The following is a 60,948-nucleotide window of genomic DNA, read 5'->3' as shown; positions in this document are numbered from 1 at the left end:
CCATGGCTATGGCATGGCCCTATAAGGTTCTGGGAGTTTAGGGGTACATGAAGGAAGAGAGGAAGTGGTTCCAGGAAATTAGTATTTAGGAAAAAACCCATAGTACTATTTCTTTAAGGACCCAGGACCAGATGTGCAGGTGGGGCAGGGGCAGCTCTAGGCCCCAGCACGCCAAGCGTGTGCTTGGGGCAGCAAGCCACGGGGGGCGCTCTGCTGGCACCGCGAGAGCGGCAGGCAGGCTGCCCTCGGCGGCTTCCCTGCGGAGCGTCTGCTGGTCCCACGGCTTCGGAGCTTGGGGCGGCAAAATGCCTAGAGCCGCCCCTGAGGTGGGGGCAAGGTTATTTACACCTTCATTGGTAAAGATAGCCTCTGAGGAGAGCAAGGCTCTGGAGAGTTACATCCCATCTCTTAGAGCTTGTCTACACAGGGAAATTGACCAGTATAGCTATAGCCAAATAATTAATACATTTATTTGCAGCAGGCTCTGGTGAAGGAAAGACTTGTAGGTACTGTAGTAAGAGAACATGTGCTTGATTTATATCTTTTTCCTTCTCTTGTGGCTAAGAAACTAGGATTCCATCTGATAGCCTTTGGTTATTACAGCTCCTAAATTCTAGACCTTGCCTTGCACTGCATTATCCACCTATGTATCTGGTGGTAGAACTGGGTGCTTCGTATCACTTGGTGAATTCTATATAGACAATGTTCTTTATAATTAGGTGTTAGTCATTTGATACGGGCTATCAAAGTGCCAACTTTTCTTTGCCTGGGCACCCTTTGCACAATGTTTTACATTTTTAGTCTTTTGGACTATTTATGGTGGTGAGTAGACCTGAATAATTAATATACAGCAATTTCCATATTTTCAAATGTTGTTGAAATTTAGTTTTAAACGTGAAGTTCCTTCGTTTCCAATGTTTGTTTTTTTGACTACAATATTATGGTAAGGTTTATCTTTTCTCAAAACCAATAGATATTCTCAGCATTAACACCAGCCTAATAAACTCTATTGTCTGTGAATTCCTTTACTGCTTGTTTTTGTCATTTGGTTTTGTTTTAAATTGGAATGCTTTACTTTGCCACATGCAGGTGAGAGCAGAAGACAGATTCACTGCTTTTGGATCCCCTCCACTGGACTAGAGGAGCATCATGATGCAGCAAGTGGAGAAGGGAAGAGAGTTCTTCCTGGGGCTCCTTTCTCGTCCTTACTATACTGAGGAGTCTCGTAAGGCTCTTCAAATTCAGTACCTGATGAATTTAATGAGGCTTGTCAGCCCTATGAAGGCTGTGTTTTCCACTCCAGTTCTCACCTTCCCCTTCCTGCCACCTGTCCCTCTTTCCCTCCATTCTCCTCCTTCTCCCAGGGTTGCCTCTACAGTGCCTACATCCAACCTTCTCCCCTCTTCAGCCCCATTGTCTCCAGACCTACACAATTACAACAAATAGCAACAAACAACTAAGGATCATGCACTATTCTCAATGCTCATATCTGCAGCCCTCCACTTCTACAACCAAGCAGCCCTGTGCTGGCAACTCACCCATCCTGCAGTAGGGACAAAGTGGGGCTTCCCTTACAGTGATTCCTCCCAGCCAGTGGGGACTACTGTGGTGTCAGAATTGAAGGCAGCTAGGTGGGCATTTTATATCCCCTCTTCCTGCTTTCTGCTCCACATGTTTGCTTTGGTGCCATCATGGGGGAGCCCACCATGAAGCAAAAAGGAATCAGAAGTGGTCGGCTGCCTCAGCACCCCGCTCGCTGGAGAGGTGAGGGTCTAATGGAGCGGGTGGGCAGGATTGTAGCAATGAATGAAGCCAAGTCAGTCAGTCTATTCCGGTGGAGTGCCCGCCGCCCCGCCCCCAGGGGGTCACGTCTATTATATATAAGTAAGTGGTTAAATCATTCTATTTTGCGCGTAATATAACCAAAAACATACTTCTGCCTCCCCCTGCCCTGTGCCTTGCCTGTGTTATCCAGTGGTATGCACCTGGTCAGCTGTGTCTTGTGTGTGTGTGTGTGGGTGTGTGGGGGTGTGGGTATCACTTCAGCCGCCTAAAACTGGGCGGCATTCCAACCCATAGCGCTTAGGTGACACATAAACATTCACAGGATAAGGAACTAGTGGGCAGGATAAGGCAGGGAATAATGGGGTGGACGGGGCTAATGGAAGGGACAGGTGTTGACTAATAGGAGGGGATGGGCCATGGTTTGAATGGGCTGACAGAAGGGGATTGGCTGAATGGAGGGGGGCTACTAGGGAGCAGAGGTACAATGGAGTAGGCTCCCTCCCCTCCTGGGCTCCTTGGCCACCCTCTCCTCCAGGTGACTCCATTTTCATTTCCAACACAGCAACCAGTCCAGAATCTATCTCTCCAATAACCCCCAAACTCCCTCTCACCCAGTAATCTGTCAATGATCCTTTGGTTGCCCCCAACTTCCCTCAAGCTGCCTGTGGTTCCTCAAAACTTTCTTTCACACTGCTCCCGATGCTCAGGGAAATCAGTGATTGTTGTCATCAGTAAAAGAAATGTTATATGGAGCTGCACAAACCTTGCAAGTGGGCCCCAAATGCATGAAACACTGTGTGTGGGGGGTGGGGAGGACGGACCCATAAAACAATATTTGTTTAAATAGCAAATATCTTTAACGTAGCACTTCTCAGAAAAAAATTCCTACCTTATCTGCTTTCCAATGAGCAAATAATCTGTTTAACTCCAGTCAAAAGTTAGAGGGTTCAAATAGGCTGTAGACTCAGCATAAACTATGGTATCATTAATGATGTCTGCATAATAGTCCAAGGTCCCAAATGTCGGAAACCCCAAATCATTGGGGTTGGTGAAGGGGTGTGATAAAGGCAGAGTTTAAAAGTCCATCTGTTCGTGTGTAAAGGGGATTTTAATATCATTTAAACCCCACCTGCACTAGAAATGTAATTCTGACAGTTGTAGTTTAAGAAAAGTTTACGTTTGCATTGTGGACAACCCCTAACTATATTGTAACTGGGATGTGTCACTGAGCTAAAGCATGAGGGATTTTGCTTTGTGTGTTACACTTCACTTTCTCCCTCTGTGGGGGATTTGTGAATTTTACTGTGTATCATTCTCTCTGGGGAGATTTTGCCACATGTATTACACTTTATGCCCTTGTAGACATGGGGAGTATTTTGCTGTATTATATGCTCACCATCTGGATGGATGGTAGGTTGCTGGGTGAGTCACTGTTCCTCCTCCTGCTATAAGCCCTCTATAAGCAGATGGCTGAACAAACAATGAGGCATCTACCCAAAATAAGGCTGATTAGAGAGACAAGGTGGGTGAATGAGGTAACACCTTTTACTGCATCAACTTCTGTTGGTGAGAGACAATCTATGAAACTTAGGACTTGTCTACAGTGCCACTTACAGTGCTGAAACTTTCTTCACTCAGGAGTGTGAAAAAACACCCCCATGGGTGATGCAAGTTACAGCGCTGTAAAGTGGCAGTGTAGACAGTGCACCAGCACTGAGAGCCGCGCTCCTGGCACTGGTAGCTATTCCCCTCGTGGAGGTGGTTTTATTACATCGCTGAGAGAGCTCTCTCCCAGTGCTCTGCCGCGACTACAGTGTAGACATACCCTTACACAGAGCTCTTCTTCGGGTCTGGGTCTTTGCTGACTAAAGACAACTGTGAATGGGTTGTGACATATTCACACCGTAAGGTGGGAAACTGAGGGAAAGGACAGTGCCCAATGTACTGTGGGTGGGTGTTTGCCATGGTTACATATCTTTGAATCATGGTGGTAGAGTTTTCTCAAATTAATGCTGGGTTCCCTTTCCCATTTAATAAAAATCTTCTTTTCGATGCAACATACTCAGTGCTTGTGAGGGGGAAGTACTGCCTCTTAGAGATATTGCCCAGGAGTGGTGTTTAGTTTTCCCAGATTACCAGGTGGGGGCTGAAGCCAGTTCAGTTTTGTATTAAGAGAATCCCCTAGATATTGAACCTGGCCTTTGTTGCTGCCAACTCCATCTGACACAAGGGGTACATTTTCCCAGACCTGAAGAAGAGCTCTGCGTAAGGTCAGGAGCTTGTCACTTTCACCAACAGAAGTTGATCCAATGAAAGATATTATCTCACCCATATTGTCTCTCTAATATCCTGAGACTACCATGGCTACAGTAACACTGCATACAAATAGGGTGACCAGATGTCTCAGTTTTATAGGGACATTCCCGATATTTGGAGCTTTTTTTTATATAGGCACCTCCTTGTCCCAATTTTTCATACTTGCTATCTGGTCACCCTATGTCATAACTAGAAAGGGAAGGGTAATAACCCTCCTGTAGACAATACTATAAAATCCCTCCTGGCCGGGGGGGTGGGGGTAGGGAAGGAAGTGGGGAGAAGGCTTTTGTTTGTGTGCTCTTTGTTTTTGGGGGTGTTCACTCTTGGGCCTAAGAGGGACCAGACATCAATCCATGTTCTCCAAATCTTTCTGCACAAGTCTCTCATATTTCAAACTTGTAAGCAACAGCCAGGCAAGGCATGTTAGTTTTATCTTTGTTTTCTCAACTTGTAAATGTTTCTTTTGCTAGAGGGTTTACCTCTGTTTGCTGTAACTTTAGACCTAAGGCTAGAGGGGGTTCCTTTGGGCTCTTTGAATCTGATTACCCTGTAAAGTTATTTTCAATCCTGATTTTACAGAGATGAATTTTACCTTTTCTTTTAATAAAATTATTCTTTTAAGAATCTGATTGATTTGTCAGTGTTTTAAGATCCAAGGGTTTGGATCTGTGTTCACCAGGACTAACTGGTGAGGGGATTACCAAGGCTTCCCAGGGAAAGGGGTGTAGAGGCTTGGGGGGGATATTTCTTGAGCCTACCCGGGAAAAGGGGTGTAAGGGCTTGGAGGGATATTTTGGGGGAAGAGGAATTCCAAGTGGTCCTTTCCCTGTTTCTTGTTAAAGCACTTGGTTGTGGCAGAGTACCAGATTTTAACCTAAGCTAGTACAAATAAGCTCAGGGGGCTTTCATGGGGGTCCCCACATCTGTACCCTAGAGTTCAGAGTAGGTAAGGAACCTTGACACCCTACATAAAAAATAAGGCTCACAGTACAGTTGGTGACTGATCCCCAGGTATATAGAGACACTGCGTAGGATGGGGCTTAATGCGGTATTTGATCCAGATACATCCAAGAACTACAAGACTGAGGGTGCACAGTGTATTTGAGGATTGATCCCCAGTCTATGGGAGCCTCTGCCCAGCACTGGACTGTACAGTGTGTGTGGGAGGGAGGTTGATCCACCGTCCATGGGAGCATCTGCCCAGTATGAGGCTGTATGGTGTCAGGGGTTTGATCTCTGGCCCATGGGAGCCTCTGCCCAGCCCAGGGCTAGTCAGTGTGTGTGTTTGGGGGAGGGGGGGTTGATTTCCCAGTCCATGGGAGTCTCTGCCCAGCACAGGACTGTACAGTGTGTGTCTGTGGGTTTGATCTCCAGTCCATGGGAGCCTCTGCCCAACCCTGGACTGTACAGAGAGAGAGAGAGAGTGTGTGTGGCCTTCCAGAAGGGGGGTGGGGCAAGTGGGGCAATCTGCCCCAGCCCCGCACGGGCTCCCACAAGAGTTTTTTGGGGCCCCTGGAGCGGGGTCCTTCACTCGCTCCGGGGGGCCCCGGAGCTTCTTCCACTCCGGGTCTTCAGCGGCAAGGGAGCCCAGCCCCCCTGAAACCTCTGGGCGGCCGCGTGTGTGTGTGCGCCCCGCTGGGGGGGGGGGGTTAATTCCCAGTCCATGGGAGCCTCTGCCCAGCACCAAGCTGCACTGTGTGTGTGCGCGGGGAAGGGTTTGAGCCCCAGTCCGTGGGAGCCTCTACCCAGCACGGGCCTGTGCCGAGGGTGGGGGTTTGATCCCCACTGTAGCACAGTGCTGGCTGCCGCCAGGGTCATGCTCATGGAGCTGCATCGGTGCCATTGAGGGAGGGGGGCTCTCTCCGCCCGGGGACCCCGCGTTCTTCACTGCGGGGCTGCAGGGCCTGCCCCAGCGCGGCGGAGGGAACTGCGGGAGGGGCGGGCCCGGGAGGCGGAGCGGGCCCCGGATGCACTTCCCCCGGCGCTGCCAGGCGGGCTCCCAGTTCCTGTGCGTGCCCTTAACCTTGCGGGGCTGCCACTGCTGCCTCCTGGCTCGGCCGGGACCTGCGGAGCGCGGGTGGCCCGCGGCGGGATCATGTCTCTGGTGGCGGAAGCGTTTGTGACTCAGATAGCAGGTAATGGGGCGGGGGAGCAGGAGAGGGTACGGGGTGGCAGAGGGGGGATAGGTGCGTGGGGTGGGCGCTGGAGCTGGCAGGAGGCAGGCAGGGTTCAGAGGGGGGCATGGGACTAGCAAGGGGGGGGGGGAGCAGGGTGCAAAAGCCAGTGGGCCCTGCACAGGTCCCCATACCCTAGAGAGGACCCAGCCATCCTGGCGTCAGGCTCTTGTAGAGAATTGGCTCCTCTTGTAAGCAGTGTCAGTAAACGTTACCTGCATGGTGACCATGTTATTGATGATGCTGTCTGAGGTAGTTTTGCTATGGTGTTTAAAGAGCTGGATTATTTATTGCAGTAACTATACCACGTGGCATTGTGTGGTGTCCCACTGTGTATGTTATGCTTTGGAAATGTTGTCAGGCAAACCTCAGAGTGTTTAATAGCCTGATGTCAACAACATGTGTAACCTACAGTGGCGGATTACAATGATGAACATATTATTTGAATATCTTAGCGTGGCTTGGTTGCCCTGCCACCCCAAAAAGTGTTTTTATGGTTTTTGTTTGTTTGTTTTAACTTGCAAGGCCATTTTCCTCCATCAGAAGTTAAAGTTTACTTGTATTTTATAAGGGGCCTAATGTTATAATAGGTGCATTGTTGTGTGGGAGTTGGCCATCTCTTTAGAGGCCAACTTTCTCTTCTTTTTCCTCTTCATTTTCTAAAGATACATACAATTTGACACCTGTTACCAAAATATCAAGTTCATGTTCCATTTTCTGTACCCTAGAAAATAGTTTTATTTTGATTTATAGAAATGCTAAAATGGTGCCTATCCATATGTTGTAGTTGCCCTTGACATTAACTGCAGCAATTATACATAACCACCACAAATTCCCCTTTCCCCTAAATGATTCCTCATCTCTTCAGTTACAGTCTTTTTTCCATTTTCAAATATAAGGAAGAAAGATGAGCCTTGCAATAAGCATCTGATTTGGAGGGTTTTTTTGGACTCTGTTAAGGAGTGAACCAAATTTGTGTCTGATTTAAAAAAAAAATAGAAATTGTCATGTACTTTCTTGTTTCCTTTCTCATTATTACTGAGTATTAAGCTATTTGTGTGATTGTAATCATTTTGGTAGTCCAGTGTCTACAATTAAGATAGAAGTTGGATAAATACTGAAAACTAGCACCTTTCTCCCCCCACCCATAAGCTTTGGGTGGGGAGACAACTTTTTTGGGGTGGGAGACCTGAAATCTTGCAGATCCCATGAGACGTAAGTCTAAGGGGAAAAACAATTGAAGACAGTTGGCAGTTTTTCAAAGAGACATTATTAAGCGCACAAGAGCAAACTACCCACTGCATAGGAAAGATAGGAAGTATGTCAAGAGACCACCCTGGCTTACCCAGGAAATCTTCAATGATCTAAAAATCAGAAAGGAGTCCTACAAAAAGTGAAAACTAGGTCAAATTACAAAGGATTGATATAAACAAATAACACAAGTATGTAGGGACAAAATTAGAAAGGCCACTTCTTCAGATGCATCTGTTAGTCTTTAAGGTGCCACCACTTCAGCTGCATCTGAAGAAGTGGTGTTTTACCCACAAAAGTTTATGCCCAAATAAATCTGTTAGTCTTTAAGGTGCCACCAGACTCCTTGCTGTTTTTATGGATACAGACTAACACAGCTACTCCCTGATACTACAGGCCATAGAATTTCACCAAGTGCATTTTTTCAAGCCCATAACTTCTAGCTGATCTAGAGTGCATTTTTTTAGAAACACATCAACTTTTGATTAAAGACTGCAACTGGTGGAGAGTCCACCACATACCTAGGTAAGTTGGTCCAATGGTTAATTACACTTACTGTTAAATATTACCTTATTTCAAGTCTGAATTCGTCTAACTTCACTATCCAGCTCATTAATCTACCTCACAAAGGCATAACAAGATCTAAAGAGCCCTCTACTCTACTTTTCCCCCTTTAGGAACTTCTTCTGACCTTTTCTGCCTTCCATTTTGGGAGGCCTACAGAAAAGGGACTGTATAGCGGGGCTGAGAAAGAAGGGGATCCAGGGGTATGCAGCACCATCAGAAGAGGCTTACACACTATTTGGGTGGAGCAGGGAAAGACAGGAGGAAGTGGCTGCCATACATTACTTTCAACATCTCTCTGAACACAGCTCCCTTCTGTGGGGCCTAGCAGCCCAAAAATAACAGCTGCCTCTTGAGGTAGTACTTCAAGCTTTTTTATTCGGTTGTTTTTGTTTTTTGTCTCGTCCCCCCCTCCATTTTGAAGCTGGGAAGCTTAGCAAACAATTTTGTAATGTATTAAAAGTGACAGGATTCATTGCAGCTCTGCTGCATAAATTGAAGACCTTGTCATAAAATTCAAGGGGTATAGGTCATCTGAGCTCCTAGAAGAAAAGGTTTATTTTATTTTGTTTGCCTGGAGAAAAAGTGTATTCCATTCAAATAGTTTAGCCTAAGGAGTTCAAAACTGTCTTAAATATTCTCTCAATTGAAACTAGTTTTCTTTTTTTCCAGTTCACAGATTTTTAGTGACTTGCGTTTTCTCACTACAAAAGCTATACATTTGCAAAGGCATAGCATGTAATCTCCGAGAACTCCAGGGCAGGAGGATGAGGCGGTGTTTGTCTCCTGGGTAAGACCCTCCCTTCACCCAGTATGAGTTCCAATGCAGAAGTCGATGAGGTGGAGTTTCTAATTGCTTCAGGTTAAAGGCCTAGACCCAACTTCCCCCTGCCTCAACTCCAATTACCAAAAAAACAAAAAAGCTAACCAGGATATTTAGCTACACCACTCCTGTTGAAACAAGTTATATGGCTAAGTTGCTTAGTCACATTTGAAAACTTAAACCCAAGGATTTGTGGAGTTCACAGACTCCAATAATATACATCGATGTTTAAGGCCCATTGGCCAAGTTGCCTCAGGATCAAGGAAGCTATGGTCTCTATCAGCACAGATTCAAATGTTGCAATGACAATTTATGGTCTCTGTCAGTGTACTTATTCAATTACTTACATTGTTTTTGTGTTTTAATGAATGAAATATTGGTGGTTGTTGTCTAGTTTTACTATGGTATGATATAGCTACTACACCTGTGATTATAGCAAAATAGTCTTTCATCAAGTTACTTTGCTTTAAAGTACTTTATTTAAAAATAGAATATTCCCAAACACAAAACTTCATGAAGATAATATATAGACATTCCAACTACTTCTGCAGAAAATGTGGTTAAAATGTTGTTTAAAAAAAATTATAAGGTTTAATTCAAGGGAGGAAATCTACAAATGGTGGAAAATCTGGACATGGTAATATAGAAGTCCACAAACATCCTTAATTCTTCCCTCTCCCAATATACCAAAGCATCCTAGAGAGATCCTTACACTTGTACGGAATATGTATATACTTCCAGTGCAATGTCTATACCCAAAATGGATTCTCACTCTGAGCTGCCTGCCTATTGTAGACCTGCCTCAAATCTATCCTTCCAGAATAAACCAATCCCATAACACTCCTTTTAACTATCGGATATAGATCAAGTATGGCTCATATTCTAACTGTAGTTGAGTACTGCTAGTACTTTTTGTTATCTACCATTGTGCTATTCTATCTATAGAGAATACAAATAATCCTCTGTTTATTTTATTCTTCTTCTCCCTATATATTTGATACTTGACTACTCATTGTGACCCCAAGTACTGTGCAAATAGTAGTTGCAGTCTACAGTCTATTGAACCTTATTCTACAAAACAAATGTATGACCTGACCTCTGCTTTGTTGGAAAATGCTCAGTGTCAAAGCACTTATCTGGCCTTAAAATAATAGACATTTCACCATAAAAAAGTTTTGGTTTTCATAGCTGATCTACATTACATACCATACAGTTATAGACTGAAAAGAAATGAAAACAGAAAATCTTCCAATATGAACAAAATAACTATTTTTGGATATTAACTCATCCAGTATCTTGGCCAATATCCACTACATTTCTTTGCTTTCCCAAGAAGTTACCCAATAAACAGGACCACAGGGACCTTAGTAATATAGTATCTTAGAAGAGGCGATTTTAAAGAAACAAAATAAAAATAGTCATATATGCTCCAGCACATACTGATGACCTGAAGTACGGTTTCTCATTCTTATGCCAAAGACAAGCAGTTGTGCGCACACGTAAGAATATGTTTTTGAGGGTGAAAAAAGTGCTATATTAGAAAGAATACCGTTTTAAAAATTATGATTGCTTTAAAATGTTCTTATTTTGTACGTCTCCGTTTACGAGTACTGGTTTCCTATTATGCATTCATGGAAATGTAATCATGACTGAGAATTCTTTAAATCAGTAATAAAAATGAAATTTGATTGTTTTCATGAACAGGACCCTCTATTATTAGCCAATCACTTTGTCATGGCAATTCCAATTAACTCTAACTGCCCTAGCAATATAGCAGCCATAAAACATGGCTTTTTCACATGTGCATTAAATAGAATCAGCCCAGCAAAGTTTATTTTCTAGAAATGTATTAGAAGCAGAGGATTTTTTTCTGTCAAGGAATGTGTCATAACTTTTCAGAGGATGTCGACTTTTTTTAAGTACTGCCTGTCCTTTGCGTTACCATACTTCATGCCTTCCCATCAAGATAGTGGGTACAGCATCTCATACTTATTCAAGCATGTGGGCAAGTAATTATCTGCAATATTTCATCAGTCTGGTGAATGATAATTTCTTAAGGGCTCTGTGTGAGTTGTGTCCATTTGAACATGCTGAGTATAGTGTGCTGCTCTAATGCACTAATGATTAAATATAAAATGATGATCAAATCACTTATGTGGAGTAAGAAGCTTTTTATGGTAACATTGGCTGGGTAATGCTAAAACCATTCACTTACACTTTTCTCTTTTGAATATACAAGATGTTGCTGCTGTAAGGTAGAGAAAAATAACATTTTTCTGTAGCTTTATGAACTGTAAGTATAAATGTTCCATGCATGGCAGATAGTGCATATGTAAACAAATTATAGTAATGCAAACCTGTCTCTGAAATACATCCAACAATATATTCTCCCATAGATATGAAAGAGACCATATGCAGACTAATCCTGTATCAAACACAAAATAACTAGCAGGATAGTAAATGAGTTCTTACAGCATTGAAAAGTTTTAGGAGCCCAGCTCTGAAATGGTGTAAAATATTAATCTCTTAACTCCATTTGTTTTTGTGAGATATCAGATGCTGAAATCATCTAGAAAGACTATTGCAAAGATGGCCAAAGAGTAGGGGGAAAGAGAACCTTTCCCAAGCACAGGTTCTAGACCAGTGATTGCTAATTGCTGGTGTGCTGTACCCCGAGTCTTAGTCTAATTGTAGTACTGGGGGAAATTAATACAGTTTGAAAAACATGCTCCCTCTGCCTGTATATATTTTTACACTCCCAAAAAGTCTACCCCAGTGCAATAAAGGTGTGTGTAAAAATGAATTGTCTGTCTGCAGCTTTTATGTATTAAGATGAACCATGATTTTGCTCATAACAAATATAGAGAGAACAAAACTTGCCACATAACTTGTTCTGACACATAAAAGTCCAAAGTCTAAATAACAGGACACCAACTAAGAAGGCATTTTGTATTACAGAAATATGGGTGTATATCATGCTAATAGTTCAAGCTTGTATGTTGCAGAAGTAGTTGTACCTGCTTCAAACTAGCTTTAAGCAGTCTGTGCTGTAGTCAACATCAATGCAAGCTCTTTTAAAGGGGCACTGTCAGGTTAAATGTTATTTTTAATAAACAGATCTTTTATAATGCTAACACCACCTTAGGCTAGTGTAATTTCCGTATGTTTTATAGCTATGTTTGAGCCGATTGCCTGTCAAATCTCTTCTAGGTCAGAGGAGAAATAATTTACTTTCATTGTTTTGATACAGTATGCATTTCACTTGAGATACTTCTTAAACCAGGAAATAAGACTAATATAATTACAGCTCATAAACGTAAAATGCTTCCTGCGTTGTTTCTGGATCCATTAAGACTAAGCAATCTTTCTCTAATTGGTATTTACTGTCTCATGTTTTCTGTTAAAGTAACAGCTTCTCTTGTCTCTTGACAGACAAACTTGATTACTTTTAAAAATATAATTATAAAATTAACAGATGAAGGGGAACACAGTAGATATATTTCTGGATGTTAGTAACATTTTATACTCTGTTATTTGATATGGTCTTATGAAAACTTACTTGCAAAATTAGGTTTTAGTTTTAAAATGGCTTGATATGAACAGTGGCCTGTGAGTTGAAAACTGACTGAAAGACTGCAACAAAGGTCAGCACTAGTCCAAAGTATTTTTAGAGTGAGTGCAATAATTACTCTGGAAAGGCATCAAGTTTTTTCCATCTCTCTCCCCCAATTTCCTCCTTCTGCCCCTTGGGATACATACATGCACCTCCCCATGAAATTCCCATTTTCTTTTTCCTTTCCTTTCCTCTTTTAAAACTAAAACAAATAGGGCTGTGTGTGGGAGAACTGGGACTCTCTTGCTGCCATTCCAAGCTCCAGTGCTTTGGGCACTGAACAGGTGCCACACGCCACTACACCGTTGGCACATTTTAGACTATTGTTTTTTTTAATTATAATGAACGATACAGTAGTGTGCAAAGTTGCAGTGTGTGTGTTGGGGGTGAAGGAAGCAGAGGAATGCATGGAAGAGAAGGTGTCCATTGGGGTTCTGTGGGGTTTGATCTTTAAGACCAGTCTTATTTAACATCTTTAACATGCTATTTACACCCTCTCCTAATAATTAATCTGCATGTTTAATTCTACTATGAACTGGAAGAAGGTGCCTATAACAGTCAAGACAAATAGTGCAAAATGGATCAGAGAAATTTAGAAAATAACAAAATGAAAATGCAAAGAATGTAGAGGGGAAAAATGTAAGCTTTATTTGGGGGGAAAATTATCCATAACATGGGTATTGAATTGAAGGGTGAAACCTAATAGATAGAAACGCTGAAAGAGGTGATAGGCTAATATGTCAAACCTAGGAATACCTTTCTAGCGGTTGTATGGCAAACTGCATCCCTTCTGGAGTCCATAGGTAGGGATGTTGTCAAAAGTCTCTGATTTTACTGCACCTAGAATATTGTATTTGTTTCTGGGCACCTTATTACTAGAAATATATTGACAAGTTGGAGGGTGTTCAGAAAAGAGCCCCCTGCTCCCCTCAAAAAATGATCAGGAGGCTGAAGACACCGATTTAAGAGGAAAGGTTTAAAGTACAGTGAATGTAAATAACTTGGCTAATAGATGACCAAGTTCCAATTCAGCTTGAAATTTAAGCATTTGAGTAGTCCCATTGATTTCAGTGGGACAACTCACATGGTTAAAGTTACACACATGCTTAAGTACTTTGCTGAATCATAGTCAAAATGGGTCAGGTGACATAAGTCTAAGGCCAGGTCTACGCTAAAAAGTTAAGTTGAGCCAGTTACGTCGCTCAGGGGCATGGAAAATCCACACCCCTGAGGAACATAGATAAGCTGAACCACCTTTGTAAACAGAGATAAGTTGACAGAAGAATCTTTTGTCGACCTGGCTACAGCCTCTCAGGGAGGTGGATTACCTACAGAACCCCAGTCATTGCTGTAGTGAGTGTCTACACTGAAGTGCTATAGCTGCAGCTCTGCCGCTGTGCCACTGTAGTGGTTCAAGTGCAGATGTAGCCTAAAAGTAGTTGAAGGCTGATCATATAAGGCAGGAAGATGATGTATTTAGAGTGGTATAGGAAGGTATTGTGACCCGGGGGTGCCTGGGGTAGCCCTCACAGGAAATGCTAAGGTCAGGGCAGGCTGCAAAAGAGAGAGCCGTTACTCCCAAGACTGGTGGGTAAAACTGAAGTTAAACTCCCCAACCAATGATAAACTGTACTTCTGATCCCCTACACTGATTATCAAGAAGCTAAAACAGAAATCATACAGCCCCCTTTAGTGCATTCCAGTTCTCTGGCTCCCAGTTAGCACCTAGGTGCAGTATAGTGAGAAGTTATTTTAAAAACTCTGCTCACATATGCAAAATGATCTTCTGCTCCCAAAGGGTCAGCCATGTTAGCAAGTTAAATTTAGTTTGGATCTTACCCAAAATACCCCACTGCCAGCCAGCCAGTCCTTTAGTGCCTAAAACTAAAGGTTTATTATAAAGAAAGAACAGGAAGAGAGTTGTTAAATGATAAAGCACTCAAATATATACAGAGACTATCAAAGTCCATATATCGGGTTCTTAGCAGTATTGGTGAGTTTGCTGACTTGAAAGCCCCTCTGGAACACATCCAAAGCTTGGATTGGTCATCCAGTCCTTTGTTCATAGCTTCAGTCTGTAGAAAAGTTACTCCAGAGGTAAGAAGCAGGATTGAAGACAAAATGGAGAAGATGGAGCTGCCCTTTATGGTCTTTGCCATGCACCTTGTATTTCCTTTGTCCCAAACACAAGCTGCCCAGTACATGGCCTGGAAGCCTTAGGGCAGGTCTACACTACAGCCCGGATTGAGGCTCTGAGATCGATCCATTGGCAGTTGATTTAGCAGGTCTAGTAAAGACCTGCCAAATCGACTGCAGATCGCTCTCCAGTGACCCCTTTACTCTACCCCCAATGAGAGAGATGAGGATACTCAGCTCTACTCAAAAGTTTTCAGCATTTTATAGGGTCAGCGCCCTACCCTTGCAGTAAATGCCAGCTAGAACACTCAGTTCAAAGAAGGTAACTAAAGGTCATACTTATGTAGTCAGTCTTTTTGTAGGCTAAAATAGCAAATTCCATCACGTCAAATGGCTGCTAGAGATTCTGCATGTGACACTTTTCTACAAGTTGCCGGCAGCTGAATTCGAGTTGCTGCTGAAATTCGGTTTTTCCTTTGACCAGGTTGCTGATCAGTTTTCACTGAACATATATGATCTATCTGTATAGTACAGTAGAACTATAGTTACGAACAGTGTTACGAACTCGGGAATGGAGGTTGTTCGTAACTCTGAACAAAACCTTATGGTAGGTCTTTCATAAGTTTACAACTGAACATTGACTTCATACAGCGTTGAAACTACTATGTGGGGGAAAATTCTGTTTTAATCATCTTAATTTAAATGAAACAAGTACAGAAGCAGTTTCCTTACTTTATCAGATTTTTTTTTAACACTTTCCCTTTTATTATTTAGTAGTTTACATTTAACACACTACTGTACTGTATTTGCCTTTTTTGTCTCTGCTTCTGCCTGATTGCATACTTCTGTTTCCAAATGAGATGTATGGTTGACTGGTCTGTTTGTAATTCTGGTGTCCATAACTCTGAGGTTCTACTGTAACTTCTTTGGGGGGAAGGGTTATGGGGATGGATTTAACCAAATAGTGTAATTACTTGGAATATGATTTAATGCATGCACTTCAATTTGAGACAAATGGGGGTATTCGCACAACTGTGAATCTTAGAATAACACATTTTTTCCTTAAAGTAATTCGTGTTCTTTTTTGGCAGAGCCTTGGAGTTACTGACATTATGAACTGGTTTTCTTGACCCTTGTTAGCCTATAACATTAGGTCAATTTTATGAAATTGATTTGAGTACCTTTTTAAAATTGATCTGTATCTTCACATAGGTGGGTTGAATTGTCTGTTGTTCAGGCAGCTAATTCATAACTTAGTAGTGATCAATAAAGGAAGTATAACTAATGGATGAGATGTCTTTGAACTGCTTTGGTTCCAATTTGACTGTGATATCATTGCATTAATCAAGGTTTGTTCCTACATTTTTATCTTAAGGCAGATTAAAAAATATATCAATTATCAGTATTTCCATATTTATACTTAATAGACCCACTAGCACCCCCAAAACTTAAAATGTTTGCTATTCCATTATGAAAGAAGAATACACTGGTAGTCTGCCTCCTTTTGTTGCATCTCGACTAGGAAAGAGACTGACAATGGGGCTTTCTTTGGGATGTCTAAAGGTAGAAGATACTGACTACAAAGCAGCTTTTTCCTGTGGCACCAATCTCAGCCTGAAATTGAGTAGATCACAAATGGTCTGTTTTATTGTTAGGGGTCAGTGTCGTTGAATGTGGAGAGGTTTTGAGCTAATACTTGGAGATTAAGATTGGTAGGTGTGGCTATTGCCCAAATTTACAATTCCATTGCTTTTTAAGTGTTTGCATTGTTGTGATGAAATACTCTTGAGAAACCTTCGAGAATTTCTTTTCTGTGCTTATCCTTTCTTCATTTTGAGATCTATGAATGTTATTTGGCATTTTAGAAAACTTTACTGGGTGAATGGACAAAAATGACCAAGGTCTAGATTCTATCCTTGATTACATAATTGCATGCAGTGAATCACATGGAATAGTTTGGTAGCCCATTAAATAACTGTTATTTACAGAAGCAGAAGAAAGAAAACCACATATAAATTAGTGTCATAGTGGAAATATCAGAGAGTTTGTAGGGGTTGGGGGCAGGGGTCATCTTTATTTGCATCTTGTTTGGCACAGAGTGTATATATAGCATCATCACTTACCAAATAATAAATGTGCCGGAGGACGGTGCTCTGCTTAATTCTTTATCTTGATTGTAGATGGGGCTGAACTAGTGTGTAAGTAGCATTATCATAAATATTGAATAAAAACATTGTTTTTAAATGATATTTTGTTGCTCTGCGGTGTTACTAGAAGCAGGGAACAAGTAATTTTCAAGTTGGATGTATTCGGTAACAAAATACCTTCTCTTCTTACTACTATTTCCTCTGAGGTGAAGGGCTTAAAGGATGGATTTGGAAGTCTCCCAGTGGGTTTAAGACATTTATTTATCTGTAATATAAAAAAAATGCTACAGTTTGGAAGTAAATTTGCTGAATGGGTGGCTGAGCAGCAGGCAAGCCATACCACCACATACTATGCTATCTGACATTAGTTATACACGATGGAATTTTGCAAGAAAATTTGTAAAATAGTGGCCTAGTACATGATCTGAGCTCAAAGAGCCGATACCTCACTAAAACTCTCAAAGGCCTATTTAATATCTTGTAGTTTCTTAAAGAGTCAGTTTCTTATTTTTTTTAAAATAATAAAAGGAAATGAATAATTGTAAATAGTTTATGGAAGAGAATTGCTGCTAATGCTGCTTGGAACATGGATGAATTATTTCCGTTCCCTTCCCCATTCTGTGTCAATACTATTCTGCTGGAAATTTTCACACTCACTCATGATTGCTGGACTGGAAATCCAGTGGCTATTTCTCTAATGTCATGAGATACTTCAAAAATTAAAACAATTGCATTAAAATGAACAGTCTAGAAAGGGGAGTTTTTGAGGCTGAGGCTCTGGACTGGGACTTGAATTCAGTCTTCTGCTCTTCCAAGCATTTTGTGTGAACTTGGTTGAGTCACCTCACCTGATCTCTTTAGCTTCAGTTCACGTTTGTGCCGAGGGCCCCCCCAAGGCAGTTATTTCACTGAAGCCCCACTTCAGCTCTTTTTGAAAGCTTATTTGGGATCTGAGCGGGTGCATAGGCTTTGTGTGGGCTCTCTGCACAGAGGTGAATTTAATTTTCTTGTGCCTGAATTCTCTATCTATACAATGGGGATAATACTTCCCTATCTGACAGGAGAGTCTTGAATATATTTACACAAGTGCTTGTGAGATGCTCCTGCTATGATGATGGGACAGGGCATATAAGTGCCTAGACAGATAAACGATTATTGAACTAAAAATCAGAAGTGACTAGAAATGATCATTTTAAATCTAAAGGCAAATTGGATAGCTGAACCAGTCCTTAATGGTTCAGGAGTAAAATATTCCATTACTAAATCTGAAAAGTGCACTTTATGCAATATTTTCCCAGCAACAAAGAATTTGACAAGACTTTTATGTCACATTGATTTATATGGAACCTTGTTTCTATCAGGAAAAAATGATCTCAAGGAATGGCTAGGACAATATATGACAGAAGAGGAGCTGGGAATCAACTTAATATATAGCCACTGTCCTCAATAGTTAAAGCTTCTTGGGTCATATGATGATACTTAATTTTTAGGATTTTTTTTCTAGAGAATTTAATTTGGTACCAATGAACTATGCCACTGTCTGTTGGTTCTATATGCTGCTGTTCTCCAAACCCACCAGTGATGAGCAAACACTGATATGGTTAATCTAATGCACATGGCGTTTAGTAAAGTTTTTCAATAACTAAATTTTATATTTAAGTCTTTTTCAAAACTAAAGAAGCTTTTACATGCCAGGTTTAGCTACCGTTTAGCTTCTTTGATCACTGCAATGCTCCATCTGCTGAACTGTCAGTTTTAGCTCCTCTGTCATGTCCATATTCCTGAGGTTCAACAATAACTTGCAGTCCATAAGGATTATATACCAATCAATTATTTCATACTGTAAGATAGCGATGAGGATGGTTGTCTGTTCTATTGGATCTGCTGCTGAGATACCATGAAGTTGATCTCCCGCAGAAAACTTTCAAAATTGGGTATATGTCACATTTGTTGCCTTTCCTCTGCCCCATCACTGCCACGGTGGCCTTAGTTAGATGGAGAACTAACATCTGGAGACCAAAATAATCTAGTTGCTGAAGGATAAACTGGATTTGACTTCATTAATGCACAAATGATAAGTTTGTGTAGAGTTATTATAGCATTAATCAACTTGATGGATTGGAAATATGACAGAATTGAAGCAGCGTGTAATATTAGTGCCTATTATTCTACAAATTATGTCTTCACCTACAGAAGCCAGGAGTCATGCTGTACATTTAAAAAATACTATACTCTCTCTCCTGTTACGGAGACACATGGCATCTCGTTAAAGATTTTTCCTTGCTGTCATAAAATAGGGGATCTAGTCTCCCTGAGCAGTGGATTTTGGGATTATGACTAGTTTTAAATAGTCTTTGGGACTCTAATGATACCATTCTGAATTAAATTTCCATCTTTCATAGCTTGTCATTTGTCAGATTTATATTGTGGCATTAAACCTCTGTACAAAGCAACATATGAAATGACTGCATATAGGGTGCCCACAAGATAGAGGGTGAGTAATAGAGTAGTGTATTGGTGTTTAATAACATAATTCTCAGTCAAGCAATGAGAATTGTGCAGACCTTTGAGAGTGTACCCTTTGTATTGTAGTTTGGCTACTCTTCAGGCACACTTGGCCCAGTGTGCAAGAATCTAAGGTAAATCTTATAAGATGGTTCTTTTGAGATATGAGTAACAGAATATTGTTCCAAGTTTGTTGTTTACTATCGTAGGCCAGATCTCAGTGACCAAAAGCTCTTACCATGTGGTGAGTAGTCTGTGAGAACTAAACTGATAGTCTCAGTCCAGTTCTTGCAGACAAATGTTCACATCACCCAAGCACCATCACACCTAGCGGATAGGTAAGCACAGTTGTTGACGTTGCCCTGGACTGAACGCAGACAGTACTACACTCTTACTTCCTTGAAGTAGTTACTCTAGATCAGGATTTGAGATATATTGGCAATGCAGTGTGGGGAAGTTTGCATTACTATCTGTGCTGTATCTGTGCAGTCTGCTTAGGATTGCGTGAGCACATTTGTGGCTTAAAACAATTATTGAACCTTTCTCCCTGAAGTTATACTGTGCTCCTCCACACACCTGAGGTTGGGAGCTAAGGGCTATATGTAATGGTTAACAAAATTAATGTGAAGTCCACAGCTGAGTATATATACCAGGTTTTAAGATGACAGTCCTTTTTAATATATGGGATATGACTGAAAATTTTGAACAGGACATCTAGGTTGTCACAGCAAAAAATAGGTAACTTCGCTATTTGCCTATATTGTGTGCATCTATATCTTCCGTGAAGGAGCTTCTTAGCACATCTCCTAATGGAAATATGGTGTCTACATCCAGATTTGTATTGAGATTAGGCTACATTTTGAGGGCATTTTGGTGATTAAATCTCACTAGACTTCATCCCCAAATGGTGGAAACCACACAGATCATTTGATTTTGCCGGTACTTCTGCCTCTTAGCATGCAAATAGTAGTTGGTCCATTCACATATGGTGGTCATGTCACTAAATTTCAACATTTCTATGAGCCTTGGACTTCTACTGAATTAAAGAAATGTAATTTAAATACATTATTTTAACAATTGGTGCCAGGTACCCTGTGTTGTCATCTTTTTTTCCTTTAAATAAATAAGAGTGTATTTCATCTCAAGAATTATTACTCCAGGAGACAAACTTTAATGGATGGGTTTAAAAGCAATAAATGCTATAAGAAAACATAAAACACTTTGTCATGACACTTGGATGTGATTAGTTACCTTCTCATGCCCATACTGGTAGGCTTTTTGTGCTTGATGTTAGGGTAGTGACCTTTGCAAGATTGTGTATACATTATTACAAGCTTTACAATCTTGTCTAACTGCCATAAAATATAAAGTTAACCGTGCAGAAGTAGTAAAAAATAATATTTTAATTATGAATTCATGCGGTATTTTTCTTTAGAGTTCTGAAGGCCAGCTGATACCAAGAACGACCTTTTCTTAGCCAGTGGCAGGCTTCTGTTTTGCTGTACATATAGTCATTTTTAGACTTGAATGCTTTTTTAAAAATATTTTTTGTGAGTAGAATGAATTTTAATCACAACTAGTCAATTTGACTGAAACAAAAAAACTTGAATTAACACCTTAAAATGGACGTATAAGATGTATTTAACAAAAATGTAATAGTTCATTGTAATGTCATTTTGTCTGTTATCTAACCACTATTAGCAATAGTACATCTGTAGTGATGATTATTTATGCTATGCCAGAAATTCATTTGGTTCATGATTGATTAAACACACAGATTCTTAGTTGGAATATCCTGCCTTTTTGAACAAATTATGATAGTCTTTCAAAAGAATACTGACAAATATCAACTTCGGTGCTATCGCATATTGTGTGTGGTAAAATAAACCTTCAATACTACCATCTACTTGGTGTGTTGCCTTCTCAAGTGCCCAAGCACTTAGGTTGGTGCTTTTGTTATAGGGGGTGCTGAATCAGGAACCAACATTAAAACAGCAGAAAACTTTGTCCCAAAGCAAACTCTTAAACTTAGTTTTGTAGGTGCTAGTTGTGCCAGCTCTTCTCTGCGTGTCTGTCTTGTCCTTATCAGAATTCTTTATCTTACAGCTTTTAAATTACCTGTCTTGTGAGTGGGCAGAATGGAGCATAGTGTGTTTTGATGTGAATGTGTACAAGAACTCTTACAGTTAGGAATAAATCTGCTACTATGGTTTTAGAGCTGTAAGGTCACCCTTTGGCATAGCTTGAATTTAAGGAATATTGCAGCCTTTGTTTTTGGGAGGAATCAGATTTCTCTTTTTCTCCCATCCCTTTGCATTCCCTGGGAAAAGGAGAGCAGTGTGAATAACAGTGGGTCATTTTTAAGGTAGGTCAAATTTTGCATCAGGGGCTCTAAAATTCTAATTTCTGCTGTAGGTAACATTCACGTTCAGTTCACGTCCGCTAGCATATTGTTGGTTGGCTTGCTTAATTATGAATTTCTTTTCTTTCCATAGCTGCAGAACCTTGGCCTGAAAATGCTGCATTGTATCAGCAACTGAAGGGTGGGTACATTATTTTCTGCAATTAATGATTTTATTTTTAAAAACATTAAATATACAGTAATATAATTAACTTCAGGGAAAATAGAAACTGTTAAGAAGAGATTCCTTTGTGTTTGTCTGGTCAGAGGTTTTAGCTAAGCTTGCATCTGCCAATATAAACCAGCTATTCATGGCCTATAAGGTCCTTGGTTTATTATTGACTCATTATATTGGCTGCTGTAGGCAGTGTAAAATGATGTGGTTGCAGGCACCGTTGGCAGATTTACTGCACCAATAGCTGAGGCAGCAGATTTTTGAAGTCTTATGGTAAAGTGGGCTCTCAGTAAAAAGGAACTGTTAAAATGTATAGGCTAGGATGGTTCAGGCTCCCTTTAGCAGCTCTTCATATATCATCAGATCACATTATGGCCCCCATTTGGGGCTCAGCAGCCTGCTACAGTTGTCAGAAGACTGCAAAGTAATGAAGACTAATAGGTAGCAGCCTTAGTCTTCTAAGCATGGAATTTTTATTGCAGCGAACTTGTCATCTTTCTTTTGTGTGACAGACCTAGACACAGTGTGCAATATTAACTGCAAGCTGGTTTTTTGAGGATTCTGGATGCTTTTACTTTTTAGCTAGAGGAATTATGAAGATGGTATTTTATTTAACTTTGATTAGTAGAGGAATAATTGGCTTAAAATTGAGACACTTTTTTTTTTTTTTAGTTGGGGTTTCTAATTGTACGTCTGGTAAAATAAGATAAATGGGAGGGTATTTCTTGAAGAAATATTCCTGGTATATTTTTGTATTCATAGCTCATGTTTTGCTGTCCAATAGCGTAACATAAAATTAATGTAATGGTGCGTATATTCTCTGCTGAAGTATTTGCCTTTTTAATTTATATACAAGAGATTTAACACAGACTGTTATGCAGTTAACAATAACTAACTATTTCATGTAATTATATTCTTTCATTTTCTTTCTACAGAGGAGCAAATTTTGCTTTCTGACAATGCATCTTCTCTTGCTGTTCAGGTAAAGCATCATCTTTTCTAAACTAGAGAGATGTTAAATTAAAATATTTCTTGGAAGGATTAAATCCTAAGTAAACTACATAAAAAGTATTCAAATGACATATTTAGAAATTTCTAAGTACTTTGTAGATTTAGCATTATGTTGTGTCCAGGAACATACCATTTTCAAAGTTGAAATTATTCCTTTTAATCTTTATCACTGAGGTGTTACTGATTTTGTTTTTAAGGATCCTAATATTAGTGCCTATGCATCTGTTAATATTTACATCTGTCTACCTATTTATAATCGGAATTGGACACACTACTGGCAGCTCCTATTTAACCTTTGTCGTCTTTCCAGCTGTCATCCACCTTTTGGGTTGCTTAGGGAAAGATGTCCTCCCAAAGACCACTCATTATATGCTTGTTGGTTACATTATCCTCAGCCAATATCCCCAAAACACAAGGAATCCAATTCCACTGTATGTAAAGAGTTTGAATCCACTGTATATTTATACACTCCAGTGTGTGTTAGAGGTAGTCCATATAATTGACATATTTAAGGCTCTAATCTGCTTTAAAGTGCCTTTGTGGCTGGAAAGTCCATGTAAATTCCATTAACTTGTTAAGTTCAGTGACCCCAGAGGCTGCTCTTTATTCTGAGGGGACAGTTTCCCCCAGTAGTAGAGAGGGACTGGCTGGCAAGAAAAGTTCCCCATCCTCCAAAGCAACTCTAGTGTTGGCTGTGGAAGAGGGTTGATTCATTTTCTCACCTCTACTTGTTCCCGTATGTGGTCTAGTCCATTGCACAACTAGTTAATATAGCCTTTTGGGGGCTTATGTACCCCAGAAGGCTGCATCTCTTTTGGTCAGAGTGGGACCATTAGAGAGAGCATGTAAAAGGTTCACTAACCTGTATTTTGTAAAAATGCCAATCAAAAGTTCAGGATTCTTTGGGCACTCTAGCAATCCTCTAAGGACCCTATTCTGTCCAAAGTATATAATACATTTTTTGCGGAGAGTCTGGAAAATACCAGTGTTCCTTTGGTAATCCTACCCCCCCTCCCCCAAGTATCTTGTTTCGTTGATAGGTGGACAAATTTTCCATTTATTTTGAAAAACAGATGCTATTGTTTTACCCCCCTCTCTCTGTGGTGCAGTATGTTTTGAATAATTCCTTACAGTGGGAAGAAATAAGGAGATTTGTTGAGCATTTGATCATTTGTTAGCTTTAGCCCCAGAAACCCTTACTTTTTGTAGTTTTCATGAATCTTCTCTCCATCCATCAGGGTTACAGGTGTGGTTTTGGTTTCTTTCCAAACAAAACAGAAGTTTCCTTTTCTAATGTAGCCTTTTGCTTGACCATTCCAATTCTATTGTTATCCTGCACATGTCACTTAGATGATATATTAACCATAATATATTAAAAATGCCTGTTTTTTCTTCAATATTCTTTGGCTTGACAGCTGATAGTAGCCATGACTATAAATATGACTTTGGCAGATATCTGATTTAAACTTTATGGAACAATTTTATTCTGTACGGGGGAATGGTATCAGTTTAGAAGAATCTGTATTAGGAACACAGTTGTGATCTCAAAAAAAAAAATAAAAAAAAATAGCTGTCTACAAAATGTAAATATTAGGATGCGTAATTAAAAGAAGAAAAAAAAGCTTAATGATCAGGCAGTTTTAAAATTAGCTCACCTGGCATACATTGCATTAGGCAACATCAAAAACGGGAACAGTTGTATCTTTTTCTGATGAATTTTGTATGTGTTTTTAAAGACGGGTGGATAGGCATGCGTTGGGGTAGGAAGAGAGGAAGCCAATACCTGGGACTTCTTTCCTCAATATATTCTTATACAAGCTGCCTTTCTTTTTCTCTCCAGTAACTCTCAGACACTGACCTATGGTACGTGGATTTCCCTTAGACGTAGCACACAGGTTGTTCATTGCTTGTTTGGGCTTACGCATGGTGAAGATGCCCCGGAGTTCTGTATTCCTCTGATTAAATAGGTTTGGTGGGGGGGCTGCTAGGAGATCCTTCAGAAAAGATGGTTTAGATAAAACCCTAAACTTGCCATAATTTGGCTGTCACCTACACCAAATCCTTCTAGAAATCTCCTTTCCATAATAGCACCTCTTTATGATGTCTGCCTTGGCAGGCTCGCAAAGAATAGATGAATAAATATATATATATATATCTATAAAAGAGCATGACAAATGAGTTACTAAGCAATTAGTTAAAATAAAAGCTGACCACAGTCTTTACAAATGGTAACATTACTATGCATCTAGCACAGGGGTGGGCAAACATTTTGGCCCAAGGGCCACATGTGGGTGAGAAAATTGTATGTAGGGCCATGAATGTAGGGATGGGACAGAGGGTTGGGGTGCAGTAGGAGATGTGGGAGAGGGGTGCGGTTTGCAGGAAAGGGCTCAGGGCAGGGGGTTGGAGTGCAGAGAGGGGTGCGAGAGGGGGCTCGGGGCAGGGGGGTTGGGGTGCAGGAGGGGTGTGGGGTGTGGTGGGGGCTCAGGGCACAGGAGGGGTGGGGCAGGGAGCTCAAGACAGGAGGTTAGGGGGCTCAAGGCAGGGGATTGGATGTGGGCTCCGGCCCAGCGCCGCTTACCCCTGCCTGTCCTGGCCCCACGCCACTCCCAGAAGTGGCCGGCACCACATCCCTGTGACCCCTGGGAGTTGGGGAGGGCTTGGTGTGCTGCCCTCGCCTGCAGATACCTCCCCTGAAGCTCCCATTGGCCGTGGTTCCCTGTTCCCGGCCAATGGGAGCTGATGGGGGCGGTGCCTGCAGGTGAGGGCACCGTGTGGAGCCCTCTTTTCCCCCCACTTCCCCCCAGAGGCAGCAGGGACGTGGTGCCGGCCACTTCTTGGAGCATGATCTAGCATGTCAGTTTCTGCTTGGCTATGGAACAGAGACCCTGGAAAGAAAAATAAGATCTGTATGTGTGTGTGAGTGAGTGATTATTGCAGACATTTTCTTATAAAGGCTAAAGATTCAGGATAAGGAATTGATTATGTACATTTTTAAAAATATTGAATGGAGTTACATGGCCTATTTCTTGCACATTGCAGTGCAAACTTAAGACTGGATGTATGTGACTGGGGGTAACCTTTTTAGAAAGTGATATGATATAGTCATTATACTGAATATTAGTGCCGTTTTATGTTTAATTAAAAATTCCCATTGTGGAACTCCTGTGCTGATCCTGCTTGGAGATGTATATATTTGGGTAACCTGCAATTCCTGAAAGTAGATTTAATTGTGAATCTCTTGATCTTTCACGGTGTTTGGTGTACACTACTTGTCCACTAAACTAAAGTAGCATATTATACAGTCCTATTGGAAATTAAGATAATTTTATCTTATGCTGCAAATCTTGATACAAAATGTCAATTTACTTTCACAGCAAAGAAATTCATATAAAAGGAAAATGATGTAATTTCAGTGATGATTATCCTGCTACAGGGTAGAGAATGTCATACGTAGAATAAAGTCTCTTCTTCTCATGATGTGTGTAGCCTTGCTCCCATTCAAGTTAATGAAAAATTACATGCACAAATCAAGATAAGTGAGATAACTCAGAGTGCCTATCATCTTCCTCCCCAAAAATCATTTCCCTCACCTTATTTATGCTGGAATTTTCAAGTACTCAATATTTCTGTTTTTCCTTTCTGCTGACTATAAAAACAGTATCTCGATAGCTAAACCTCAGTATATCCAAAAAAGAGTGGATGTAGTTAGCAATGAAAACCATTAACAGAATATTAATCAGTGACAGCCCAAATACATGCAGTATTGTGTGTGTATATGTATATGTATGTGTATGTATGTGTATACGCACACTACTGTATTATTGCAAAGAACAACATTTTATACTCCCTAGATAACTTCCTCTGGCAAAGGCAAATTTGTTGATTTTTAAAGCAGTGGTTTTCTAATATATTTTTATTTTGTTTTATAGACCTGTGTATACATGCAAAATACTGTCCTGATCTCCCCTGCCCAGCCATTTATTTCATCCTATGGACAAATAGAACGGACTCCACAGACACCTAGCAATAAAAATAAAGATATAATTTTTATCCCCCAAATCCTTCCCCAGATATGAAACTCTCATTTAAATACCTCAAATTTTACAATTTCTGCCTGCTGTATTCTGTTGTACCTTAAACACGCACTCTAATTTTGGAAGAATAACTTTAAGAATTTGGCAAAAGGATTTTGTGTTGGTTCTCTATGGTACCATTTTACTGTTTGAGAGAGAGAGAGCAGCAAAATGGAAATTACTAACACTCAATTTTAATAACTTACGTAATACTATTTAAATAACTCCTATTTTTAACTGTAAACTCTTCAGGATGGTCTTCCTCCAAGTTCACACAGCACCTACCACATGTGAGCCCCAGTCCTTATTGGCATTACTGCAATACAAAAAGTAAAAGATGGTGTTTTCCAGTTCCTATATTTATTTCCTTGTACAGCCTGTATGCTCTCAAGTCAATAAGGCATTTTATTTGTGACTCACGTGTGTAAACCATGTAATGACTGAAACACATAAAAGAAGAGAAATTACAGAATTAAAACCTGACGGAATAAGGGTTATTTCAGTGATCTTAAGTAAGTCGGGAAGACAAATTTATTGAGGCCTCTGTAATACAGACATTTAACAGTCAGGGAGAAACCGGAAGTGGGGCAATTGGATTTGTGCTTTTTATGAATCTATGGGCCTCAAATAAGGGGGCATGGAGGGTCTGCAGATAGTATTCCAGCTGGTGGGACGCAATAGCAGACAGGCTGCTTTGCCTGAATCTAGAAGTAGATTCTGTCCCCACAATCACCATGGTGTTTACCACACAAAATTCAATTACTCAGACATTATGCTGGAAGTAAAAGGAGAGTGTGAATTTTGCTCAAGATGCCTGGGGAACTAAGACCTCTTTAGTATTCAGTTCTAAATTCCAGAAGTGAGTGTTCTGTTACATCCTTATATAAAATGTGAGGCTGATCTTGTATGTATTGCTTTAAATACTATGTGTATTGTATAATACTTTACATTATAAACTATTTTTGTAATCTCTCTCTCTCTCTCTCTCGATATATATAGATATATATATAATGTTATGTACACAAGCCTAAACATGTTGATACTTAACCTTCAGGCAGGTACAACATAGTGTGTAGTACTATCTTGTGGTTTCAGAACATATAGTGAGTGATATTAAAATCCAGTATCAGTTGCAGAAACCATGCATTTGGTCTATGTATTGCTTCAAGAAGGGAGCTAGAATTGGCTAGTAGTATTGCATCAAAGAGGGACATTTATGCAACAGAAGTTTAAATTGCCCAGGTTAACTGCTTATTTATACCATTATTTGATAACTTGTTGAGGTAAAGCACCCATGATGAATAGTTTCTTGCAGGCTTGTGATATTAGCATATGAATTGTTTAATTTTGTTTTTGAAGCTAAACAGTAAGCTGAATTTTAAGTTGTTGCCCTACACAAAAGAAAGATTCAGTAGTGAAATGAAAATCCGACAATCCATTTTTAAACAGAATAAAAGCTAAAATTCTTCATGATGAGAAATACAGTATCAACATAATTGATCTAGTAGCATTACTTTGTAGCTGAAAATACACTTAAATCTGTAGCCATGCAACTACAGCATGTGAGTGAAACATCTTTCATATAGTTCTAAGATGAAATTACCCCTGAATGAATAGCATCTTCATTTATCTTCAAAACCTCCTCTGTGCTACCAGTGAATCTACTCTTTCCACATTCTACAACAAGAATTACATTATACCATTATAGCAGTGTTCTGCTGCAGTGTAAAATAGATTGTTTTGGAAAATGAACCTGGCTTTGCTATAAATTACATTCACAGGTACAAAGGAATTTGTTATTTTGTTTAAAATAGTCGCAAATATAATTAAGCTCTTAATTTATGTTAAACTACAAATGTGGCCATTACCACAACTGGATTAGGAATTTAATCTGTCACTCAAAGAATGATACTGAACAGTTTTCATTTGTAGCCTTAGACACACTATTTCAATTACAAGGTCTGCAGCTGTTAGATATAAAAACTGAATTATTTTGTAGATTTGTTCATAGTTTTTCATTTTAAAAGACGTCCCTTCAATAAGGGGAAGAATAATTCTTCAGTTGTCATCACAGATTCTCCTTTGTGTCTTGATGAAATAGAATAAGAATGAAAACACCTTTCTTTCTTCACAGTAGCATTTGTGAATGCTTTTAAAATATTAGTCAGTGAGATATTACGTACAGTGGTTTGGACTTAATTATGAAACTGATAATATGCGTCTCCTCTGAAAGAAGCCACGAACTTGTCATCTGAAAGTAGGGTTTCTCCTACAGGCAGACGTGAAAGTAAGCTGGTTCGGCCCCGTACAGAGTACCGGTGTGGTTAAAAAAAAGGTGCAGTGGTGTACCGGCAAATAAGTGGAGCATTCAGTACTGGCTTACTTTCACCTCTTTTGGCTGCATAACAAAAAGTTCAAACTCAAAGCTAATAAAAGCTTGGAAAGGGAAAACTCACTGTCACATTTGTTGTTTCTCTCCCTCTCCTCCTCCAGCCAGGCTAGGCTCCGCGTTCCCCTGACTCCTGCACTCAGCAGGGGCTGCAGAGACTCCCTTCTACCTTGTAGCAGGGGGACTGGCTGAGGGAGAAGCCTCCCCAGGGAGCCTGCTGCCTGCATAGGAACAGTTTTTAAATTTAGCTGTTCACTCCACAGTCTGAACCTGGATTAGGGGCTATTTCTGGCATCCTTGTTAATTTCATTCTTGGTTGTTGGGGTGGGGGGTGACCAAAGTCGGGGCAGTTTAATTTATATTCAAATTATGTTATTGAAGATCATCTCATCCAGGGGGCAGAAAAGAACTGCCCCAGCTTTGGTCACCCACCCACCCCCAACAACCGAGAGTGAAATTAACAAGGATGCCAGAATAGCCCCTAATCCAGGGGACCTCAGAGTGAACAGCTAAGTTTAAACTGTTCTTATGCAGGCAGCAGGCTACCTGGAGAGGCTTCTCCCTCAGCCAGTCCCCCTGCTACAAGCTAGAGGGGAGCGCCTGCAGAGTGCAGGGGTTGAGGGAAGCACTGAGCCTAGCCCTATCGGCAGCCTGGCTGGAGGAGGAGGGTGGAGAGAAACTGATGTGATGGTGAGTTTTCCCCTTCCACTGACTTTTATTAGCTCTGGATTTAAGCTCTGCAGCCAAATGGCTATTGTATTCTGCCCCTGCCTTGGTCTCACTGTCCCCCCTTCCCTCCCCAACAACTCTGACTGAAATTAACAAGGATGCCAGAAATAGCCCCGAATCCCGTTCAGACCACAGAGTGAACAGCTAAGGGCAGGTCTACACTAAGGGCGGGGGTCGAACTAGGGTTCGCAAGTTCAGCTACGTGAATAGCGTAGCTGAATTCGAAGTACCCTAGTTCGAACTACTCACCCGTCCAGACGCCGCGGAATCGAAGTCCGCGGCTCCAAGGTCGACTCCGCCACCGCCGTTTGCAGTGGTGGAGTACCGGAGTCGACCGCGGCGCTTCCGGAGTTCGAACTATCGTGTCCAGATTAGACGCGATAGTTCGAACTCCGAGAAGTCGAACTCACCGCGTTGACCCAGCTGGTAAGTGTAGACTAGCCCTAAGTTTAAACTGTTCTTATGCAGGCAGAAAGCTACCTGAGAAGGCTTCTCCCTCAGCCAGTCCCCCTGCTACAAGCTAGAGGGGAGCCCCTGCTGAGTGCGGGGATCGGGGGAACGTGGAGCCTAGTCGCGTGGGGCAGCCTGGCTGGAGGAGGAGGAGGAGGGAGGACAAGGAGAAAAATGTGACGGTGAGTTTTCAGTTTTTCAGGCTTATTCCAATAGTAAAGTTTTATTACAGACAGCACTGGTAGTTGTAATAGTAGCTTTATTTTCTATATCTAAGTCATGAAATGGGAGGGATCCATGAAGTACGTAGGAGAGGTGGGTTTCTTGTGTTTGGACTGTATGGTAAGAAATGTAACTTACTTCCACCACTGGCCCCGCCCCTTCCATCTGAGGCCCCGCCCCTTCGGGGGGCACAGAGTGGGACCCGTACCGGTAAAAGCTGTATTTTACTTTCACCACTGCCTACAGGGATATAGAATGTGAACTGTCTGAGCTCTGGAATAAGAGGGTGGGAGGTAGTGATTCTGACCTTTAAATACTGAAATCTTGATATTATTTACATCGAATTGGAATTTATGCTTAGAGTATTGTGTTTTAGTGGCTGTGTTTTTTCTGCTTTGAGATGGAAAAACCTAGTGGATGATTCACTAAGAGATACTCTGGAGTAGTAGTCACATTGCCAACTTGAAAAATAACATTTAAGTTTGAAAATTTTTGTTGGTACCTACTAGTGTTTCAAGTAACACCTAGGTTGACTAACTGAAAGGCTAAAGAGAATAAACCGTCTATTTTGTTTGTTTTACTTTGTACATTTAACGGGAGTGAACATGAAATCTGTGTAAGCTTCAAAGCTTTTCTCTCTCACCAGCAGATGTTGGTCCAATAAAAGATATTACCTCACCCACCTTCTCTCTCTAATAGCACTGTATATAGGCATTTTCACTTCCCATCTTATGCTCTAGTATGATGACATCAGTCTATTGCATAGTTCTAAGGGGAGTTTTCAAAAGCAGCAGCAAAAGTGAAAATGGCAGGCACGTGTGAGCGTGCAGAGAAAGGAGAGGGATACTTAGCGAACCCTGCGGTGTCCTCTTGGGCCTCCCCAAATCCCTTCTGAACATTAGCAATGTGTGCAGGAAGAGTATTCTCTTTATTTTTAATGCTAACCAAAATTCAACACATACTGTTTAAAGGGTGCTCTATCAGAAAGTTGGATTTTCTGAAATTGGGGAAATAAAACAAGTTGATGGTGTTATTTTAAGCAATGTTGTTTGTTTGTTTGTTCTTTTAACTGAATCAAACTGTCCCATTCAAATTCTGTCAATGAATATAGACTCACGTGTTTTCTTAGTTAACAGTTCTTTCACTTAAAATCAAACTAAATTTACAGGTGAAACCCATTTTCAAAAGCTCATACAGAGGCTGAAAACTTATTTTTTTCTGATTATTAATATTAAGAGACACCATGTGCTCAGTAGCTTGATGTTGTAAGTCAGTATATAGGAGCATCTTAGAACTGACTGACATGGGTAACAGTGCTGTTTTGACAGGTTGTGCCATCTCCCTTGATTAAAATGAAAGACATGTGAAAGAGGTTTATTAGTTTCGTAATCTGTGTCATGTTAAAACTTGACATGAGCCCTTTCTGCATATTGCTATTAGTTCTTTCTCTTGCAGTTAAAATGCACTTTTTTGTTTCATACTGACATTCAAAATAAAATAGATACAGTACTACTGCTACTACACCTCTTCCCTGATATAACGCAACCCGATATAACATGAATTCGGATATAACGTGGGAAAGCAGTGCTCCCAGGGGGGCGGTGCTGTGCACTCCGGTGGATCAAAGCGAGTTCGATATAATGTGGTTTCACCTATAACATGGTAAGATTTTTTTTTTGGCTCCTGAGGACAGCGTTATATCGAAGTAGAGGTATACTACTAAGTGGAACCAAAAATGAATATGAAATCAGCAAATTAAGGTCCTGTATGAGAGTACATTGTGCTGTAGGAGATGGTCTGCTACAAGGTTAATAATCTTCTCCACAGAGAGGACAACATACATACCTTCAGTTTTAGGAATAATTTTTAATAGAACCTGACCCTCAGAAGCTATATTGATCATATAGGACTTGCCATACTAGATTGCACTGCAGGTCCAGGTTGTTTGGTGTTCTGCTTCTGGCAGTGGCCAATACCATTGATTCAGAAGAAGGTAAACCCCTCCAATGAAACCCTGTGGGATGAGTGGCAAGGGAAGGAATTCTTGATGTCAGTGGCAATAATCTTGTACCCAGAAATGTGAGATTCGATTACTGTTATAGCGTGCTGAACTACAAATGCAGTCCATAAAATCGAGTCTTTTTAAAATCCCGACAGAATGTTTGGCTTGATGTCTTCCTGTGACAATGAATTCCACATTGACTCTTGTAGGAAGTTTCCTTTACTTTTATAAGTGTCCTGGACACTAGTATTATTGCTTATTGTTGTAATACAGGCTAGGGAAATAAGGAGAAGACTGATCAGTTTTCACTTTATTCTTCTTGATTTTAAATATTTCTGTTAATCTACCCCAACTCTTATGGCCAGATGCTAATAAGTCAGAAAAAGACATTTGCCCTTTCTAAGCTATCAAATAGGAGTTCAGTTTGCATTTTGAAGCTATTTTCCTTTTTCTATTGGCATTTGAGTATTTTTGGCTGAGGGGGCTCAGACTTCCCTAGAGGGGGACCTGGAAAGCTATGAACATTTTTCCTGACTAAAATAGCTGTGAAAACTTTTTCATCTGAAGTTATGAGTGGCAGATGTGTTGCAAGGGGTGACTCCACTGTGTTCACTCAGAGTAGAGTATCTCCCTTAAAGAGCTCATTGGCAAGATTGCTAAGATTTGGCTGCTGCTTGGGTAGTAGATCCATGCTGAGGTCAGTGGATGCGTGCAACTGCTACATTTTTCCTATATGAGGTTCTGAAGGTCTTGGGAGAATGTTAGGTTTTGGCCTGCAAACTGAACCCCTCTTGACTTGTAAAATCACTTATGGGGGGAGTTGAATGCTCTCTTGACAGAGATTAATGCTTCCCATTAGAGGTGTTGGCATCTTTTCAACAAGTGATTGTTGTGCCCACTCTCAATGAACTATCTTCTGATATTAGTCATCTTCCCAGTTATTGCCCAGTTCCTAACCTTTTGGGGGCATTTTTTTTCTTTTTAAAGAAGGATTTGGCAAAGCAACTTTTTGAGTTGTCTAGAATCATTAAATTTCCTTGGTCCTTTGTAGTCTGGTTTTAGACCTGAATATGGGACAGAGACTGCATAGGTTTGGTTGACTGATCTCTGTTGATGAATATTGAACCAATAGATATGTCTGCCTTTGCTACTATTGACTGTGAAGTAGAACTGATGTGTTTGTGGACCTTAACAGAATTGAGTTGGAGTGATTCCAGTCTCTTCTCTTTGAAAAGTCCAAGAGAATGTTGGGTAATCCCCTACTGCCACAAGAGCTCTTTTGTAAAAGGTGAAGTAGAACTCCACCTTGTCACCCCTCCTACTCTTCATATATGGAAGGTACCATGGTGAGAAAATGAGACGCTTGGGGCTGCAAAGTCATCAATATTCTATTTTTTTTTTTTAATTTTCGCTGGTATTGCAGTGCATTCCAGTTTAGTATCAACTACACACTTTGTGCTGCTCACTCCTTTTTAGTCACTAAAGAAGATGTTAAATAAGATCAAGCCTGACAAAGATTCTTGCATTGTCCACTAGATCCTGCCTCCCAAGTATCCCCATCTCAATACATTGTCACTTTTTGTACCTCTTTGTTTGTGTGGTGGTTCTGTTTTCTCTCCTCATGATTATTCAAATCCAGCCAGTTTAAACTAATTTGGAGTAATTTCCCCGACACCTAATCAAATGCTTACTAGAATCCAAATATATTAGTCTACTGCTTTCTCTTCATATAATGTTTACTGTATCAAAAAATCAGTCACAATTTTCTGGCAATAGATACCTATAAGCACATGTTGCTTGTGATTCCCTTACCCTTGAATTATCTAGGGGATAACATAATTGTCATTTACATGAAAAGCATTAACTGTGCTTAACATGTTAATTGTGGTTTTCAGTTAAGTTTTTAATGCTCATAATTTCCTAAGTCTGTCAGTCATGTTAATACAGGAGAATGTGAAAGTTATTACAGTGAAATCAATTGTCTAAGGCTATGGCTATACTTAAAACGCTACAGTCTGGCACAACTGCAACACTTCAGTGTATGCACTCATGATGCCGATGGAAGGGTTTCTCTTGTCTCTACAGTTAATCAACCTCCCTGAGAGGCAGTAGCCAGGTCAACAGATGAATTCTTCCATCGACCTAGTGCTGTCTACGCTGGGGGTTAGGTCGGCATAGCTACATCTTTCGGGGGTGTGGATTTTTCCACACCTGAGAGATGTAGCTATGCTGATGTAAGTTTTCAGTGTAGACCAGCCCTAATATTTTTGAATGGGTGGTGGAATCTGGGAAATTATATAATCGCTTCCCTGACCTCAGCCCTCTCTGTGGCTAGGAGTAGTGTTATTTCCTTTAACAATTGTCACAATATGTACACCACACATTAAGTCACCAATACTTAGTTTATTTAAATGCTCATGTTTTTATCAGAACAAAGTCCTGGAAAATAAATAGTTAAGGAGAATCCAAGAGTACCCCTTTGAAAGTGATGATGTCAACAGTGAATACCAATAAGTCACTGATGTTGTGATGAACCTTACTGGTATTCCCCTAAAAAAGGGGGTGCAGTTAAGAGTTGTAGCTCATATCCTTGTTTTGAGTGTAAATTACCTTTAAAGAATATTAGTAGGTTTTGAGAAGTCCACAGATTATGGCACTGCACATCACATGTGGAGATGACTCTGTAACGGTAGAGTGTGAAGGTGGAATATTAAAAACCTGCAGCACATTCAGTTAAGTTATAATGGGTTTTATATCCATCCATTGTATATAAAATGCATGCTAGCTGTGTGTCTAATGGCACTTGATTAATTGGTTGGCACATAAAATAAGAGTTCTCAGCACCTTACAGGATAATGCCTCTATGAGGAAGAATATTTATAAATTCTTTATTAGGAAGATAATGCACAGATTGTGAAAAATGTGTCAGTCACCTCACCTCCTCACTATGAATGGTGAATGACCATATTAAGGGCCCAAGAGCAAACTATCCCACTGCATAGGAAAGATAGTAAGTATGGTAAGAGACCACCCTGGCTTAACCAGGAAATCTTCAATGATCTAAAAATCAAAGAAGAGTCCTACAAAAAGTGGAAACTAGGTCAAATTGCAAAGCATGAATATAAACAAACTATACAAGTTTGTTTGTAGAAACAAAATTAGAAAGGCCAAGGCACAAAACGAGGTCAGACTAGCTAGAGACATAAAGGGTAACGAAAACATTCTACAAATACATTAGAAGCAAGAGGAAGTCCAAGGACAGGGTAGGCCTGTTACTCAATGGGGGGCGGGGGGGGGAGGGAAGGGAACAATAACAGAAAATGTGATAATGGCAGAGGTGCTTAATGACTTCTTTGTTTAAATTTTCGCCAAGAAGGTAGGTGGTGGTTCGATGTGTAACAGTGAATACCAGCGAAAATGAAGTAGGATCAGAAGAGGCTAAAATAGGGAAAGAACAAGTTAAAAATTACTTAGACAAATTAGATTTCATCAGGCCATGGTGACTTGAAGACATGCATCCTAGAATACTCAAGGAGCTGACTGAGGGGATATCTGAGCCATTAGCAATTATTTTTGAAAAATCATATGGAAGACAGGAGAGATTCCAGAAGACTGGAAAATGGCAAATATAGATAGTGCCAATCTATAAAAAGAGAAATAAGGACAATCCAGAGAATTACAGACCAGTCATCTTAACTTCAGTACCCAGACAGATAAAGGATCAAATAATTAAGCAATCAGTTTGCAAACATCTAGAAGATAATAAGGTGATAAGTAACAGTCAGCATGGATTTGTCAAGAACAAATTGTGTCAAAGCAACCTGATAGCCTTTTTTGACAGGGTAACAAGCCTTGTGGATGGGGGGAAGTGGTAGACGTGGTATATCTTGACTTTATTAATACTTTTTGATACTGTCTGCATGACCTTCTCATAAACAAACTAGGGGAATGCAGCCTAGATGGAGCTCCTATAAGGTGGAGCTCCATCTAGGCTGCATTTCCCTAGTTTGTTTATGAGAATAAACTGGTTCCCAGAGAATAGTTACCAGTGGTTCACAGCCATGCTGGAAGGACATAACGAGTAGGGTTCCGCAGGGATCCATTTTTGGTTTGGTTCTGTTAAATATCTTCATCAATGATTTAGATAATGGCCTAGAGAGTACACTTATAAAGTTTGCGGACGATACCAAGCTTGGAGGAGTTGGAAGTGCTTTGGAGGATAGGATTAAAATTCAAAATGATCTGGACAAACTGGAGAAATGGTCTGAAGTAAATAGGATGAAATTCAATAAGGACAAATGCAAAGTACTCCACTTAAGAAGGAACAATCAGTTGCACACATACAAATTGGGAAATGACTGCCTAGGAAGGACTACTGCGGAAAGGAATCTGGGGGTCATAGTGGACCATAAGCTAAATATGAGTCAACAGTGTAACACTGTTGCAAAAAAAGCAAACATCATTCTGGGATGCATTAACAGGTGTGTTGTGAGCAAGACACGAGAAGTCATTCTTCCGCTCTACTCTGTGCTGATTAGGCCTCAACTGGAGTATTGTGACTGGTTCTAGGCGCCACATTTCAGGAAAGATGTGGACAAATTGGAGAGATGATGAAAGGTTTAGAAAACATGACCTATGAGGGAAGATTGAAAAAATTGGGTTTGTTTAGTCTGGAGAAGAGAAGACTGAGAGGGGACATACTTTTTCAAGTACGTAAAAGGTTGTTAGAAGGAGGAGGGAGAAAATTTGTTTTTCTCAACCTCTAAGAATAGAACAAGAAGCAATGGGCTTAAATTGCAGCAAAGGAGGTTTAGGTTGGACATTAGGAACAAATGGAATAAATTCTCTAGGAAGGTTGTAGAATCTCCATCATTGGAGGTTTTTAAGAGCAGGTTAGACAAACACCTGTGAGGGTTGGTCTAGATAATACTTAGTCCTGCCATGAGTGCAGGGGACTGGACTAGATGATGTCTCAAGGCCCCTTCCAGTTCTGTGATTCTATGAAGAATGCCAGAGTTGTCTCCTTCTGGATCAGGTGCCACTAAACATGGTGCTCAGGATCTCTCCCCTCCCTTGGGACTCTCCTTTGCCATCCTCTTCATGGCCCTGGTACAGCCATACAGAGATTTGGAGTCTCCTCTAGCTCTTGCCATCCACTGCCTATAATTGAAGGCAAGACCGAAGGCTTGTTGAGATCTAATGATCCTGCTCACACTTGTAGAGGATGGGAGTGTGACGGGTTTGGCCACAGAGACCCCCTTGGGACTTCCACCTGATGTGCTGAGACTACCTCTGAGCCCGTTTTCCCTGCCAGCTTGGGTCTTCAGAACCCTGCCTTGTTGAGCCAGACACGCCAGTCTGCTCCAACGCAGACCCAGGTTGGAACCATGTGCCCCAAAGCTGCAGATTTAACTGAAAATGGCGTAGCAAGTGCTCCTGCCTCTAGCACCAAGACACCCAGCTCCCAATGGGATCCAAACCCCAAATAAATCCGTTTTAATCTGTATAAACCTTTTACAGGGTAAACTCATAAATTGTCCGCCCTCTTTAACACTGATAGGGAGAAGATGCACAGCTGTTTGCTCCCCCAGGTATTAATTACTTATTCTGGATTCAATAATAAACAAAAGTGATTTTATTAAGTATAAAAAGTAGGATTTAAGTGGTTCCAAGTAATAACAGACAGAATAAAGTAAGTTACCACGCAAAATAAAACAAAACACGCAAGTCTAAGCCTAATGCATTAAGAAACTGATTACAAATGAAATCTCACCCCCAGAGATGTTCCAGTAAGCTTCTTTCACAGACTGGACTCCTTCCTAGTCTGGGTCCAGCAATCACTCACATCCCCGTAGTTACTGTCCTTTGTTCCAGCTTCTTTCAGGCATCTCTTTGGGGTGGAGAGGCCATCTCTTGAGCCAGCTGAAGACGAAATGGAGAGGCTTCCAGGGCCTTTTATATTCTCTCTTTTGTGGGCAGAACCCCCCTTGTTCTTCTGTGCAAAGTCACAGCAACAAGATGGAGTTTGTAGTCACCCGGGCAAGTCAGATGTCCATGAATGATTCAGCTTTTTACAGGCCAATGGCATTGTTTTACATGTTAGTTTGAACGTTCCCAGGAAAGCTCAGACGTGAAATGGCCTCTCACAAAGTCCATTGTCAGTTAAGTGTTTCTTGATTGGGCACTTACTGAGAATAGTCCTTTCTCAAGAAGCTGACCAAGTGCTTCACTGAGGCTATTTAGAATCAAACACATTGAGATACAAGTACATAGCCAATATTCATAACTTCAAATACAAAAATGATACATACAGACAGCACAATCATGACCAGCAAACTACAACCTTTCCATAGACACCCCACTTGACCTCCTCTGTATACCTGGTGCAACCATAGGGCCCTGGTTGCAACCATGATTTACACGGTCACAGTTGATGTCAATAACATCACAGGGGGAACCTACTAAAGCATAGGGAAAGAGGAAACCATAAGGCCCCTAAGGCTTGTAGGGTGGGGCACTGCAGGAAGGAGGATGGGTGGATAAATGAATCCAGTTAATTTTATCTCAAGCTAAGATCTGGCAAAATAAGAATTAGAAGAGCTATCTAATTCTGATGGTCATTGCTGCTTGTGCAATCAGCTTTAATTTTGTGGAATTTTTTTTCCCCTTTGGAAAGCTTCCCTAATTATTGGTTTACATTTGTGAGGTCTATCTCTGCAAGGAAAAGACTATGGCTTGATCTACACTACCAATTTGTCTGTATAGCTACATAGTTCAGACCTGAAAAGGTCAGTGATAGTTCTTTGGCATACAATCCTATCCTTGCATGTACCACTACATTTAAAAGCTTTGAGATGACTTGCTTGCTGCACTAACTCCAGGATAATTCAGGCACACTTTCTTTAGAACCAGCATTGAGAACAGCACATGGCAGCTATAAAAATTCACCTCCAGCTAGATGTAGACTCCTGAAGTTAATTTAGTGCCCTATTGCAAAGGGAATTATTGTGGCAAGCCTGGACAAAATTAAACTTCAGCTACTTTTCAAGAAGGAAATAAACAGCTAGGGAGTAAGAGCATGGATTTAAGGTGTGATAAATTAATTTAAGAATGTTTTGCTCCTGAAATACAACCTTTCTCGAAGCTGTCATTTGAGATGTACACTGTTAGCACTATAATGCTGTATTGCTGATTGAATGCTATTTACATTCCTGCATGCCCAGATACAGCTTTGAAAGCCATGCAAAATTAGTAACCTATGTATATTTCACCTGCATATAGTGTCTAAAATTCTGTACATACGCCTACTCTACCAGTACATAGATTCTAAAACTAAATTCCTGTTTTTTAATTAGTTCATAAGATAGCTAGTACATATGGGGCCAATAATGTCCCCAGGTTCAGGAGTGTTTGTATTTGGGGTTACATTTAGGCCCTTCTCTAGTGGACCTTGCATATTGGGGTTTTTTAAAGTACGTTGTACACCAGTCTTTTTAGATGACCTTATGGAGAGGGAATGGGCCCATTTGTATGCAAAGGTACTTTAAAAAAATACATATAGTCCCAGAATAATAAAGAAAGGAAATTCAAAGTTAAGACCAATGCCCTATACATTAAAGGCTTTTATGACTTCTAATAGCTTATTTGGTATTGGGAGGCTTATGCTGAAGGTTTCAATCCATTTTTTAATAAGTTCTGGGGTTGTCTTTTTTTAATCTTATTTCCCAGACATTGCTTCTGCTTCCTGGTTGAACACAGGAATTAGGGCAGGATAGAGCAGAACCAGGGTGCTTAGGCAGAAGGGGATGAGGATGAGACAACAGTCCTGGTGCTGTTTTGTGAGGAATGGAGCTGAACGGAGCAGAGGAAAACAGGAAAGGAGGACTGCCTTTGACAGGTAGCTGAGTGGGTTTTTTTGGTTTTTTTTGCAATGATGAGAGCAAATGGGTGAAGATATTTTTATCCCTGAGGTAGGACTGTTACCATATAAGAGCTGGGCTCCCTAGAAGCAGCAATCTCCTCATATCTCTTTACAGCAGAAGGAAACCAGATGAGTTTAAGCTCATTCAGTCTCTTGGTGCAGTGGTCAAGGAAGAAGCTGGTTCCTGGCAACTGTCCCAGCTCCTGGATGTCCTCTGGCTCGGGGTAAAAGGCTCTTCTTCCTGCTGCCTACTCACCGTGTGGCTGGAGAAACCGTCATCCAGCAGTCTGTGAGGGGACCTCCTTTCTGTGTGTCTCATTCAGTTTCTGTGCTTTTCCTAACTTTCCAGTGGGTTGCTGGTTATCTTCCTTAACTTCACTCTTCCCCAGTCCTACCAAAGATCAGTGGTCTAACTTTATTCTTCATTCCCAAACTAAACTCTTGGAGGAGGCTGAATGAATCGGAGGGAAGGAAATGCTATTAGTTTAGATGGTGTTTTAATATAGTCTCTACTGATTTGAGACATAGTCTTCTAAGCTCTCTGGCATCATTCTAGCCACAAAACATGAGAGCAAAATTTCCCCAGCCTCTGACTTAAATCAGGAGAAGGAAACCAGGGCTTGGAAGTGCGTTCTTAAATTAATCCTAATTTCAATATTTTTACTGAAGTGAAATTATAATAAAGAAAGAAGAGTTGTTTGGCCAAACATATAAAGCTGTGTGTTAAACTTTGCCCCTAGTGCCTAACTATTGCAGAATATTTGGTACATTAAATCACACACTGATGGCGCACTTGTGCATAGCGGGCAACAGGGCAAGTACCAATTTAAGATTTGAATTTTTCTTGATTTATGTGACAATCTTACCTTTAGTTAGTTTATTTTCATGCATGTTAATTTGTCTTTTAATACAAGAAACATTTCATTCAGTAGAGTTGAGACAATTGCAAAAAATATACATGCCTCTCAGCCTGGGATTGTTTCCAAAATAAAGGTAGAAAAGGACCACTTTTCTTTCCTTAGGGGTTGTGTACTTTGAAGCAGAAATAGCCTTTTTCACCTTGATCAATAAGTCAAACTGTTCTGCAGTGATTCAAGTACCGGGCAGACTGGTAAGAACCAGGGCACAAACCCCAAATTGGTTGCGAGTTCTATACTTAGAGCTCCTCAGGTACTATAACAGCCTTAAGGTGAAGTCACAGACAGTCCCCTAGGTTACTGTCTTGCCAGCCAGGTAAGCCCACCTTTGTGATAGATGGTCCCTTACACCAAGGATCACAGCAATAGTCAGATTACTCCCAGCCCCAAGGGACCAGATGCTTACCCTAGGTCAGTTGCACCGTAGGTCTCTCACCAAAGACAATGCTTGTAGCCAATCCTGTAATAAACTATTGACAGATTTATTAATAGGAAAAGAAAATGAGTTATTTACGAGATTAAAGCAGGTAAAAATTATACACAAAAGAGTTACAATCTTAAGTTTCAAAAGGTAATAGAAGCTTCTGTAATAAGCAAGCTCTGTATGTCCTTTAGGGCTAACCCAAGCTAAGCAGCTTGGGATTCCCTGCTTGTGCTTAGAAAACCTTGCCCCCTAGAGTCCAAGCAGCACTGAGATACAGTTCCTTCTTGTTGGGTTTTTTTTATTCCCTTCCCCCCTGTGCTCTGAGCTGCAAACTCAGCTGATGACAGTAATTTACATGCATGACTCATCTTCATGGGGTAGGAGGGTTGCAGAGCATGACAATCTTTTGTTCTCGTTAATGTTCCACAATAGTCTGTCTGGTGTTGATGGGATTTCCTTGTTGGCCAGGACGTAACACCTTCTGTTGGAAAACAGTACTTTACACTAGTTAATGTCTCTCTCCTGTCTGGTGATTTACCCAGTCACAGAAGTTTACAATACAAATTCTTAAATATTACCTGTCAAAATACAGATGCTATAAGTGAGATTAATGTGTGCAGCAACTCACAAGCATTCAATAAACACCAAACACATTCTTATATAGCCTAATGCTAATACACAGGTGAGCCAGACTGATTCCAGTTGTTTGCCAGTGTTCAGTGGAGACATGGAGACCCTGGCATGAGCTGAAACCTGGTCTGCCAGTGTCACACAATATAACAGATAGACCCTAGTGGTCTGCTATGTTAACGAAGCTGTTGTGCATGCATGTTAAGTCCATATACCGTCCTTAAAATCATAATAAAACTTCTTTTATGTGTAATAGATTTCTTTAAAATTAATTTAGTTGTATCTGCCTTTGTTCAGAAAGTAGTGAAGGGCTCAATTCTGGATTAATAGCTTTCAGATTTGGATTTTGAGATTTTGGCCTTTTTGCTGGCAAAGGCGAATACCAAATACCCAACAGGATTTAACATTGTGTGCCTCACCACTGACTTTGAGAGGATATTTATACTTGCCATGCTCTCACTATCGAAAGTGTGAGTTACCTTGTGAAAGTTATTTTGTTCTTACACAGAAACACTCTTAAGTATTTTATGATGATGACTACTGCTGATAAAAATTAGTATCCTGTGGAAATAGCTTTGTCCAGGGTTATAGATAGATATAAAAAAACATTACGTTGGTCAACTATACCCTTAATTCAAGTAAACTCTACTGGTAATAAACACTGCCTTTTAATCTAGCAGAATTGCAAAGCAAAAATTGTGAAAATGTTGGCTAGTGAAAATATGGAAGGGAAGGATTTAAAAAAAAAATGTGTGTTTTGGTTTTTTAAAAAATATGCTAGAGATGTAGCAGCACATGCTAGTGCTTGTTCTCTAAACATATTAGTCAATAATAACCACAAAAGATATGTGCTCCAATGTTCAGGTTGACAAAATGTCACTTAAACTGATTATTAGTGACTTATAAACAACAGTAACTTTGGTGGTCAAATGCCACCATCAAATGGGAAAAACAGATGTAACTTTGTTAAACAGAAGAATTCTTACTAATGATTTTGGACAATATCCTTATACACTATTGTCCAATGAAGTTTTATATTTTTTCTTTCTTTCCTTTTCTGTTTTCCCTAAAACAGAATACAGATACCTGTACTTTATAAACATTGTGCTAAGTACTAGTTTAATATATTTAAAACAAATCCATGTTTTGCCATCAGCTAATACGTGTTTTCCTTTTTCTGTGCTCCTCTTTGTTTTCAGGCCTTTTTGCAAATGTGCAATCTGCCAGTCCAGGTGGTTTGTAGAGCAAATGCAGAATATATGTCCCCATCTGGTAAGTGTGGTGTTCATTTAAATTACTGTGTTAGTACCTATGTTTTGATGCCATGGCAACAGCACCTCATCTTTCAGATAACAGCCAGTCAGTGCTGGTGTATGTGGGTTGCCTCTTTATTTTTTTTCCTTAGTCTACTGTGATTTTTCTCTATAGAGAATGAGATAAATCAAATACAAACTTTTAAAATGTACTGTATTGCACATTTTAAATGCAGTGGACATACAGTGGATTCACACCCTCGGTTACTTAGAAGTCTGGTGGTAACACTCTCAAAAAATGCCTAGGGACTCTTGGCCTTCTCAAGCCCAGAGGTTTCTGTACGCAGAAGTATCTCTACTGATCTCCAGGGACATACCCCTGGGGATAGATACCCTGTTGGCCAATGAATGGTGGTCCATTTTCCACTGTTTTAAGGGTAGGAAGAAATGTCTTTTGTTATCTTAGCTGGAAGGTGATTGTCAGCATGTTAATAATTGTGGACAAATCATGAATAAACTGTCAGTACCAAGAACAGTGTTGTACTTAAGTCCTCCTCTGATTCAAAAGACTGTTTGCAAAAAATGCAAGTTCAGTATTTGATGGTTTTTTTTTTTTTAAAATCCCAAACTCTGTTGGGAATTTCTATACACTCTCATCTAAAAGGTTACTAGAAAAGAATTGCTGAATACACAACACAATTTTGATATCCTAAAATTCTGCATTGCATTAGGATCCATTTGTATGAGTTAAATTAAGCTACTTTTATAATTTTTGATTCAAGCATGGAGCAGTAAAAATGCCTGCCTACGTGGGTCTTTGCATCTGCATACTGCATGGTTAGCTCTGCTCCTCCTTCTTGGTATTAGGGGAAAATCAGCTGGAATCCTGTCTTTAATTAATGCTTTAAAAAAATCTCAATGATTGGTAGTACTGAAAACAGTACAATTCTTGTAGCAAAAGCAGGATTTTTTTTTTTAAATCAGCCTTTCAAAATAAACCCATTGGGCTGAGTCCTTGTAGAAACAAGTCAGTATCTTACACGTAAGATACTAAGAGTGGTGATACTTGTATTTTCCACCTCCCGCACTCCCTTCCTCCCAGTCACATTGGCTATTATCTAATACACCATTACTTGTGTCTGAAGCTTTTTTCTTTTTTTTTTTTAACCACTGGCTAAATAATGCAGAAAGGAGTATGACTGACATGGGCTGATGAGAGTTGTGCTGTACTGATCACATCTAGCATATTCTATTTGTCATACTGGTTCCATTTTAAATACAGCTAGGAGTATAAATGTGGTGATGTATTCATTGTCCTAAGAGCCTCTACAATTTTTGTGCAGTTTTCTGTTTGTTTTTCTGTTTACTTCAATATCATTTTAATAACACAAAAATTAATTCCAGCCAAACCAGGCTATTCGCAAAAGGTTTTCATTCCTGTAAAAAATCTCAAACTGATTGTAGTGGTTCTCAGACGGGCATCTCCACATTTGTGTAGGACACTTTGTAATGATACTTTCCACAACTAGAAAATCCTTTTGAAGGAGTCAGATGCTGACTGTGGATGTAGGAATACCGAAAGATCATCTTTATATGCCAGCATTGTAAACCACGGAGTTTTTCCAATTCAGAAAACCTTGCATTTCTATTGTAATACTTCATCATACAGATGCAGATGAGGTTTTTGTTGATGCAGTGTACCTCATCTGTTCCCCTTAGGCTGACTGTGAATCAGAGAGGAGTGAATCTCATGATAGAGACCATGACTGAACCTGCTGTTGTTATGAACTCTGTTTGAACTAGGTCTAGCAGTAGATTCTGTGCATTTGGGATCTGTTTGGACGACTTAATATTTTCATGAATATCTTTCAAATTATATTACTTTTAAAAACCCTGTACATAATATTTGACTTTGGTTTGCTCTTTTAAAATATTCTGTGAAGACACACTTTGCTATCCTCATTTTTCTTGTCTCTCCTTGTGAGCCTATTGTGTATTGTGACTTGTTTCATTTATGGGCAAAGTCCATTATTGTCTCACATCATATTCAGCGAACTATGTTTACTAATGTAAAATAAAAAATGTCCAACGTCTCTTCCTCCATGCTGAGGCGATTAAATAACAATATGTTAAAATACATGTTATATATAATCTAAATTTTCTTAAATTTACATAGCACTGTGTATGTACTGGTGTTTAAAGATGGTATCTGTCAAGTAGGTGTTTCATAAAGGCAGCCAAGTGCTCTATCTACTTCCCTGGGATTTCTACAGTTGTGCTTTGTGGAAACATAGAACAAACAATCTTCCCAGCAAAGCAAGATTTAATTAATTATTGGATTGAGACCTATTAGTTTGTACAATAACTTGCAAATATTCGTTAGAGCAGTGGTCCCCAAACTGCGGGGCGTGTCCACCTAGGGGTGTGTGGAGGAAACTTTGAAGGGGCGTGGTGCGGCCCAGGCCAGCCCCAAGAGAGGGCAGGGAAGGAGCACCATGCAGCCCTGCTCCATTCCAGCTCTGCTCCAGCACCACTTCCAGCCACAGCCCCGGCTTCTGGCCCCCACCTCCCCCACGGCCTGGCCACAGTTCTGCACCCAGCCTCAGCCCTGTCTACCAGCCTCCACCCTGGCTCCGCACCCAGCCTTAGCCCCACCTCAGGCCTCCGCCCCATGGCTGCAGCTAGGCTCCCAGTTCCAGCCTCCACCCCTGGCCATGGCTCCATTACCAGCCCCAGCTGCAGTCTCAGCCGTGGCCCCCTTACTCCTGTCCACTGCTCTATCCCCCGAGCCACGTCCCCGCTCCTGGCTGGGTGGGTGGATAAGGGGAGCATGACGGTGAAAAGGTTGGGGACCACTACGTTTGCATGAAAGTCAATCAATAGGGCAAGTCGTAGCATAAAAGTGTGAACTAAAGAGAGAGGCGTGGGGAGGCTTTATTTGTGAGTCTCTCTCAAATGAAACTTTGTATGTTAACTGTCATGTACAATTTGATACACTTTGTGCTGAAACACTTCAAAGCCATGATTTCAAAAATAATTCTCTGTATGTATAGAAAGCTTTAATTTACTAAAAATATACCGTATCTCACTGCAGGCAAAGTACCCTTCATTCGTGTAGGAAATCAAGTAGTATCTGAACTTGGCCCCATAGTCCAGTTTGTAAAAGCCAAGGTAAGGATATTAAATATACTTGCTCAGTAACTGATAAATACGGTAGTCACTCTTTTTTTTAGCGTTTGCACTCATTTAGCCTACTCTTATGAAATGTAACATCATTAGTTTTTAAGAGAGTAAAGTAGAAAAACCTCATATGAATGTAAAGGTATCTGCATTTTTACAATATGGCAACTATTTTAACCCAATGCAGGGAGTAACTTTTTGCTTAAGGAAAATATGGTGTAATGGGGGTCTGTGATGGTATGATGGGGGTATTTTCCTCTGGCATTTATTCAAATGATAGAAATCAGCTGTAAGTACAGGATTTTGTCATGTTAACAAAGAGCTGGAAAATAACCTAGACCTTACAACAGCACTCCTTTTTTGGCTCCCAAGTATAGTATTCTTAGAAAAGACATACAGTGTTTGCTTAAGTCTTGAAATTTCACTAATATATGTTTATATTTGCTTTTACTTTTTTCTGTCCTTGTAAAGCAATGTCTGCTTATTAAGCAGTTTATTTTGATAAACTGTTTATATCATCAACCTACTTCTTCACACAGAAGAAATCATAGTAATAGTGAAGCCATGAAATCAAGTTTACACAGCTAAAAAAGAAATGCACAGTAGTTCTGTAGCTGAAAATAAATCTACATTTCTCTTTTGTGTTTGATTATATTGGAGTATAACATTTTCTGTTTAATATTGAAGGTAATTTTAGTATGGAAGGTACTTCCTAATATTTACTTATCAATTTTATGATTTAGAGACTTATATAGAGAGCTCAAGACCTGATCTAAAGCACATTGACTTCTGTTGGCTTTGGCTCAAGCCCTAGCTGAATATTGTAATATCCTTTCTTACAGGGTTGTATATTCTTTTACCCCCTTAGGGCCATTCACTCAGTGATGGGTTGGATGAAGTCCAAAAAGCTGAGATGAAAGCCTACATGGAATTAGTCAATAATATGCTATTGACAGCAGAGGTACAGCAAACCATAATAATTTGTTGATTTTCTGAGTAGGTGATAAGTGGGCAAAAATGTAGCATTTTTCTCCATGTGGAAAATGTATTTTATTTTCAAATTCTTAGATTGGGAAATAGTTCATCAACTCATAGGCTAGTGTCCTTACAAGAACAGAACTCCACATTCTCTGTGGTCTCTTTACATAGCCATATGAAAAATTCATGGATTGAGGTTGATTTTTTGTTGTCCAAAACAATGGTGAGTTTATAAAGACTAACATGTAGCTGTAAAGAAAGTTGACTCATAATGTATGTAGCATGTTCTGAACTCCATCTTAATTTCAAATCTGATCCGGTGGCTGTTCTGAAAGAGAACTAGCAACCAGCTTTTGTCTTGCAAGCATCACCATTAACTTCTCTTTTGTGTTCATGGAAGGCACTGTTAGACTTAAAATATTTTTGGGATATTCTGTTAATTTATCTTAAAAGAAAACATCAATAGTTAGAAATAACTCTCTGTACAGTCTAACTGAAATTTCAGAATAAACGGTGTTCTTTTTTTCCTAGTTGTATCTTCAGTGGTGTGATGATACAACAGTAGAGGAGGTGAGTGGTTCTGCAGCATTTATCTTAATTAAAATTTAATGAGAAAACACTTTTGCTCACAAATGCAAGTCCCTACTCATAAATGAAACATAGAGGTTTATACCATTAATGATATAGTTTTTCACTTTAGTTTTGCTTGCATATACGTTTTAGGGAAGCTATGTGTCATTACTTAAGGTAGCTGGCTGCAAAGTAGATATGTTTTTATATATTTTTAAGGTAATAGAGTAAATGGTTTCTTTTTCTTTAGGCTGCAAACTATGAATTTCTGTGCAGAATAACTTCTTAATATTTTACAAAAGCCATTGTAAATGCTTTCTGATCCATGAAAACCATAGCTATTTTGTAAATAACAGTATACAGTCTTACCTGCCTTTTTAAAAAAAAGTGATTTTGTTTTTGTGGTTTTTTTTGTTTTGTTTGTTTTTTTTAAACAAAGATTACTCATCCAAGGTATGGATTCCCTTATCCTTGGCCTCTCAATCGCATTTTGGCCTATCAGAAACAATGGGAGGTCAGACGTAAGATGAAAGCTATTGGATGGGCTGGCAAGTCACTTGAACAGGTCAGTCAGATAATAGCCAGAATTGAATTCTTCATTCTGTTTTTTTAAATGATCTCTCAGCAATGAAATACATATAAATAAAACATCAAAAGTGTCAAAATTCCAGAGAAGCAATATTTTATTTCCTGTGTTTCATAAAATATATGTATTGTGCAACTCCGTTCATTTAAAACAATTGTCTGTGGAATCCATGTCTCTGGCTTCGACAGCAATAAACTTTTAAATCACACACGCAATCTGAGAAAAATGAAAGATGTTTTCTCATGAATATGTATCTCTATGCTGAGTGTCTCTTTATGTGAGTTTAGACCATGATCCTGGAAAGGGATTAGCAGCCAAGGACTCTGATTCCCATGTGAAGATAATGGGGTCCCTTTGTAGGATTGTGGCAATTTGTTCTTGGAGCGCCAAGAAAAATACAAAGAAGTTTAGAGGTAAAAATTTAATGTATTAATTTTAACCCAATTATTGACAATAGGGAAATTAACAACTTTCCTTATGTCAACAATATACTTGTCATTTAAGGTCTGGAAATAAGATTTGTAATCTGAATCTGTGTAATATCTATGGTCTACATAGTTAATTTTGTAAATTATTACAAATGCCTACTGCTGTTATGTATGCAATAAGGGAGCTATTTTGTAGATAATTGTGTTCTCATCTGACTATTTAGGTACTGTACTAATCTTTTGTTTGGTTAGGTGCTGGAAGATGTAGATCAGTGTTGTCAAGCTCTCTCTCAAAGACTGGGAACACAATCATATTTCTTCAATAAGCAGTAAGTTACTTTATATGGAAATGTAATGTACTGTAGGTATATTACACTCCAGAACAGAGCTGAATGGGGACTATTTTTGCCTTATTTTAATACCTTATGAGCAGTTAAGGAACATGTGGGAATGAATCTATAAATTGCATATATAAGAATTTCTGAAATTACTAAGTAATTGTAAATATTACAAAAGATACTAAGTTTCCATAAAATATTTCATATATTTTCTCTAGTGTTTATAGACTTAATCCTATTTTCCACTGACTTGATACAGAATATACCAGGGGTCAGGAACCTTTCAGAAGTGATGTGCCGAGTCTTCATTTATTCACTCTAATTTAAGGTTTCGTGTGCCAGTAATACATTTTAACGTTTTTAGAAGGTCTCTTTCTCTAAGTCTATAATATATAACTAAACTATTGTTGTATGTAAAGTAAATAAGGTTTTTAAAAATTTTAAATGAACCTTCTTAAACATAAATTTAAAATGCAGAGCCCCCCAGCTTGGTGGCCAGGACCCGGGCAGTGTGAGTGCCACTGAAAATCAGCTCCCGTGCCGACTTCGGCACACGTGCCATAGGTTGCCTACCCCTGGAATACACAATAATTTGTCAGTTATAAACATATAATGTAAAAACAGAAACCTGTAGTTTTAATAGGTAACTAAGCAATAATCCACTTAATTACATTAGCATATGTTGCCATTTCATAGATGATACCTATCAGTGTAAGTGCGCTAATACATCCATAAGCAGAATGAATGTGATGTATTTTGATCAAAACGCGCTTCCTGCACATTCAGGTGACACAGTGGTGGGGAAGGCTTTGTCTACACTGCAGCCCAAGGTGTGATTGCAGCCCGGATAGACATACCACACTAGCTTTAAGGGCGCTAGCATAGCTAAGAATAGCAGCACAGCCTGAACAAGCACACTGGGGACTCTGCATAAATACTCATGTTGGAAGCCTGTGCCTCCACATCAACGCTACTGGTTTTAGCTGTGCTACTGCAGGTAAAGGTGGCCTGGCTAAGTCTATCTGTGCTTCGTTCATACCTTGGATTGCAGCGTAGACATACTTTAAAGAGTTGGGTTAGCATGAAGATGCCTGTGAAGTCATATGACTGTGGGGAAAGGCAGGTCTTCTCCCCACAAAGGATTTATTACGAAGTAGCAGCTATTAATTTGTGTAAGAGAATACAGTTCTGGGCTTTTGCAGAAAAGCCACTGCAGACCCAAATCTGACATACACCAGATGCATGGGCGCCGACTTATATGGGCTCCTGGGGCTTTAGCCCCAGCAATATTCACAGACAGGGGCTCTGCTCTAGCAATATTTGGAGCTAGGTTTCTCCCCTGCTGTGCGCTGCCGGCAGCCCAGAGCCTTTTAAATCCCAGCCGCGGCAGGGAATCAGAGGACTCTGGGCTCCCCGCCGCAGCGGGAAGCCCAGAGCCCTCGGCTTCCCGGCTACGGCTGGGATTTAAAAGGCTCTGGGCTCCCCGCGGTTGCAGGCAGCCCAGAGCCCTTTAAATCCCAGCCGCGGCTGGGATTTAAAGGGCTCTGGGCTCCCCGCCGCAGCGGGGAGCGCAGAGCCCTCTGGTTCCCGGGCCGCGGCTGGGATTTAAAAGGCTCTGGGCTCCCCGCGATTGCAGGCAGCCCAGAGCCCTTTAAATCCCAGCAGCGGCTGAGATTTAAAGGGTTCTGGGCTCCCCGCCGCAGCGGGCAGCCCAGAGCCGGCTGATTCCCGGCCCCGGCTGGGATTTAAAGGGCTCTGGGATCCCCACGGCTGCCAGCAGCCCAGAGCCCTTTGAATCCCAGCCTCTGTCCGCTGATTGCCCCCTCCCCAGACCCCTGCCCCAACTGCCCCCCAGAACCTCCACCCCCTATCTAAGCCCCACTGGTCCTTGTTCCCCGATTACCACCTCCCGAGACCCCTGCCCCTAACTGCCCCTTGGGACCTCAGCCCCTATCTAAGCCTCCCTTCTCCTTGTCCCCAACTGCCCCCTCCTGAGACCCCACCCAACTTCCCCAGGACTGCACCCCTACCTGTCCCCTGATAAACCTCTTAGACTCCCATGCGTATCCACTTGCTGCCTGTCCCGTGACGGCCCCGGCGAACCTCTGCCCCATCCAACTCCCCCTGCTCCTTGTCCCTTGACTGCCCCCCGGAACTCTGTACCTCTTCTCCAACCCCCAAACCGCTTACTGTGCCACTCAGACCAGCGTATCTGGCTCCATGCAGCTCCAGACAGTTGCTGCCATGCTCCCCCATGGAGCCCACAGCCCTCTCCCACCCCCAGCACCTGCCTTCCAGATTTGAACACCTCAGAATTCAGGAGTGCTCAAGCTCGGTTTGGGCAGCTTTTACTTCATTTCTTCCAAATCAGTTTCTGCAAGGTGCCAACTGAAGGTGTTGGAGAACAGAGAGATCAGGTGGCCTCCTAATGCCTGGAAAAGAGACAAAGGCCGGAGGAGGGAGTGTCAGTGCCTGTGCGGACTTCTGGGAAGTGCACGGTGTGGAAGGGAATGCTGTGATGCTTTGGAACATCTCCATACAAAGCCAGTCAGGACTCTGGGAGCCTCCTCGCCCGGAGCATACTCTCGCCCGGGCCCGAAGCTTACACCTTCCTGGGTCTGACCTCGGAGCATTCAGCATGCCCTTCCACGTCATGCACTTTCCAAAGTGAGTCTGCCCAGGCTGGTCCTGGGGCAACCAGAGGTCGCTGCACCCCAACTCTGCAGTCAGATGTGACTCTCAGCCAGACAGTAAAACAGAAGGTTTATTAGATGACGGGAACACAGTTTAAACAGAGCTTGTTGGTACAGAAAACAGAACCCCTCTGTCAGGTCCATCTTGGGGGGTGGGGAGCCCAGAACCAAGTTCTGGGTCTCTCCCAATTTCCCCAGCCAGCTCCAAACTGACACTCTCTCCTCTGGCCTCTGTGTCTCTTCTGGACAAGGAGGCCACCTGATCTCTTTGTCCCCAACACCTTCAGTTGGCATCTTGCAGGGGAAACTGAGGCACCCACACAGTATTCAGAGAAAATATTAAGAACATTCCCACTTCATCACAACAGATGCAACAAAATATAATACTGTATATTGAAGTAGGCAAGTGCTGCTTCTGACTTTCCACTTTTAATTGACCCTTGTAATCTTGTGGCACTGACGCGTTGTAGCTTCATTTTATATCGGCTTACAGGGCGGGAGCGGGGGGGCACCACCATTTTGGGCCCCACCAAAAATTATACAAACCTGCCGCCTATGACCAGATGTCCTTTGCTATTGTCAGTCACATCTAGTTGCAAATGTGTACTTTCCCAAAAATATTCCTGTAATTAATGTTGACTATATTCATGTACTGCACCCATCACCATGGCATATGAACCATGAAGTTACATAAAGAATGTACATTCCAAGTGCAATGTACGTGATTTTTAAAAAAAAGCTGCCTTCACATTCCCCTGATCATGGCACTATCTGGGGGCCAGTTTTAGATATTTTTGGTGGGGTAACAAAGGGGAAATTACAAAGACACTTAAATAAAATCAGCTTGTGACATTACACACTAATAGAGACGGGGAAGGAAACTAAAGGCTTATTAAAGCAAGGATATATGAAGGAGCCAGTGGGATTCAGAGAAGAGGCATCTGGGGGTCGGGTGGGGGGGGAAAGCAATTGTCTTGTCCAGCTATGCCACAGAATGAGAAAGCAAGGAGGAATTGGGAAACTGAGTAACTGTAAATTGGATTGTTTGTTTGTTTGGTTTTTTCCATAAGTTGTTTACTTCAACTGACTGTTACTTGTTAGTTTGGAACAGGCCGAAGAAAGCCCAGTTTCTGATCCCCAGTACATTAGATGGGGATGGAGAAGTCTCTCAATTAGCAGGCTGTAATATTTTGTTTCTCGCCTCTTTGCCCCCGAAGATTTTGCAAAGTTAAGGTTAGGTGGGCAATGTAATTGGATGAGAGTGAGTGCTGTAGGATTACATAGCAGTAGAGAGCAAATTGAAGGTGTATTGCAACTATTCATTTTGAGGCATTCTGAACTGTCTTTTGTAAAAGAAGTGCTATTGTTTGGGGGTGTTAACTGGACTCCATAACACACGCTTTCAACCTTTACATTTTTTAAATGTTTTTTTGTCTTTAAATAGTAATAGAGTTTCTCTATAATTAGTCTAATAAAATATTCTTCTAGCTCATTAATATTAGTATGTAGTTCCAGGGCCGCCCAGAGAATTCCGGGGGCCCGGGGTCTTCGGCGGCGGGGGGCCCCTGCTCAGGGGCGGCTCTAGACCCCAGCGCGCCGAAGACCTGGGGGGCGGCATTTGGCTCCGGTTGAGCTCCCGCAGGCATGCCTGCGGCAGGTCGACCGGAGCCCGGGACGAGTGACTGCGGCGGGTGCCGTGGTCCCGCGGCTCCGCTTGACCTGCCGCAGTCATGCCTGCGGGAGCTCAACCGGAACCGCAGGGGCCCCAGAAAACACTCGTGGGGGCCCCTGCAGGACGCGGGGCCTGGGGCAAATTGCCCCTCTTGCCCCCCCCTCTAGGCGGCCCTGTGTAGTTCTTGGATATTAGTGAAGAAAAGCTCTAAACTGTTAAATATACTTAAGGAAAATGTTTTGTTTGTTTTTTGTTTTTTTTGTTTTGTTTGCATATAGACCAGTGCTGCAAAAAGTTCACTAAGGTCAAGCTCTGGAAGGCTTGTACACATAGCCATGAGTATCACTGCAGACGTATTCAAGAAACCGCTGTTCTCCTTTGGGTTGTGGTGGCTTAGTTACAGTGTTTATTTCCATTTGTTTAGTCTCTTTAACACAAAAGAGATGGCTCTAAATGTTATTACCATGTAGTAACTTTTTCTCACTAGTCAGGGAATTTTTGGTGGCTGAAAAGCCCAGGAGAGGTATGGTATTTTTTTGCTGTTTTGAAGAGCACCATTCTGTTTGAAGGGGTAGTTTTGTTATGCACAGTATCTGCAAAGGACACTGGAAATATAGATTTCCTTCCCACAAGATCAAAAAGTGAGGAACAGTTGGTGCTGGACAGATGAGTCAGTGGTTAGACTCCGCATGCATTTTATTAAAAGGTATTTTGTAACTTCTTCACTGTTTGGGGAAAAAAACAACCCAAAAATCCCTAATTTGTTAATGGGAGCACTGAGCAGCACATTGAAAATTCAGGCCAAAATTTGTTAGTGTATATATAAAATACAGTAGAACCTCACAGTTACAAACACTTCAAGAATGGAGGTTGTTCATAACTCTGAAATGTTCATAACTCTGAACAAAACATATTGGTAGTTCTTTCAAAAGTTTACAACTGAACATTGACTTAATACAGCTTTGAAACTTTACTATGTAGAAGAAAAATGCTGCTTTTAACCATCTTAATTTAATTAAACAAGCACAGAAATAGTTTCTAACCTTGTCAAATCTTTTTTTTTAAAACTTTCCCTTTATTTTTTTAGTAGTTTACATTTAACACAGTGCTGTACTGTGTTTGCTTTTTTTTGTCTCTGCTGCTGCCTGATAGCTTACTTCTAGTTCCAAACAAGGTGTATGGCTGACTGGTCAGTTTGTAACTCTGGTGTTCATAACTCTGAGGTTTTATTGTATTTAAGATTTTGTTAAATCTCAAGCTTTATTTGGTTAAATATGACCAGTTTGATTACTTTGTGAAAATACTTGAATTTTTTTGAGTTAATATTTAAAAAAATCAGAGTACAGTAGGATTTTCTTTATAAGGTTTTCAGTGTTTTCTGACTCCCAGGGGCCCACATTTTTCCCTGTCTCTTTTATAGGCCAACTGAGTTAGATGCATTGGTATTTGGACATCTGTTCACAATTCTTACTACTCAGCTGACCAGTGATGAACTCTCTGAAAAAGTGAAAAACTACAGCAACCTCGTGGCCTTTTGCAGGAGAATAGAGCAACACTATTTTGAGGATCATGATAAAGACAGCTCTGCAAGTGCTGCATCCAGATCCTCAAAGAGTTATCTGCCGAGTTAAATGCTTCATTTTGTGGTGAGGAGGCCCAGTTTCTGAAACAAATTTTGATTTCATTGTTTAACAGAGGATGATGATGATGATGATGGCGGCTTTGGAAATGAAAAAGTGTGTAATAGCAGCTTCCAAAAGAGGGGTTTAAAACATTCTGGAGCAAGGGAAGTTCAAACTGCATTTTGTGTATTGGAGAATTCACTGTATACATGTAACATGAAATGATTTTTGAGCTATTGCCATTTAAATGCCATATAGGCTGTTAAATATTAAACTGAAGTGACCTTGGAACAATATTGTATCTGTATTAAAAATAAAAATAAATGAAAAACTACTGTTTTTAAAAGTGTCTCTTCGATCTTTCCAAAAATCTTTTAATAAGCTTTATTCATATGGTAGAAACAGTGTTTTCAGATCTTCCTAGCAGAAGGACAAAAGGAAAGTAATTTGCAATACATCCTGTAGGATTAACTTGTTGACTATATGGTAGAGCAAGTAATAGGAAAATTACTCTATTCAGGCTTCAACAAGTTTGCACTCTGAAAGTCAGTGTGTTTACAAGGTGATTAGGTCCTTTTAAGAGATGGATAGATGAAGAGTATGCCTACAGCTTTATCAAATGTAGGGTACCACTAACTTTAAATGAAATGGTAACAATGCAATACAATTAAAGCAACTTTTTAAGATTTGTTTGTATTGTCTTGAGAAATTTAAAAAAAAATTGAGGTGACTATAATGCCTGTGGAAAGGTGGAAAGTGAACAGCCTAGGAGTGTGGAGGCCTCCTATCAATGCACAGGACAGGTACAGGATGTGCACGAGCCATGCACGTTTCCATGCGCTGTCCCAAAAAGATGTCTCAGAATGACAACTTCTAGGAAAGAAAGGACATCTGACCTTGACCTCTACTCAGATAATTTCTGACACCTTTCTTAGCTATGTTTTGTGATGTGGATATGGAAATGGCATTGAGGTTATTAGCTCATTTTTGATAGGGAACCTGACAGGCCATTTTGTGGTGTTGACTGTCTCACTCCAATTTGTTCTAGTTTTGAATTACTGAGCTAAAGGTGAAAGGACTATTTACAGTATCTTAATTATTTCACCTCAACAAAAGCTTCTCTATCTGGGACCAGGTGGCAAAACAGACTTCTTCTAGTTTTCTGGCAACCAACTGATTAAAAACTAGTCGTCAAATCAGATTTTACAGGCATCAGTAATTTTTACAGCATCAATCTTTAATTTTGTCACTTCTCATTTTTTGTCTTTCGGTACTTCTTATTGGCTTTGCTTTTTCTTAATCTCTTCACCTTTGTTTCTGAATTTTTTACATTTTGTGTTTCTTCAGTCCTTTCCTATTTTTCATCTTGTCTTGTTCCTCCTCCAGCACGCTAGCTGTTGCCACTTAAATGTCTGTGTCCAGCTGTTTCTGCTTCCAGCCTGACAGTATTGCTCCCAAACTCTGAAGCCCACAGTATGGGCTTTTTTTCTTCTTCCTCTCTCAAGTAGAAGGACTTGGCTGTCTTTTTCTCTGGGCATATTTTTTTTCTTTCTCCCCACTCCTGTTGGTCTCTCTCGGCTCCTTGAGGTTTTTCTGATGCTCTCCTATGGTATGTTTAGGTGCATTAATATGATAGTAAAGTACTTTGTTACATATCCATTATGGTATGCCAGAAGTCTTGCTCTTTGGTTTTTAATACAAAACCAAACTAGACTTAAAAATCGGTTTTGTTTCTGTTTGTTAGTGGCAAATATATTAGAATGCAGGTTATTCTTTGGACTTCAAAAATTCTCAAAAAGCAATCTGGTGACAAATTTTCTCCCACACTATTTGCATAAACCCTGGTTTTGCTACCCTTATTTCATGTAGTATCTTACTTCACGTGTAGTCCTGTTAGTTTCAGTGAGGCTACTTAAGTTACTTAGCATGCGATTTAGGGCTCCTGCTTGCCTTGCGGGTGCTTAGTATCTCTGGGCACATCTAATAGCAGCATTCTGTGCTACTTTATAAATTAAATTGTGCATGGTATTTTTCCAAAACTTAAGTTGAGATGTTGCTCAGAAATGCTGTCCCAAAACAAGGAACATCAACTTTCTGTCAAAAAACTCTAGATTCAGTAAACCTAGGCACAGTGAGGCACTAGCTCAAGAGCCTGATTGTTGGAACTGTTGTGTTTCGGTGATGTAGTGTGTGAGGTCCACTGCATTAGGAAATACACTCCTCTGGCTACATTGGTTTGCCATAGTCAATATCAAAATAATTATGGTTTTGATTATTTACACATTAATCATAAGGTTTTGACTTACGTTCCCTTGTGTCTCATAAAGCTAGCAAAGACCAGTTGCTGGAAAGCCTGTCACATTTCACAGCTTCATCAGCAGGATAACTATTAACCTAATTATTAACTGAGATCTTACTATTATTAATGTTACAAGTTGCCATTATTACTTGCACAGTTGAAATGTGGTTACTGAATTCTTCAATCCTGTACCGGAACACTGGGTTTCCTCCAGAGGAGTACACCAACATGAGTGTTACGCAGGTCTAGCATTTGTTTGTAACCTAGCAGTTCAGGCTTATTAAAACTGGAAGATGTAGCTCCATTCTTGCTTTTGGTCTTTGAGGAATTTCCCAAGTCTGCATGTTGGTCCAGTACCATTTCAAAAACAAAAAAACAAAAAACAAAACCTTTTAAGTACTATGTGGTGAGATGTTCTATGATCAAAATATTAATTAAAACTGTTACACTGAAGATTCAGATATCCATTTTGAGTACCTGCTTTTCATAAGTCACATGAATGCAAAAACCAAAAATCATGGATGTGAGGTTTTTTTTAAGTTAGAGGAGAATGAAGTATTCATTAATACCTAACTCAGGGGTCAGCAACCTTTCAGAAGTGGTGTGCCGAGTCTTCATTTATTCACTCTAATTTAAGGTTTCGCATGCCAGTAATGCATTTTAACCTTTTTAGAAGATCTTTCTATAAGTCTATAATATATAACTAAACTATAGTTGTATGTAAAGTAAATAAGGTTTCAGAATGTTTAAGAAGCTTCATTTAAAATTAAATTAAAATGCAGGGTCCTGGCCACCGGTCCAGGAGTGTGAGTGCCACTAAAAATCAGCTCAGGTGCCGCCTTCGCCCGTGCCATAGATTGCCTACCCCTGACCTACCTGCAACATTTTTTTCCTTGAGATAAAAACTAATAGTCTCTGATGGAAGAAATTTCAGATTTGACTAGATCCTGTGTAAAATCTTGAGTTTCATATTCAAGCAGTGATCACCATACTTGGGGTCAGGAAGGAATTTTTCCCTGAGTCAGATTGGCAGAGACCCCAGGGATTTTTGTGCCTTCCTCTGCAGCGTGGTTCACGGGTCACTTTCAGCTTGAAACTAGTGTAAATGGTGGATTCTCTGATTCTCAAGTCTTTAAATCATGATTTGAGGACTCCAGTAACTCAGTCAGAGGTTATAGGTCTATTACAGGACTGGGTGAGTGAGTTCTGTGGCCTGCAATGTGCAGGTCAGACTAATCAGTGGTTCTCAACCAGGGGTACCTGTATCCCTGGGGGTTCCCAGAAGTTTTCTAGGGGTACTCAACTCATCTAAATCAGTGTTTCTGAACCTGGGGGTTGTGACTCCCAGAGGGATTGCAGGATGGGTTTAGGGAGTCGCAAGTGCAGGGCTGGTGTTAAGGGATGACAAGCAGGGCAGTTGCTTGGGGCCTCATGCCCAGGGGCGGCTCTAGGCACCAGCAAAACAAGCTGTTGCCTAGGGCGGCCAAATCTAGGGGGCAGCAGGCTGCGCCGGCGGACCTGCTGCAGTCATGCCTGCGGGAGGTCCACCGGAGCCCCGGGACTACCGGACCTGCCGCAGGCATGACTGCGGAGGGAGCGCTCGTCTCGCGGCTCGGCTGGACCTCCCGCAGGCATGACTGCGGCAGCTCAAGCGGAGCCGCGGGATCCGCGAACCGTCCGCAGCCGCGGGGGGTCCAGCCGGGCCACGCGGGACCAGCGGACCCTCTGCAGTCACGCCCGCGGGAGGTCCGCTGCTCCCGCGGCTCCGGGGCGCCTCCCGCGCATGACTGCTTGGGGCGGCCAAAACTGTAGAGCCGCCCCTGCTCATGCCACAGGGGCCCCGCAAAACTAATTTACATGCGTCAGCCCCGGGCAGCAGGGCTCGGGCTCCAGCCTTGCTATCCAGGACTCCAGCTTCAGACAAGGCTCAACACGTGAAAAACAGGCTCCAATCGATTTATTTTATAATTATGTGGTAAAAATGCGGAAGTAAGCCATCTTTCAGTAATAGTGTGCTGAGACATGTTTTTGTATTTTTGTGTCTGATTTTGCAAGTAGTTTTTAAGTGAGGTAAAACTTGGGGTGTGGAAGACAAATCAGACACCTGATACAGTCTGGAAAGGTTGAGAACCATTGGACTAGATGATCATGATGGTCCCTTCTGGCTTTAAAGTCCATGAGTCCAACCTGCCTTCTTCCACCTGTTGAAGACAAATCAGCATTTGAAAGGAGAGATTTTAACCTAGCTTAAGTTATTTTGGCCATTCTCCTGTTACCACTAGACTTATCTACAGGTATATTTTACTCAATGGATTTCAAGTGTCCTTTGTGCCTGAACAGTAGCTTGTATGGAACCCAGCTGCAGGAATACTCACAGGTACAAAAACCTGAGCAAACAGACCACTTATTCTTAAGACTCTGCAGTGGCTGCTAGTGTAATACCAGATTTGTAGCAAAAGTTTAGAGTGCTTTGAAAACACAGCGGTGAGCTCAGTAACCTTTTATATCTTAGCAATAACATGTTTTAGGAGAGAGGAAGAGCATTAGTAAGGCAGCACTTTGGATGTGGAACTCTTTCTACTGAAGGGAATTAATTCTAGCGATGTGATTTAGCCTTTTCTAATATGTGAATGAATGGCTTTTTAGACTAGCTCTTTCTGGACTGATG

The 60,948-nt window shown here is 40.8% G+C and overlaps 1 protein-coding gene across 3 annotated transcripts; it reads left to right on the top strand.

Annotated features, from left to right (window-relative positions):
* Nucleotides 1-6,052: 6,052 nt before the first annotated feature.
* Nucleotides 6,053-56,304, top strand: MTX2 (metaxin 2). Of its 3 annotated transcripts, XM_039495978.1 has the most exons (11): nt 6,117-6,236; nt 8,763-8,880; nt 21,810-21,857; nt 22,826-22,872; nt 43,861-43,933; nt 47,009-47,085; nt 47,963-48,055; nt 48,604-48,642; nt 49,082-49,207; nt 49,909-49,985; nt 55,780-56,304. In XM_039495978.1, exons 5-11 carry the CDS (start codon nt 43,873-43,875, stop codon nt 55,988-55,990), a joined length of 684 nt encoding a protein of 227 aa, XP_039351912.1. In that variant the 5' UTR covers nt 6,117-6,236; nt 8,763-8,880; nt 21,810-21,857; nt 22,826-22,872; nt 43,861-43,872; the 3' UTR covers nt 55,991-56,304. The 3 variants fall into 3 exon arrangements, with proteins under 3 accessions (XP_039351911.1, XP_039351914.1, XP_039351912.1); XM_039495977.1 differs by lacking the exon at nt 8,763-8,880 and having other exon boundaries at nt 6,053-6,236; XM_039495980.1 differs by lacking the exons at nt 8,763-8,880; nt 21,810-21,857; nt 22,826-22,872 and having other exon boundaries at nt 6,116-6,236.
* Nucleotides 56,305-60,948: the final 4,644 nt, after the last annotated feature.

Source organism: Mauremys reevesii, linkage group 11, assembly GCF_016161935.1.
Source record: "Mauremys reevesii isolate NIE-2019 linkage group 11, ASM1616193v1, whole genome shotgun sequence".
NCBI lineage: Eukaryota > Metazoa > Chordata > Testudines > Geoemydidae > Mauremys > Mauremys reevesii.
This window is presented reverse-complemented; position numbering and strand designations above follow the sequence as displayed.

Coding starts and splice junctions, on each gene's coding strand:
- MTX2 (XM_039495977.1), top strand. CDS start 6,197: ATGTCTCTGGTGGCGGAAGCGTTTGTGACTCAGATAGCAG. Junction 6,237..21,809: donor GTTTGTGACTCAGATAGCAG/GTAATGGGGCGG, acceptor TTCTTTCCATAG/CTGCAGAACCTTGGCCTGAA. Junction 48,056..48,603: donor ATATGCTATTGACAGCAGAG/GTACAGCAAACC, acceptor TTTTTTTCCTAG/TTGTATCTTCAGTGGTGTGA.